The sequence below is a fragment of the Mandrillus leucophaeus genome, unplaced genomic scaffold, assembly GCF_000951045.1.
Source record: "Mandrillus leucophaeus isolate KB7577 unplaced genomic scaffold, Mleu.le_1.0 Scaffold289, whole genome shotgun sequence".
Lineage (NCBI taxonomy): Eukaryota > Metazoa > Chordata > Mammalia > Primates > Cercopithecidae > Mandrillus > Mandrillus leucophaeus.
This window is the reverse complement of record NW_012103020.1, coordinates 3,468,889-3,540,977: the sequence shown is the minus strand read 5'-3', so window position 1 is coordinate 3,540,977 and position 72,089 is coordinate 3,468,889.

Sequence of the window (72,089 nt, the reverse complement as noted above, 5' to 3'; positions counted from 1 at the left end):
CAGTATAAGCGTAAGTTTATTTTGGGGCTTTTTATTGTTTCCATTGGTCTATGTGTCTGGTGCTATTTCTTTTGCCAGTAATATACTGTTTTAACTACTATAGTTTTGTAATATGTTTTGAAATCATAGTGAGGCCTCCAGCTTTGTACTTCTTTCTCAATATTACTTTGTTTATCTAGGGTCTTTTGTGGTTCCATGTGAATTTCATGATTGCTTATTTCTATTTCTGTAAAAATGCCACTGAGATTTTGATGTGAATAGCATTGAATCTATAAATCATTTTGATTAGTAAGGACATTTTAACATGAAATCTTCCAATCCATGAACACTGGATGACTTTCCATTTATTTGTATCTTCTTTAATATCTTTCATCAATTTATTTTAAGTTTCAGTGTACAAAAGACTTATACAATCAATCAATTTAATATAGAGACATGTCTTTCTTCCAAATAATGTGTCAGCTATTGTTAATAAAAATAAAACCGTGAGAATCCTCTTTAAATATAAGTGAAAGATCAAAATATAGAATACTAATAGGAAATCTCTAATTGCTGTGTATATCGTTTTAAACAAACAAGGAATTCTAGTTTGAAGAGTAATTTTTAGTTTCCTTTGTAACATTCAAGGGTGATTATTAGTAAATAATAGAATTTACATAATTTCAATGTGGTATAGCCAGTTCCTGCCTTATACACAAAAACAAGGACAAAAAAATCACATAGCCTGTAAATATTTACGTTTAAAATATTAAGCCCAAACAAAAAAGCTTGCTTGAGTTTCCATGTGCTATTTATGTTAATATGGGCTTTACTGATAAAGACCAAAATATTACACTAATGATTCATTATTCCCTGGTTTCATGTGTAAAGGCATAATCTGTGAAAACTAATTGTATGTGCACACATGCATTTTCTAGAAAAAAAATGTAACCATCTGGAGTAATTTTAGCAGCAGAAGCCAATATTTGTGCTATTTTCATTATAGGCCTTTCAATGAAACTCTCTCCATATGAGCAGGCAGTCAAGAAAAGAAACTAGTGGCCATTCAAGGACATGGCTCAAAGACTATTCTATTGGGGTGTGTGTGTGTAGCTTTTCTTAAAGCTGTGATAATTTTTTCAAAATGTGGTTTGTCCAAGAGCAACATCTATTCAGACCATAAAATGGAGAGAAAAAAAACTCCGTGGTTCATTTAAACCACCTTCTTAATGTCAGAGAATTTTCAGCTGAAGAAAGGCATTTCCTTTATTGCCAGCTTATGTTGAATGAATAATTCAGAATGAAAGCAGTTGCAGCATAATGATAAAATTACATAAATCAAAGAGTAGCTGCTCAAGCAAATATCTGAAGAAAAAAAAAATAACAGTCCCTACTCTTCTGTTTACTTAGATGGTTATTTTGTTTGTGCAGATGTTCCAAAAACTATCATTACATGCATTTTTGTGATATGTATAACCTACTTGAAATGCTTGCTCTAAGAAATTTTATTTCTCTATTCAACATATCCTTAAGCCTGATTCCTTTCTTGTTGTCCAGAAGAATCTATACATTACATGACAGGCAAAGTTCAAGGCAGTTGCCCACTTGAGACAGAGTAGAGAGTGAGAAGAAAGAAGGATATTGCTAATTATCAGATACCTATTTTGTCCTAGACACTGTACCAGGTGTTTTACCATTTTATTTTCTTTTACCTCTCACAATGGCTTTCTGAATTATAATAATTATTCTTGTTTTCAGATGAAATTATCATAATACCATGATTTATTGTTTAGTGTTACACAACTATATATTATTGGAATTACATTTGAGTGGCCTATTTCACCCAAACCTCCTGTTCTTTTGAATATATAAGAAAGCAATCTAAACATTTGAAGTCATCATTAAAGCAAAAATGGCTTTAAAAGAAAATTTTTTATAAAACCAGAAATTTAAAAGTTCTCAGTCACAGATAAAAACAGGACGTCTAATATTTGGATGATATAAGTAAATGTTATTCCAAAAGTCTTACTTTTTTGGGGTACCTTTCAACAACATGATGTTTTTCCCTTGTTAAGGCAGAGTCATATTTTAATACAAAGATTTCTAGAGCTATTTGCAAGGAAATCTTAGCCTGGAGCTCACTGCTTGGAAACGGCCTCTCCTCTGATTAGATTCATGCTAAAATTCACCACATGTCAAATCGACTTAAGAATTAAAAGTCGTATCTGCACGATTGCCTGAATAGCTTATTGATTCAAATTTTTTTTAAAAATAGTGAGTTCAGCAAAATCAGAAGGGTGGCAAAATCCAATCATTTCAGCCAAAATGGTTTATTCCCTGGGCTGCATGCAGTCACAAATAGATGAGAGGGCTATCTCCATCAACATAAGGCTGCACATTGTCACCGGCTGTGTGCATTACCTATTTCCTTGCTGAGGAAGAAATCAATGCTGCCACTTTTGCCCAGCATTGCTTGAAATATTCATAGAAATGTATTCTAGAGGAAGCCTAATTTGCTGTATAAATTTTTATATTCTAATTGCTTATATAAAAATTATTACAGTATTTCTAGATAAAATAATCCTTACTAATAAAAATATAACTTTATTATATTAAAACTATTGATTTTAAAAGTATACCAACCCCTATCTTGTGGTTTTCTTTTTTATTAGTCTGTAATAAAGCAAATTACTACATAAAATTATCAAAACATTCAAGTATGGAGGAGCATTAGATTTTAATAGGGTCAATAGTCTACATGAATGTATTGAACAATAAATTCTCTTGGAAGTATTTATTTTATATATTCATTCCACTTTGGCTGTTCTAAGTAAGGTATATTTCTACCTTCATAGTAAACAGAGCTTGTGATTGACCATTAAAATCTTTCAGTTCTTCCCATAATAGTTTTTGGACCTATAGTTATTACTTAAAATTCTATAACCTCATTTACATGCAAATATTATGCACTTGGTTTGCTACAAGTTAAAATAAAAATATTTATTGGACCTGGGAAATGAGTTTTACATAATAAACAAAATACTGACATGAGACATTTTTATTTATCCTGTATGGAGACTGTTGTTGTACAGAGTAATATTTTAACATATAAAGGATAGTTATTCAGTACATTAGGCATCTGGGTGTCAAAGAGAAACCTAGAAAATAAGGGAATCTTAAATTGTTATTTCCTATGTGATCTGCGTGTAGCTAAAATAGAACCAGTCGTAATCATTACTACTCCTTCAAAAAACCTCAACCAGTTATTGACTAGATAACTAATATTAAGTAGAAGATAGAAATAATTTTCTGGAAAATAATACTTTTTTGAAGAAAATTAGGGTATTAGTTGTCAGAAAGTGAGTGAGAAATAAATAAAATGAACAATAAAATAACTTATTAGTGCAATTTAAACTTTAAAATGAGTGAACAATAAATAACCTACTAGTCTAAATTTTCAAATTTTCAACATTGATATTAGTTATCCCTTTATTTGAAGTGTATTTCATATCATATGAAATGTGCTGCATCAAAATAAAAGATAAAGAGGACCATTATATAATTTGTTACTTTATACCTTTTTTTCTTTTGGAAATTCATAGAAAATGAGGATTTGATACTCTAGAATTGAGATGCAGTTTCCATGACAACCATGAGGCACAATACTGCATACCACTGTTGAAATGGCATTTGAATATCAAAAAGAATCTACTTCATTTTGTATTATTATTTTTCTCGGTTTAAATGATAATAATATAATCTTGTATTTTGTTTTTAAGTAGGTGCATTTGTTATAATTTTAGCAAGGGAGGTTGATTGAAGAAAGAAATGTGTAACAAGTGAATCATTTATAAGAAATTCCATGATTTTTCTAATATTTATTATTTACATCAAGATGTCACAGTAAAACATATTTGCCTCGTATAAAAGACAGCTTAAATTAAATATTTTAATTCGTGTAATATTCAGTAATTCAAATTGTTTCATGACATTTACCCTAATGTAAATTACTTTCAATGCACATGTATCAGCCTGACCCTCCTGAAATCTATATGGTAACATTTCCAACTTAGCTATGTTATCTCTATTACTGTGTACTCATAAGCAACCTATTTCCAAACTGAACACATTACTTCCGCCTAAACCTTCCTCTTTGCATAGTCCCTGAATTCTGCTACTGGCAACACTATGTTACCAATTGCCCAGCCTCAAGCATTAGTCACCTTTTGACTTTTTCTTCTCCTCGTCATCATATAATAAGTGAGAAACTAATCCTACATAGTCTATCAGAATATTCTGGTGATCTTCTAATTTAAACATTAATGCAAAACTCATTTAGTATTATCAGAAGAAATATTAATTTTCTATTAGTAAATGTTTACCTGTTTGTACATGAATTACAAGCATTTCCTGGAGTCAAACATATTATCGTGATCTAGGAATGAAGAGACAGAGGAGTGGAAAAAGCCAGAAGGGCAAAACTGGAAGAGTATCCATGTTGCAGCGCTTGCTATTATTCTGTAACTGTGAGCAAAACAAGAGACGTTGTTTGGAAAGGAAATTATTTTTTAAAGTTACATGGAGAATAGTTCTTATAGAAGAATGCCTTAAAGGGGAAAGATTAGTGGCCAAAAAAACCACACACACACACACACATACACACAGACATAAATATCTTACCATAGTTCAAGAAATAGACAATGCAGACATGGACTAGAATATTGTGAGTGAGATTTTAATAGATTTGATGAGTTGAAAACTTGTTTTGGTGTTTTAAGCAAGGAGATATGTTGACTGGTTTAAAAAGCGGAAAAAGTATGGTGTTTTGTAAGTATTTGGAAGAAGAGTTAGGATTTCGATAGATAAGTGGGAAAAATGGAAAGAGTCCTTGAAACAAGAAGAAAAAAACATAAAAGAATTATATGAACAGTGTAGTGTTTGTTTATGGAAAATAATATTATTTTTTTTAAAATTGAGAAACCTAGAAAAATAAGGAATCAAAAAATAAAATTATGGTTAGTCTCTTTAGAAAAATGCCAGATCATAAGGATACTTTTCATAAAATTATTTGCTAACTATTAGACTTCTTCCAGATTCTGAATTATTTTCATACTAAGCAATTAGGTTAAATGAATAACCAATAATATAATTTCAGTGGGCAATTTTGACAAATGAGTTAATCTATAATTTTACTAGCTATATGTATACAAAATCAAGATTGTGCAAAAAAAATGTATATTTTCTTGGATAACTTCAGAATCAACCTGGGATGTTGAATATATATATTTATATCTGTGCACACCTGAAATTCCATGATACCAGTTAAAAATATACATATAAATATTCAAAGGGAAATAGAACCAGAAAGGCAACCATGATAGACAAGATTTCAACATTTTTTACAAGGTGAAGGTGAAAAAGGAAAGGGAACACAGAAAACTGAAAAACTGACTGCAGAGAGAGAAGACAGTGAGAAGCAAAACTGTTCATAAAGCACAACTATAGAAAGGTTCAGGAACTGAAGTTACTGGCTGAAGGGGCAGGTGGAGGTGAAGCTTGATGCTGAACGGAGGATTGGTCAAAGGTCTACAGTAAGGGTATTTAGACCATGAAGTCATATTCTCTATTGCATTTCTCTAGGTGATAACTCTTCCTCCACCTTACAAAGGAGAAACTGGACTAGAAAGCCTCCAGCATTGGGCCCACAAAGCACAGTAGAAGTCACAAAGAACCTACTTCCATAAAGCATAGGGCTCAGTGAGAAATCTTCCTACTGTAATAACAGCAACACCCAACCATCAAATGTGTCTGGTCTGTAAATATACCAAATACAAAGAAGATGGATGATTCCACTCAGGAGAAGAAATATCACCGTGGCAAAAGTATCTTTTTTTTTTTTTCTTTCACATTTTGTTGTCTTTCAACGAAATGACAATTTCTCTGCCATCACATGAAACAACTTTCCCTAAGACTAGAACTTCTATCATTTTATCATTTCTAGAGGGATAACAGATAGTACAGTAGTTAACACTTAAATTTCATATTTATTCAGAGCACCATAAATTCAAACTTGTAGCATGCACCTAGGACCAATTATCTGTGAACTAGACTATTGAACCCAAAGCTTTTTTCCCCCGGGGTAAATATTTTGAGAAAATTCTTTAAAAGTTAATCCAGGACATGCTGGAAAGATCCTGGATACTCGCAGACTGTCCTTTTGCTTTCAAATAAACCAATAAGGTGAATATTATACAGAATTAAACATCTATCACCTTTCAAGACCTCTTCTGAAATTTCATCTAGGACTAATAAAAGGTCATGTTAAAATGACTACATTGTTTGTTCTTTCTACACCAGAAAACTAAAGAACTAACCATCTTTAGTTGAGTAGGTTATTTCATATTATATTTAGCATCTCTATTCATGGATAGTCTCATAAGAATAAGCTAGCATTTCCATTAAAGCAAAATATATTTTCATGATATATTTTAGTTTTGCCTGACAAAGCTAAATATAATACTTAGTGTTGAGTTCTTCAATGATATAGGCCTAGACATATACCCATTTTCAAGTAAAATATTCTATACATATAAACACCATCATGTTTACAAGAAACCAAATATATAGGAGTTGCTATTCTTCGAGCCCTTATTATGAATCTAGTGCTACTGAATTAATGCTCCTGTGAGGACAGTACTATTTTTATATCCGTTTGATGGACAGGAAAAGGCATAGACGTGTTAAGGCAATTTCCCAGGTTATATCATTAGTAATTGTCAGAACCAGCATTTCCACCTAAGTGGTCTTGCTCCAAAAGCACTATGCTATACTGCCTCTAATAATCACAATGTAAAATATCATCATAAATTTATCCTATCTTCAGACACAAAATTTGTTCACACAATTTGAGTTTGAAAAGATCCTCTCCACTGATGAGTTTTCCTGGTCTCTGCTTACCCAAAGCTGTGGAGGCAGGCTGCTGTGTTCTTAATCCACTCTCCTTTGTTTCTCAGCACAATTGCTCATTGTTCACCTGTAAGTCAACCCTAGGCTCTATGCTTATTTCTACTTCACACAGCTTATGGCTTCCTACTGCTTTAGTCAGTGTTTCTCCAAGTCTGATTCCTGGACAGCCTGAGACACTATTACCTAGGGTGCTTGTTTAAAATGCAGATTCTTATCTCCAGCCGAAATGTATTCTATCAGACACTTTGAGGTGTGGTATCCAATAATCTCTGTTTTGTCACAAAATCTTTAATGTGGTGAGTTTTACACAAACAGCACATGTTATACTCATATTTCTGAATGCATACATAAGAAACTGTAATTGTTGTCATTCCTCTTCGTGGAGCTAAACAATGAGAATAAGGCTCTAGAGACACTAGAACTTGCTAGTCTAAAGACACTAGCTCTTTAAGCAAAATATTTTGTTTCAGAATGTTCTAAATTTTTAACAAGCACCTAGATAATTCTTAAGTACGTGATTTTTGAAAACCAGTGTGTTATCCCAACATCCCACTAACGGTTTAGGATAATAAATATTACCTATTAAATTCCATAAGCTTCATAGTTACATCCAAACTAAATTCCTTTGTGATGCTGTTATAATTCCCTTTCTTCCTCATTTGAACTGGTTCTCTCTGCCTGCAATGCTATATCATCAAATTTCCATGTGGCTTATTTCCTCCCTCAGTTCAGATCTGCTCATCAAAAGTCACCTCAGCAGAGAACTTCCTAGACCAATTTACAAAATAACTCCTCAAGCGTGGAGGGAAAAGGTGCTGATCTAATTAAATTTGGAATAGAGTGGAATCTGTATGACTAAAAGCAAAAGGAACTATACATAGACACTATACACTATTTGATAAAGTTCATTTTTCAAAGGAGTACATGTTAACAATTTTGAAACTACTATACATGTATACTTGAACTGAACAAACAAATAAATGAATAGCAGATGGTGGAAACCATGTTTCTCACCAATGAAGAGAGAGATTATAGATAAGCAGGGGACAAAGTCTACAATGACTCATACAACATTGGATTAGAGTTGGAGTCCTCAAATTAAATATAAACATATGTTTAGCATAATATGCATACAGGTGGACATATAGTGAAAGTTATAGATATATATGTGTAGTAGCCTGTGCATACACACATGTATTAGGTTAGTATACACACATAGATTTCCAAACTCTCGACTGGAAGAGTCTAGACACTGCGACACTGCAGTAGCAGCAAACTCACCCAGTGCTCAGATCTTGGTTTGCATTATCTTTACCTTCCCCAATAAAAGGTATCAGGGATCCTTAGAGAACCAACTGATTCAAGGGCTGGGACAGGGAGTATACAAGATGAGCCTGGGGCATCTTGTAATGTCAGAAAGTAAGGAAGTGATTTTTAAAAAGGATGACATATCAAAGAGACACAGGAAAAAAGCAAATGATTTCCCAGTGGTCAAATCTGGACTGGTTTGTACAAGAAAATGAGCATTGGATTATAATCCAAAGTATAAAATAAATATCCATGACTCCATCCTGATATAAATGAATGATTGAATATAGTTTTTAAGTGAAGGGGACTAGACAAATCTCCTGTGCAGGAGAATTCCAAATAGTTGATGTAGATACTGCTTCCTTAGGGAGGTAGAGTACAACTTACAAGTGCTTGAGTGTGAGCTGCATATAATGACTTTCTTCTAAAGAGCACAGTATGGAAAGAGAGAAGAACATTGTTTACAAAGGAAAAACCTAACAGAGTACTTCATCCAGGTAAAAGACTTTCATCAACATGTTGATAGAATACAGTCAACTTTCATAAGGCATGTTGATAGAATATAGCCTTGATGTGATGTGATGACAATGACATTTTGCATTTGTGATTGTCCCAAAAACCCATATCCTTAGTTTCTGAGTAAAACACAAGGCAAACCCAAATTGAGGGATATTCTACAAAACATCTGACCAGTACTAATCACCACTATCAAGGTCATTAAAAAAGAGGAAAACCTGAAAAACAGTCACAATTTAGAGGAAGTCAAGAGATACAATAACTAAATGTAACATGGTATCCTGGTTGGTGACCTAGAACAGAAAAAGGACATTAGGTAAAAACAAGGAAATCCTAACAAAGTTTGAGCTTTAATATATATCATCATTGCTTCATTATTTTTTACAAATATATCATATCAATAGAAGATATTATCAATAGAGTAAACTACCTGTGAGTTAAAGAAGTATATATTTGCAAATTTTATGTAAACTTAAAAAGCTATTCTAAATTTTTAAAATGGAACATAATCTCTCAAGCACAGTATTAAATGCCATATGAACTTTTTTATTTTAGTAAACTATATCTAACATAAAATATACCATTTTAACTATATTTAAGTGTATAATTCACATTTACATTGTTGTGCAATTGTCACCCCTATGAATCTTCAGAATTTCTTCTTCATTCCAAGTTGTAACTCTGAAACTCATTAGCAAACAACTTGCCATCCATCCTAGACCCTGGTAACTACCATTCTTCTTTCTGCGTGTATGAGAGTTTGAGCACTCTAGGTACCTCATGCAAGTGGAATCATACAATATTTGACCTTTTGTGTCTGTCTTATTTCATTCAGCAACATGTCTTTAAAGTTTATTCTTGTTGTAGCATGTATCCGAATTGTATTCCTTTATAAGGATAAATAATATTTCATTGTATACACCACATTCAGTCAGTGGACGTTTGGACTGTTTCCACCTTTTGGGTGCTGTGAGTAATGAACATTGGTGTAGAGATATCTGTTCAAGTCCCTGCTTTCAGGTCTTTTAACTATGTACCCAGAAGTGGAATTGTTGGATCACATGAAAATTCTATGTTTAATAATTTGAGAAACGTCCATACTATTTCTGTAGTGGCTGCACCACTTTATATTACTACCAGCAATACACAAGGGTTCAAATTTCTCCATATCTTCACCAACACTGTTTCTGTTTTATGAGGTTTTGTGTTTGTTTGTTTTTCTTTTTGTTTTTTATAATAGCTACCCTAATGTTTGTGAAGTGGTATCTCATTACCATTTTAATTTGCATTTCCCTAGTGATTAGCCATGGTAAGCATTTTTTAAATGTACTTTTTGATTATTTGTATATCTTCTTCGAAGAAATGTCAATTCTAGTCCTCTGCCCATTTTTTAATTGGGTTGTTTTTTCTTTAGTGTTGGGTTGTGAGAGTTCTTGATGTATTCTGGATATCCCACCCATACTCATTATTTTTTCTTTGCACTAATTACCTAATATAATATATGTTATACTATATCCACATAACAGGAGCATAGAATATGTAAATGTAAGTTAATGCTACTGCATAATGTAGATATTTGTAGTCTATTCTTATGACACATATCTATAAACATTAAAAATAGGCCTAGGTTGGATCTTTCCTTGTTTATTTTATTCTTATTTAATGTATTTTACTCCAGTAAAGGTTAGAATATGTTAAAAGCCAAGGTGTGGACTCAGAGTTCACTTCAATCTTCTAGTATGTGTTCTATAGAAACACTGAATCAATAATAAAAAAAGATCACCTATCAAAGTAAAGCCGAGGACCAGAAAGCTTTGTAAAAAAATTTTTTTAAACATTTAAAAAGAGCTAATATTAATCTTCTCAGACTCTTCCATGAAGTTGAAGAATGAATTCTTTCAAATGCGTTTTACAAGACAAGCATTATCCTGATAAAAAGTTACTCAAGGACACTAAAAAAAAAATTACAAGTCAATATCCTCAGTGAACTTGGATGTGAAAATCCTTAACAAAATACTAGCAAAACAAATTTAACAGCACAATAAAACAATGATTCACCATGATTAAGTGGGATTTATTCCTGGGATGCAAGACTGTTTCAACATACACAAATTAATAAATGTGTTATACTGTATTAACATAAAAGATGAAAGCCATATGATTATTAAAATAAGTGCAAAAAAAAATTTGACATAATTCAACATCCTTTCATAACAAAAAAATTCTCAACGAATTAAGTATAAAAGAAACATACTCTAACATAATAAAGTCCATAAAGCTCATTTATGAAAAGGCCACAGCTAATTTCATACTCAATGAGGAAAAGTCAAAAGCTTTTCCTCCAAAATCAGAGACAAGGACAACATAGTAATGAAATTTCTAGCTAGAGCAATTAGACAAGAAAAAATAATCCAAATTAAAAAAAAAAAAAATGAAATTTCTCTGTTTGCTGCTGACATGATCTTAAATATAGAAAATCCTAGACTTCACCGAAAAACTGTTAGAATGGATACAGGAATCCAGTTTAATTGCAGGGTACAAAATCAACAGGCAAAAATTGGTAGTATGTGTTCACACTGACTATAAACTCTTAGTAAAGGAAATTAAGTAATCAATCCCATTAACAGTGGTATAAGATGATAAAATACATAGCAGTAAATTTAACCCACTAGATGAAAGATCTGTATATTAAAAACTGTAAAACATTGAATAAAATTCTATATGACACAAATGGAAGGAAAGGTACTTCATGTTCATGGATTGAAAGAATATTGTTAAAAACTTCATAGTACCCAAAACGATTTACATATCCAATGAAATCCTATCAAAACTCTTAGATAATTTTTTCAAGCAAATAGAAAGAAAAATACTAAAATTTGTATGAAACCACAAAAATAGCCAAAGCAATTTTGTGTAAAAATGATAAAAGTGGAAGCATAACACTACCTGACTTCAAAATCTGTTCCAAAGTCAATCAAAACAGCATGGCTTTGTTTTGAAACTGGCATAAAAACAGACACATAGACCAAAGGGACAGAATAGAGAGTCTAGAAATTCATAAACACATTTATGGTCAGTTGATATTCAACAAAGAAGCCAAGAATACATAATAGGGAAAAGATAGTCTCTTTAATAAATGGTGCTAAAAAATTTGGATAATCACATGCAAAAGAATGAAATTAGAACCTTATCTAACACCATATACAAAAATCAATTCAAAATGTAATGAAGTCTTAAACACTAAGACCTGAAACTATAAAGCTATTTAAAAAACACATAGAAAAAATGTTCCACAACACTGATAAAGATTTATTGAATATGACCCCAAAAGCACAGGCAACAAAAGCAAATATAAGCAAATGGAATTACATCAAACTAAAAAGTTTCTCTACAGCAAATGAAACAATCAATAGAGGAATGGAACAGGCCACACATTGGAAGAAAATATTTGCAAGCCATGATTCTGAGAAAGGTTTTATAACCAAAACATATAAGAAACTTGAACAACTGAATAGCAAGAAAACAAATTAATCAATCAAAAAATGTGCAGAGGACTTAAACAGGCACTTCACAAAAGAAGATATATAAATGTCCACTCAATATATATTATATTACATTATACTATATTATATCATATTGTATACATACACACATATATTATACATATATATAAGCTCATCAACACTAAGTATTAGGGAAATGTAAATGAAAACCACAATGAGTTGTCACCTCACACATATTTGGCTACTAACAGAATGACAAAAGATAGCAAGTATTGCCTAGGGTGTGGAGAAAAAAGAACCCTAGTGCACTGTTGGTGGAAAAAATAAATTTAATACAGCCATTTTTGAATAGTATAAAGGTTTCTCATAAAAATAATAATAGAATTATGATATAATCCAGCAATCCAATATGTGGGTATATATACAAAACAATTGAATTCAGTATGCCAAAGAGACACCTGCACTCCCACGTTCATTGCAGCATTATTCACAATTGCTAAACTATGGAAAACTAGGTACCCACCATCAAAATAATGAATAAAGAGAATGTTGTATATACAAGCATTCCTCATTTATTGCACTTTGCTTTACTTTGCTTCACAGATTTCCACTTTTTAAAAGGAGTGTTTGTGTCGAGCCTACAGTGAGCAAGTCTAAGTGCCATTTTTTCAACAACATGTGCTCATTTTGTGTCTCTATGTAATATACTGATAATTCTCACAATATTTCAAACTTTATCATTATTATTATATCTGTTATGGTGATCAGTGATCTTTGATGTTACAATTGTAATTGTTTGGGGGGTGCCATGAACTGCACCCATTTAAGATGGCAAACTTATCAATAAATGCTGCTTGTACTCTGACTGTTCCTTTGACTGCCTGTTCTCCACCTCTCTCTCTTCTGGCCTCTCTATTCCCTGAAACACAACAATATTAAAATTGGGCCAATTAATAACCATAAAATGGCTTCTAAGTGTCCAAGGGAAAGGATGTGTTTAAGATTTCAATGGAGGAAGTAACAGAAGATATTGTGGAAATAGCAAGATAACTAGAATCGAAATGGAGCCTGAAAATGTGACGGAATTGCTGAAATCTCATGATAAAACTAATGAATGAGGAGTTGCTTCTTATGAATGAGCAAAAAAGGTGGTTTCCTGAGACAGAATCTACTCCTGGTGAAGATGCTCTGAACATTGTTAAAATGACAACAAATGATTTGGAATATTATGCAATGTTAGTTGATAAAGCAGCAGCAGGGTTCGAGAGCATTGATTTGTATTTTGAAAGAAGTTCTACTGTGAGTAAAATAGTATCAAATATCATTGTCTGCTACAGATAAATCTTTCATGAAAGGGAGAGTCAATCAATATGGAAAATTTCTTTGCATTCTTATTTTAAGAAATTGCCACAGCTACCCCAACGTTCAGTAACCACTAGTCTCATCAATCAGCAGCCATCAACCTTGAAGCAACATATTCTACAAGAAAAAACTTATGACTAAGGGCTCAGATTACTGTTAACATTTTAGCAATAAAGTACTTTCTAAGTAAAGTATGTACTTTTTAGACATAATGATATTGCACTTAACTACAGTATAGTGTAAGCATAATTTTTGTATGTGCTGGGAAATCAGAAAAAATTTATGTGGCTTGCCATATTGCAATATTCACTTTATTATGGCTGTTTGGAACCAAACCACAATATATCTGAGGTATGTTTGTGTAAGTAATGAAATATTATTCATCTGTAAAAAAGGAATAAATATCGTCATTTGCAACAACATGGATGAACCTGGAAGATGTTGTGCAAAATGAGACAAGCCAGGCACAGAATGACAAATACCACACGATCTCACTTATATGTGGAATCTTTAAAAGTTGTACTCATAGAAGCAGAGAGTAGAATGGGGATTGCCAGGGGATAGGGAAGAGTGGTCAGTGGGGAAAAGGGACATGTTGATCAAAGGGTATAAAGTTTCAATCAGATAGAAGAAATACGTTTTAGTGATACATTGTACAGAATTGTGACTATAATAAATAATAGTATATTATCTATTTTAAAATTGTTAGAAGAATAGATTTTTAAAAATTGGCATCATAAAAAAGTAAGTATGTGAGGTGAAGGACTTATTAATTAGTCTGATTTAATCATTCCACATTGTAAGGAAACATCAGAACATCATATTATGCCCCATGAACATATACAATTATTTGTCAATAAAAAATAAAGAAATTAAAGAACATATTCTAATCAGATAAGCATATAATTTCTATTTTGGTTTATGTAATACACATCAGCACAAATATGACTTTTTCTGTTTTACCCAGTGAAATATACATTATTTCCTGAAAGTTTCAGCAAATCTTCAAAACTATGTTGGTTTTGACCCATTAGAATTTAATGAAATAAATATTTCTCAGTTTTAAAATTTCTTTGTGATTATGATTTTTTTTAATATAATGTCTTCTGACATCACCTTGTAAATTGAACACAATACTTATTGTTGTGAAAATGGCATCCCAAAAAGATTTAATTTTTTCCTTACCCATTATACAGTAGACCCTTGTACAAAACAGGTTTGAACCGGGCCAGTAGGCTTATACACAGATTGTATTCAGCCTTTGCCACCTCGGAGACATCTAGATGCATTCCTTTTTCTCCTCCTCCTCAGCCTACTGAAAGTAAAGACAAGAATGAAGATTTTTATGATGATCCACCTCCACCTAATAGTTTCGAAATATATTTTCTTTTCTCTTCCTAATGATTCTCTCTGTAATATTTTCTTTTGCCTATTTTATTGCAGAGATACAGTATTTAATACATATAAGGTACAAAATATGTGTTAATCAAGTGTTTATGTTATCAGTAAGGCTTCCAGTCAACAGTAAGCTCTTAAGTTTTAGGTGAGTCATGAGGTATACAGATTTTCTTTTTATCTTTTTTCTTTTTTTTGTCCTCCAGGCTGGAGTGCAAACCTCCGCCTCCTGAGTTCAAGCAATTCTCCTACCTCAGCCTCTCAAGTAGCTGGGATTATAGGCATGTGCCATCACGCCTGGCTAATTATTTGTCTTTTTAGTAGAGACAGGATTTCACCATGCTAGCCAAGCTGGTCTCAAACTCCTGTCCTCAAGGGATCCGCCCACCTCAGCCTCCCTAAGTGCTGAATTTACAGGTGTGATCCACCGTGCCTGGCCATATACATGGATTTTCAACTCCACAAGGCATCGGTACCCCTAACTCTTCCACTGTTCAAGGGTCGACTGTATATGCACTCACTTACTTAAAATCTCACTCTGAATAAAAAATGTTATAAGTGAATTAAAACTTTTCTCCATTCTTAGGTACAGTATCTTAGCAGTAGCAGTAGTAGTAGTAGTGAGAGATGAAGCCAGCTAGACTTCCTGGGTCGAGTGGGGACTTAGAGAACTTTTCTGTCTAGCTAGAGGATTGTAAATGCACCAATCAACACTCTATAAAAACACACCAATCAGCACTCTGTGTCTAACTAAAGGATTGTAAATGCACCAATCAACACTCTGTAAAAACACACCAATCAGCACACTGTGTCTAGCTAAAAGATTGTAAATGCACCAATTAGCACTCTGTAAAAACACACCAATCAGCGCTCTGTGTCTAGCTAAAGGATTGTAAATGCACCAATCAGCACTCTGTAAAAATGCACCAATCAGTGCTCTGTGTCTAGCTAAAGGATTGTAAATGCACCAATCAGCACTCTGTAAAATGGACCAATCAGCACTGGGTAAAATAGACCAATTGGCTCTCTGTAAAATGGACCAATCAGCAGGATGTGGGAAGGGCCAAATAAGGGAATAAAAGCTGGCAACTTGAGCCAGCAGTGGCAACCCACTCTGGTCTCCTTCCACTCTGTGGAAGCTTTATTCTTTTGCTCTTCACAATAAATCTTGCTGCTGCTCACTTTTTGAGTCTGCACTACCTTTATAAGCTGTAACACTCACCACAAGAGTCTGCAACTTCATTCCTGAAGTCAGTGACACCACAAACCCACCAGGAGGAAAAGTCAACTCTGGACATGCCACCTTTTAAGGGCTGTAACACTGCAAGGGTCTACAACTTCACTCCTGAAGTCAGCGAGACCACAAACCCACCAGAAGGAAGAAACTCTGGACACATCGTAACATCTGAAGGAACAAACTCTGGATACACCATCTTTAAGAACCGTAACACTCACCCTGAGGGTCTACACCTTCATTCTTGAAGTCAGCGAGACCAAAAACCCACTGGAAGGAGTCTATTCCAGACACAGTAGTGATGATAATAATAATAGTAATGTCTAATACACAAAGAGTACCACTATGTTCCAGAAATATCCTACATACATTAGTTTTACTCAATGTTATGACAATTCATGAAAATCTATTATTATCTTCAGTTACAGAAAGAAAAACTGAGACTTAGAATAATTAAATGAATGGGCCCAGATCACACAGCATATTAAACTCTTATTGTCCAACTTCAGAAAAGATGTGCAATATGCTTTATTTTTTATCAATGTCTTCATTTTTTGTTTGCAACTTTTATTTAGGAAATCTGGAGCAGTTTGTGGGCCAGGAAATATCAATGTCATTTTTACATGTTAAAATATACCATTTTTTAATGTATGAGATTGGCTAAGATTCAAAATTTACATGCACTTTTTTGGAAAGGGGAAACAGGCATTGTCTTGCATTGTCAATGGTGTGGTAAACTATTGAGGTGCTGTAGGTGACAATATAGCAATTTGACACAGCTATATTACTTTTTAGCTCCATATTTCATTGATTCTAAGATACCCATAACTGTACTATATTATATTGATTATGATATATATTTTACCATCTTTAAAATTGCATATGTATGTGTGTGTGTGTGTGTATATATATGTGTGTGTGTGTATATATATATATATATATTTTGAGATGGAGTCTCGCTCTATTGCTCAGACTGGAGAGCACTGGCACAATCTCAGCTCACTGCAAGTTCCACCTCCCAGGTTCACATCATTCTCCTGCCTCAGCCTTCTGGATACCTGGGACTACAGGCTCCCGCCACCATACCCGGCTAATTTTTTGTATTTTTAGTAGAGACGGGGTTTCACCATGTTAGCCAGGATGGTCTCGATCTCCTGAGCTCATGATCCACATGCCTCAGTCTCCCAAAGTGCTGAGATTACAGGCGTGAGCCACCGCGGTCGGCCAAAATTGGATATATTAAATAATTGATGGAATGTACTATTTATCTCATGTTGTTTTCTCTTTCTTAGTGATACCAAAATAATGTCATGTCTCACAATCAAAGGAAAGATTTGGCAAATATGATAAAATTCTATGCGTATATTTATCCAGATACACACAAATACGAGTAGTGTCAACATTGGTGTAAGAGCTAACGTTAGAAACTATAAAACTAAAAATAAATTGTAATGTGCCCATCAATGGGGTGCTTTGCAATCTTAAAAAAGAAGAAATCAGGACTATATTAATTTTTTAAAATTACTTTACATTATAACCTGTGGGAAAATATGTCAAAGAACACTCCGTTTATGTAAAGATCTTGGTTTACATATGGTTTTTATCATGGTTGCATCTAGGAGGGAAAGGGGCAAAAGCTGATTTTTCATTGTATACCACTTGCAACACTGAATTTTTCTCTAATTGCAAATTTTACCTTTTCAATAATCAAATACATATTTTAAAATATAATTTCAAAATACTTTCTCTATAACAACTTATGTTAGAACTATTGCTTTTAATTTTGAGATTAATTACTACTATATGGCTTCTGAAGTAGTTATAATTTTTAAGTTTGAAAATATAACCATTTTTTTTCTTCTTTACACTCTTTCCTAAAGTAACAATAAATTAACTGTGATATTCTGTATCAGATATGTTCTATAATTATTTGAAATGTTATTATTTATGAAATTGAATTTTATTTCTTCAGTTAGTCAAAGTAAGATTACATTGGTTAATATGATTTTATTTAGAACAAAATATTTGCTGTTAAATTATTTCTTTTATGGCTCTACATATATAATATATATGGCTATATATATAACAAGAAATCTCTGCTATGGGATCTGGAAATAACTTCTGTTCTATCAGAAAGTGAAATATATAGAATTAAATGATCATCAATAGCTTTGGGGCCAAGAGCCGAAAGAGTTAAACGTGGAAATGATGTTAACCCTAAATAGGCAACAGCAAGGTTCTAAGCCCAGAAACCAAAGAGCCAATATTTTTTTATACAAACTACAAAAGAATGAACCTTGCCTCAGCTATACCTTGCCTTCGATATTTGTTGTTTGTGTAGCAGGAACTAAAAAGCCCTTTGGACACATCCTGGAGTTGTTTATTATCCCTTACGAAGGCTGAATCTTAGTTTAGAGACTTATCTAACCTTCTTCATTGACACTTTATAGTATGAGCTCCAGTGAGCCATAAAAATGCTCATTTCATTGTAAAAAGACCCATCTGTTTCTTCAGTAGGTTTGTTTTATCCAGAGTTTTATATGACTATTGTGACTTTCTTCATGTTCAATGCTTTCTATATTTATTTTTCCTTTCATCTCTCTTTAGAGAAATAGAATTTGGTGTCCTCATGTATTTTTAAATTTTTACTCTCTACTTCTGTCAAAGAGCAGCAATAATGAAATCATGTTGAGTTTACTTATTTGGAAAGCTAGAAGTATAACATTTAAAATCTTAAACTGAGAAATCTTGCACAAGTGACTAACCACAAACAGAAAGCTGTAATCACATGTTGAAATGAAAAATGCAAAGAAAATGTCATGCACTCTTCTGCTGTATTTAAGTGTAGGTGTTCCACAGAAAATGAAGCATAAACATTATCAGTGTGTTTATTCTTGTGAAGAATGAGCATCTTAATGTCATCCTGAATAAATAATGTGGTTCTTGCTGAATTGATCTCTGAAGAAAGTACAAAGTATATAGCTAGAGGGGCCTCATTTACTCTGGTGAATAAACTTGTATGCTTGTGTGGGTGTCATATTTATATGCAGATGAACTAAACACCTGGAATCTTTAGAATAAATCATAAACTACTTACAAACATCTCTGCATTTTGTATACCAGTAGATAAATATTCACTGATGAAAAGTCATTCATTGGTAACTAATATTTTGTAATTAATTTTTCTAATATGCAAGAAAGAACACAGAACCTCAAAGGATTCAGTAGAATTACACCACAGAGTTTCATGTATAAACTTTCTTTCATCCTCTTTCTTATTTATTAATTTATAAATAAATTCTGAATTTCCCAATAACATTACTGAAAACGTTGTGTGACACCGACCTTTCCTCTATCTATAATTCCTAATTTATATCTAAAGGAGTGTGGCTGAGAAGAAGGAACAGCATCAGTCCTCTAGGGTCTTTGGATGCAATTTGAAATAGTTCCCAGCAGGTGGTGATGGAGGTTGAATTGCCAGGTAGTTTACTTTAGATACTAGACCTAGAGAGCTCCAGATATACAGGCATGCAAATGATAAACAATCTAATACATGTTTATAACAAGACATATCAGGTAAACCTGAGGTCTATTCCTACTCATATGAGGTACTGGAGGGTTATATCCAACCTCCAGTATCTCCATGTGAATTTGTGCACTTTTTCTATGTATTAATTTTTATCTGCCAATTCACATGATTGTCTGAAGAATCCTTTAGAGATAAAAGAAACTTGGATTCATCCGACACTGATGATCTATCATATAAAACATTTTTGGGTGAACGTGGACTAAGAACGTTTAAGTAAATTTCATTGGGGCTCTGATAATTGAAATACTTCAAACTTCAGGCAGTAAAAGAGAACCAGCGATGTGTCTGCTACCAGAGTTAAACGTCATCTAGTCATGGAATCACCATTTTCCATGGCAGTGGTGTTGATTTCCTTTTGTTTGTGTCAGTGACTCTGTAAATTTAAAATAATTCATCATTTATAGCAGTAATTTTTGCTCCTTAGACAATTTTGCTGTGGAATACTTCCTGACGGTGTGTAACTTAGAACCATGGGCACTCAACCTCTCATATTAAAGCTAGCTCTGATACATGTTATTGAAACACCTACAATGTCTGTTGTCTTCTGTCTTGCATTTAGAAGATATTTATAGAATTGTTGGGCCAAAGTGTATGAATTTAGTACTGAGATTATTTTGAATATAGTGCCAAATTACTTTCCAGAAATAGCAATGCAAAGTCACACCAGTGGGTACTACTGCCAAAACACCTTTTTCAGTATTACATCATATAAATTTTAAAGCTTTTCCAATTGTAGAGGTAAACATGGTATTGTGACTGTATATATTTTCATTCTTAGTGAGATCAAAAATTTTCCCAAATGTAAATTGCTCTCTCTCTATATATATATAAATTCTGTTTACATTATCCTGTTCATTTTATGTAGCAGGTAAGTATCAAGTTGGTGCAAAAATAATTGTGGTTTTTGCCATTTAATGTAATGACAAAAACCACAATTATTTTTGCACCCAGAAAAATGTCTTGAAAGATTCCTCGCAGACAACATGTTTGGAAGAAAACAAATTAATCTGTATAAGAAATGAACAGTGAATCAGAATAAGGTAGAGAAAAGAAAAGAAGAGAGGAGAATGAAAAGAGAGAAAAAAATCACAAGATTAGGAAGCTCTAGCCTAAGGGAAAATGGAGCAAGCAATAATTTTCAAGTCAGGATAGTCAACAACTGAACAACAGAGGTTTCACCTATACACAGTTTATGATGCTATAATGAATATCACCACCATGAATCAAAAGAAAACGATAATATAAACCCCTAGGAATTTGCATAATATTTGGGATAGCGTGACCTTTACCTTTAGAAGCAGGATTCTTACTTCAGTCTCTGACTAATTGTATTTTTATCGTAAAGAGTAACCTCAATTGACCTCCAAGTCAGGACAGTAATTAAAAGCATAGATTCTGGAGTCTCACTTCTTTGGTTCATATCTTGGATTCCACAATAACTAGGTTTGTAAACTTAATCTCTCCAAAACTCATCTCATCTGTCAAATGTAGATAATATTGGTACTTACATGAAAGGGTTCTTATGAGGACTTACTGAAATAATCCTGATAAAACCCTCAGCTCAGTGTCTGACACAAAGTAAGAGCTCATTAAATGTCAACTATTATTTATATCTTTCTGCATGTGTGTGTATATTACATAATCGGGAACAAAGAATTTGTCACAGAAAATAATTTTGTATTCTTCAATTTCCACTGAATATTCTAATATGTGTATTTAGAAAGTATGTGTATTTTCTAAGTGCTTTAACATTTTTCAAAATAATGCTTTTGATGGTATGATCTGGATATAACTTGTTTTATTTAAAATGTGGTCATAAAAGCTAATTTCCCAATTTTCATTATATATATGCAGATATAGACACACATATTTGCTGGTATAAGTTAAATTATTATTAACTTGTATTTTTGAATGACTAATATAATCAAAATATTTTTATCATTTATTAGCATTGGCATTAATTTTTTCAGTTGGCTCTTCATAATTTTACTATTGGTAGCTGATCAAGATTTTTAACTGTACTGAAAAAAGAGCATATGTATTATGCTGTAAATGAATAATTAATAGATGCACTTTTCATATTCAATCTGTTTGCAATGTGAGGATTACCTGATATTTTGCTCCTTTCTTATTTATTTGTTTATATTCCAAAGATTTTTAAAGATAGAATTAAGTCAGCTTACAAGTATATTAGCATTGTGGCCCGGCGCGGTGGCTCAAGCCTGTAATCCTAGCACTTTGGGCGGCCGAGACGGGTGGATCACGAGGTCAGGAGATCGAGACCATCCTGGCTAACACAGAGAAACCCCGTCTCTACTAAAAAACACAAAAAAAACTAGCCGGGCGAGGTGGCGGGCGCCTGTAGTCCCAGCTACTCGGGAGGCTGAGGCAGGAGAATGGCGGGGAACCCGGAAGGTGGAGCATGCAGTGAGCTGAGATCCGGCCACTGCACTCTAGCCTGGGCGACAGAGCGAGACTCCGCCTCAAATAAAAAAAATAAAAAAAAATAAAAAAAAGGATATTACCATTGAAATTAAATATCTAGAAGGAAGTTACAACTACATAAAAAATGCATAACATATAACAAATGCCTACATATTTACTGTGGCAGTGAATTTGAGAAAAAGTTCTGATTAATTCAGAAACATTCAAAAGATTTATAATAAAAAGAAAACAATTATTCTGGATGAAAACAAGTACTGAAAAATATATATCCTTTTGAAAAAAAATATGCTCAATTTTTATTTTTCCTAAATGTTGCTTTAGTCTGTTTTTGTTTGTAGAGAGGATTACCTGACCGGGCGTGCTGGCTCATTACTGTAATCCCAGCACTTTGGCAGGCTAAGGTGGGCCCACTGCTTGAGCCCAGGAGTTCCAGACCAGCCTGGGTGACACAGGAAAACCGTAATTACTGAAAGTACAAAAATTAGCTGGGTGTGGTGGCGCATGCCTGTAATCCCAAGTACTTGAGCTACTTGGGAGGCTGAGACAGGAAAGAATAGCTTAAACCCAGGATGGTGGTGGGGAGCTGAGCTATAGAGCAAAACTGTCTCTAAATAAATAAGAGGAATATCTGAGGCTCCGTATTCCTTGTTTATTTGGCTCACAATTTTGATGGCTGGAAAGTTCAAGGTTGGACATCTGCTTATGGTCAACAGCCTTAGGCTGGCTAGTGAAAAGGGGGTCTGAGTACAGAGATCATATGATGCAAATGCAAGCAAAAGAGAGAAGGTAGAGGTGCCAGGCTCTTTTTCACAACAATGTCTCATGGAAACAAAGAGAATGAGAACTTACGCTCCCCAGGGAGGGCATAACCTATTCATGAGGCATCTACCCTACTGACCCAAATACCTCCCATTGGGTCCCACGTTCAATATTTTGGATTAAATTACAACATGAAGTTTGAATGGAACAAATGTCCAAACCATAGCAAGGACTGTATGCATTTGGCTGTTTTCTTTTGCTTACTATTTATTGTCTGTTTACTGGAATAGAATATAAGCTTCATGAGAGTAGGTATCTTAGCATGTTTACCAATGTATCCTAAGATTCTACAAGGCGACTTCACACAAAATTGTTGCACAATATATAGTTTAAATGTAAAAGTTAATACAAACAAACAAAAAAGTAGAATAAACAAGCATATATGTACTACTCAGCCTAAAAAACAAACAAACAAAAACCTCACCACAGTTGAGCTGAAGTATCCAATATGGTATACACATTCTTTATTGAATCTTCATCTTTCCCCTGCAGAAGGAAAGACTATTTTGAATGTTTTAATTATTCTTATGCAGTTACTTATATGTTTATTATAAATTACTTTCTTCCAAAGCAATTAATATGCATCATTTCCATATCTTAAAACTTTACATGATGCTTGCTTTTTGTACTTAACATTTTGTTTGTGAAATTCATCCTTACGGATAATATATTTGCATTTCTCTACAGTGGTCCATTATATGAATGTGTCACTCTTAATGGACTGAACTGCATTGCATCCTACCAAATTCGTATGTTGAATCCCTAATCCCCAATATGATATATTAGGAAATAGGGCCTCCAAAGAGGTAATCAAGGTTAAATGAGATTATAAAGATGGGTCTCTACTTTAATAGGACTAGTGTCATTAAAAGAAAAGGGAGAGACACTAGGTTGGTACAGAGAAAAGCTCATGTGAGATCTCAGGAGAACCAAACCCACTGACACCTTGATCTTGAACTTCCAACTTCCAGAACCCTGAGAAATACATTTTTGTTATGTAAGCTGTCCAGTCTGTGGTATGTTTTTATAGCAGCCTTAGCTGAGTAATACAGTCACTATTTTTTTTTTTTTTATTTTCATGTTACCAGACATTTGGATCCTTTCTGTTTCCCCAGTAAAAACAATTGTAGATGTATCTTTCTTTTACTTGTTACCTTTGTACATGTGCAAAAAATCCTCTGGGTTGAATACCAAGAGGTAGGATTATTGCAACTTAGAATTTTATTTTTTCCAATCTGATGGATAGAGAATACTATCTCACTGTGCTTTTAACTTTCCTAATTACTAGTAAGGTTAATAATTTTTCATTGGTTAGTGTTCAGTTATGATCCCTCTCATGTGGACATCCTTTTCCATATTTGGTCCATTCTCCTCTTGTGTTGTCTTCCCTTTCTCAATACCTTTATATATATATTTTTTTTTTCTTTTCTTTTCTTTTTTTTTTTTTTTTTTTTTTTTTTTTTTTTTTTTTTTTTTTTGAGACAGAGTCTCGCTCTGTCACCCAGGCTGGAGTGCAGTGGCGTGATCTCAGCTCACTGCAACCACCACCTTCCAGGTTCAAGTGATTCTCTCGCCTCAGTCTCCCAAGTAGCTGGGATTATAGGCGCTTGCCATCACGCCTGGCTGATTTTTGTGTTTTTAGTAGAGAAGGGGTTTCGTCATGTTGGCCAGGCTGGTCTCAAACTCCTGACCTCAGGTGATCTGCCTGTCTCGCCCTCCCAAAGGGCTGGGAATAGAGGCGTGAGCCGCCGCGCCCGGCCAATACCTTTATATTCTTAATATTGGTAGATAATTTGCCCAAACTATGGATCTTACATTTCAGTTTTTATCCTTGTGTCTTTAAATATATTTTAGCAGAAAATTGACAGAGATTGCTCAAAGATCTGCTACTCAGATGGCATTAATATGAGAAATTCTCCACTGTAATATGTTTAGAAACATAATATGAACATAAATAACATTGTCAAATAAATACACGATAGTTGGTTGACAAACTTTACATTCCCCATGATTATGAAGTTAATTTTTCATTTGAATTAGTTTAGGGTTTTCTAGGTATACCATCATTTCATCAGCAAACAGCAACAGCTGGACTTTCTCTTTATCAATACGGATTCCCTTTATTTCTGTCTCTTATCTGATTGCTCTGGCTAGAACTTACAGTACTATGTTAAATAGAAGTGGTAAAAGTAGGCATTCCTGTCTTATTCCACTTCCCAGGGAGAATGCTTTCAGCTTTTCACTGTTCAGTATAATGTTGGCTGTGGATTTGTCATAAATGGCAATTTTTTTTTTTTTTTTTTTTGATGGTTTTTGAATGGCGTTTCACTCTTGTCATCCAGGCTGGAGTTCAGAGGCATAATCTCGGCTCACTGCAACCTCTGCCTCCCGGGTTCAAGCTATTCTCCTGCCTCAGCCTCCCGATTAGCTGAGATTACAGGCCCACACCACCATGCCTGGCTAATTTTTTTTTTTTTTTTTTTTTGTATTTTTAGTAGAGACACGGGGTTTCCCCCATGTTAAGCAGGCTGGTCTCGAACTCCTGACCTCAGGTGATTCGGCCACTTCAGCTTTCCAAAGTGCTGGGATTACAGGTGTGAGCCACCGTGCCCGGCCCATAAATGGTTTGTATTGCTTTTAGGTATACCTTTCTATGCTGATTTTGATGTGGGTTTTAAACATAAAGGGATGCAGGATATTGTTAAGTGCTTTGTCTACATCTATTGATGTGATTATGTAATTTTTGTTTTTAATTGTTTATTTGGTGTTTCACATTTATTGATTTATGTATGTTAAACCAACCCTGCATCACTGGTATGAAACCCACTTGATCATCTCTTTTATATCCTGTTGGACTTGGTTTGCTGATATTTTGTTGAGGATTTTTGCATCTATGTTTATCAGGAGTATCGGTCTGTAGTTTTCTTTTTTGTTGTTGTTTTTCCCTGGTTTTGATATTAGGGTGATATTGCCTTCATAGAATGATTTAGGAGGACTACCTCTTTCTCTATCTTTTGAAATAGTGTAAGATTAGTACCAATTCCTTTCTGAATGTCTGATAGAATTCAGCTGTGAATCCGTCTGGTCCTGGACTTTTTTTGTTGGCAAATTTTTATTATCATTTCAGTCTCCCTGCTTGTTATTGGTCTGTTCATAGATTCTCTATCTTCCTGGTTTAATCTAGGAGAGTTATGTGTTTCCAGGAATTTATCTATCTCCTCTAAGTTTTCTAGTTTATGCAAGTAAAGATGTTCATAGTAACCTTGAATAATCTTTGTATTTCTGTGTTATCAGTTGTAATATCTCTTTCTTAGTTTCCAAGTGAGTTTACTAGGACCATCTCTTTTTTTTTTTTTTTTTCTTGGTTAATCTCGCTAATGGTCTATCAATTTTATTTATCTTTTCAAAGAACTAGCTTTTTGTTTCATTTATCTTTTGTATTTTTGTTGTTGTTGTTTCAATTTCATTTTATTTTGCTCTGACTTTTGTTATTTATTTTCTTCTGCTGGGTATGGGTTTGGATTGTTCTTTTTTCTCCAGTTCCATGAAGTATGACCTTAGATTGTCTATTTGTGCTCTTCTAGACGTTTTGGTGTAGGTATTTAATGAGATGAAGTTTCCTTTTAGCACCATTTTTGCTGTATCTCAGAGGTTTTGACAGATTGTGTCATTATTATCATTCAGTTCAAAGAATTTTTAAAATTTTACCAAGATTTCGTTGTTGACCCAATGGTCATACAGGAGCAGGTTATTTAATTTCCATGTGTTTGCATAATTTAGGGGGTTCCTTTCAGAGTTGATTTCCAATTTTATTCCCCTGTGGTCTGAGAGAGTACTAATTTAGATTTTCTTAAATTTGCTGAGACTTATTTAGTGGTCTATCATATGGTCTATCTTGGAGAATGTTCAATTTGCTGAGGAATCGAATGTGTATTCTGCAGTTGCTGGGTAGAATGTTCTGTAAATATGTTAAGTTCATTTGTAATGGGATATAGTTTAAATTCATTGTTTCTTTGCTGATCTTTTGTCTTCATGACCTGTATGGTGTTGTCAGTGAAGTATTATAGTCCCCCATTATTATTGTGTTGCTGTCTCTCTCATTTCTTAGGTCTAGTAATAATTGTTTTATAAATTTGGGAGCTCTAATGTTAGGTGCATATACATTTATAATTGTGATATTTTTCTGTTGAGATAGTCCTTTTATCATTATATAATGTCCCTCTTTGTCTTTTTTTTTAACTGCTGTTGCCTTAAAGTTTGTTTTATCTGATATGAAAATAGCTACTTCCTGCTTGCTTTTCGTGTCTATTCGCATGGAATATCTTTTTCCATCCCTTTACCTTAAGTTTATGTGAATCCTTATGTGTTAGGTGAGTCTCCCAGAAACTTGGTTGGTGAATTCTTATCCATTCTGCCATTCTATGTCTTTTAAGTGGGAGATTTAGGCCATTTGCATTCAGCGTTATTATTGAGATGCGAGGTACTTTTCTATTCTTTCTATGCTATTTGTTGCTGGAATGTCTTTTTTATTGTGTTATTGTTATATAGGTCTGTGAGAATTATGCTTTAAGGAGATTCTATTTTGGTGTATTTTGAGGATTTGTTTCAAGATTTAGAGCCCCTGTTAGCAATTATTTTAGTGCTGGATTGGTAGTGGTGAATTCTCTCAGTTTTTTTGGTCTGGAAAAGACTATCTTTCCTTCATTTATGAAGTTTACTTTCATTGGATACAAAATTCTTGGCTGATACTTGTTTTGTTTAAGGAGGTCAAATATAGGACCCCAATTCCTTCTAGCTTGCAGGGCTTCTGCTGAGAAATTGTCTGTTGATCTGATATGTTTTCATTTATAGGTTATCTAATGCTTTTGCCTCATAGCTTGTTTTTATTATTATTATTATTATACTTTAACTTCTGGGGTACATGTGCAGAACATGCAGGTTTATTACACAGGTATACACATACCATGGTCGTTTGCTACACCCATCAACCACATCACGGCTTTTAAGATTATTTCCTTTGTCTTGACTTTAGATAACCTGATGACTATGTGCCTAAGCCATTATCTTTTTGCAATGAATTTCCCAGGTATTCTGAGAGCTTCTTGTACTGGGGATGTCTAGATGTCTAGCAAGGCAGGGGAAGTTTCCCTTGATTATTCCCTCAAATATATTTTTCAAACTCTTAAAATTCTCTTCTTTCTTGGGGACACCAATTATTCTTAGGTTTGGATGTTTAACATAGTCCCAAACTTCTTGGAGGTTTTGTTTGTTTTTTAAATTCTTTTTTCTTCATGGTTTTTAAATTATTTGATGGATTGAATTAATTCAGAATCCTTGTCTTCGAGCTTTGAAGTTCTTTCTTCTGCTTGTTTTAATCTATTGCGGAGATTTTCCAGTGCATTTTGCATTTCTCTATGTGGTCCTTCATTTCCAGAATATGTGATTGTTTTTAATTTATGCTGTCTATTTCACTGAAGACTTTTCCTTTTATATCCTGTATCACGTTTTTAATTTCTCTAAGTTGGACTTCATGTTTCTCTGCTTCCTCCTTGATTAGCTAAATAATCAACCTTCTGTATTCTTTTTCTGGCAATTCAGAGATTTCATCTTGGTGTGGATCCATTGCTGGAGATCTGGTATGATCTTTAGGGGGTGGTAAAGAATATTGTTTTGACATATTACCAGAATTGTTTTTCTGGTTCCTTCTTATTTGGGTGGACTATGTCAGAGGGAAGATCTGGGATTCAAGGGCTGCTGTTCAATTTTTTTAATCCCATGGGGTGCTCTTGATGTGGTGTTCTCTCCCTTCCCCTAGGAATGGGGCCTCCTGATAGCAGAACTGTAGTGATTGTTTTTGCTCTTCTGGGTCTAGCCACATAGGGGAGCTACCAGGATCTTGGTTCGTGCTGGGGATTGTTTGCAAAGAGTCCTGTGGTGTGATCCATCTTCAGGTCTGACAGCCGTGGATACCAGCACCTGCTCTTGTGGAGGTAGCAGGGGAGTAAAGTGGATTCTGTGAGGTTCCTTGGTTGTGTTTTTGGTTGGTGCACCTGTTTTGTGTGCGTTGGCCTCAAGCCAAGGTGGTGCTTTCAAGAGCACATTAGCTGTGGTCATATAGGGAGGATGCAAACTTATCCTAGGGACACCTGGTTAAGTATTCAGGTTTTTTTGGGCATTAGGCAGGCCATCAAGCTCTCAAGAGAATATGAGCTTTGTCTTCAGCAGCCAGGGCAGGTAGTGAAAGACCACCAGGTATCAGCAGGGATAGGCTTCTCTGAGCTCAGCTTCTCCATGGGTGGGGCTTGCTGTGGCTATTGTGAGAGAGAAGGGTGTGGTTCCCAGTCCAGTGGAGTTATATTATTCCCCAGGGAGATTGTGGCTGTGTCTGCTCAGTCATACAGGTCACCAGGAAAGTGGGGGAAAGCTGGCAGTCACAGGCTTCACCCTGCTCCCACACAGCCCATTGTCTTAAAGGCTAATCTTGCTCCTATCATCCCCCCCACAACAGCACCGAGTCTATTTCCAGGCAGCCAGTGACAAGGGCTGAGAACTTGCCCCAGACCGTGAGCCTCCCCGTTGAGAAAGTAAGCAGATTCACAGTTTTTCAGCATCTCAGGGAGCCTGCAATGGTGTCCCAGTTCCTTCAAAGGGTCTGTGGATTCTCTGAGATTTTCTGGTATGTTCTTGCGGTAGTTAATGGAGCAAAAGTTTGTGATGTGAGTCTCCACACGCTGCTCTATCCATCCAAGTGGGAGCTGCAGGCCAATCCTATCTCCTATTTACCATCGTTCTAGTATGTCAAGGATTACCTATTTTCATTGACATGATGATCTCTCAAGAAAATATCTAGAAGTTCATTTTTATTCACCAATTTGCTGACGTTTATTGAATTATTTACTAGGCACAAGGTATAAATATTTTTAAGTCATGATTTGTGTCCTCATGTTAATCTGTAGAAACAGAGAGGTAAACAAATGACAACAGAAGATCCCCATTGATACAGGACAAGTGCTTAAGGCTGCAAATGCTGCAAAAGTGTATCAGAAAATGTTTCAAATATTGGATGACATAAAAACAAAAATTCATACATATTTTAGATATAAGGAAAATTGAGAGGAAAAAAATGACACTTGCTTTTACAAATGCTCTAGTAATCTAATTGGATGACTTGTCAAGATCAACAATAGAAGAAAAATAAATTTTAACCTTGTTGACCTCCTAGGAAAGACAAATATATTGTATATAGCATACTAAAATAATCTGGCAATGCAATAAAAAAGTATCAAGTTATATGGTTCAAAAAATGTGATTTGTCATTCAAATTACTTTTCCCAAACTTTTTCTACTTGGTAACTATTCTAGGAAGTTCAAAGGGCAAAATATTGGTTCTTGTTGCCTTTTTACAGGATAGTTGAGTTCCCTTTGTGAGCTGAAACTGCACGAGCGAGTGCTCATTTCCAAGACCTGTGAAAAAACTTATTTTTTTTTTTTCCTGAAAACAATGGAATCAATGAAAAGGTATACTGGATAAGAGGAGAAATCTAGATCCCTAAACAACGTTCTGAAATGGCTTCCAGCTGTTGTAAATATTACCTACAAGTTGTTTACTAAGGTAGATGTAATATTTTGCTCCCTTGGAATGACAGTGATTTTTTTTTTTTTGCCCAGTCTTTCTCAGAATGAACATGGTGTTAATATGCTATTACTCTGTTACTACTTAATTTGTGATGTATATGATACAAAAAAGCAATCAATGTAGCAATAAACCAGCTTTATCAAATATTAATAAATTTGTCTTATTTGTTTGACTTTTTGAAAAATTAGTTCACATTTTTTGAATTCCTACTAACTTTTTAAAAGACTTATTTAGACTGATGTAGTATGAAATATTTCATATGTCTATAAGTACACAAAACAAAAAAATATACTGCCCAAGATTTATCACAAAATTATTACCTTCGTAGCCGCTACCAAAGTTAAAAAAAGTTTGCCACAACCCACAGATTGCGTTCCTGTCCTCTTTCATTACTATTCCGTCTCCTCTCCTAAAGTAACCACAATCTTGACAATTTCTATCAGGGGCTTAGGCATCATAACAATCCCAGATCAACTAAATCAAGTATCCGTGATTAAATTTAATTGATGCTGGGTTGCAGTTCCTCAGAATGTCAATTTCACTGTAAGTAAAACTTGCTCCTGTATTCCAACACTTTAGGATCCCAATACAAAGATGAGGAATTTCTTTAGGGCATCTTTTACATCATGGAAATGTATGGACTCTAATTTTTGTTTCCCTGGTCTCTTGAGACTCTCAAAAATAGTTCCCAGGGTCTCAAACTCTGTTACCTCTTCCTGGATTGGCACATACCCAGAGGGCTAAAATGGCCCTAAATGCCAGGCTCAGATGCCTTGAATTGTACATCCTCCAATAGTTGGAGAATTGGTGACTTGCCAATTACTTCAAGTAGATGCTTCTTTAGACTTTGCCCAGCTTTTCTTGTAGTTTTCAGTAGGATTGTTGATTCAGATTTACTAGTGCACCAATTCTGGAAGCTAAAGTCTCATTACTATTTCTTAAATACAAACATTACAGATATAATTAAAATTCTGAATTCTCCTTTCTTGATTGATATGGTTTAGATCTGTGTTTCCACCCAAATTTCATGTTCAATTGTAAACCCCAATGTTGGAGGTAGAGTCTGGTGGAAGGTGATTGGATCAGGGGGGTGATTCTCCTGAATGGTTTAGCATCATCCCCCTTGCTTGTGACAATGAGTGATTCTCCCAAGATCTGGTCATTTAAAAGTGTGTTGCACCTCCTTGCTCTCTCTCTCTGGCTCCTGCTCCAGACATGTAAGACGTCCCTGCTTCCCCTTCCCCTTCCACCATAATCGTAAGTTTCCTGAGCTTCTTGTACAGCCTGCAGAACTGTGAGCCAATTTAAACCCTCTTTTCTTTATAAACTACCTACTTGTGGGTATTTATTTACAGCAATACAAGAACAGACTAATACATTGATCTTAGTCACCTCTTTTTTCCCTTTGTCTAGCACAGAATTACTATCCTAAATTATAGTGATTTTTATTCCAAACATTTCATAGTTTTTTCCATACATATGAGTTCATACTTAGTACATACTAACCAGTTTGCATACTTTTATATTTTAAAATATATTATTGAGATTCCCATTCTACAGTTGTCTTACTTCATAACATTTTTATGTGAAATTTCTTTGTTTATACATGAATTCTACTTCAAATATTTTATGAACTAAATAGCATCATTTGTAAAAATATACAAGTAAATTAACACTCTCCTTTAGATAAAAAAATACTTCACTCTTATAACTAATGTCCTAATGAATGATTTTACACAAATAAAAGATGTCTGAGGAAATAAACTTAGAATGTAAGCAGTTACTTTTAGAATATGTACATCTTCAACTTTACTAAATTTATGTAATTACGTTCCAAAATTACCTAGTTTATATTCCCACCAGCACAGAATCTGGGTTTTCTTTGCTCTACATCCTTAATAACACTTAATATTTTTAGAATGTTAATATTTATTTTCAATATAAAAGTTAAAAATATGATATTTCCTTTGAATTTGAATTTTTTTATGCCATTTATTTTTTTTCAAAAACATCTTGGCTAGTATGATTTCTTCACTGACTTGCCTGTTGATACATTTTAACAGTTCTCCTATTAGTTTTTTTTTTGTTGTTGTTCTTATTGCTTTGTAATATCTATATACATTTGAGGTCTGAATCATTTAGTTTTATGTTTTTATAATTCCTATTGTCTCTAAGAAGCATTTATGTCATTTATGTTTGTATTTGATAGTGGCTTATTTTAATATTACCATATTTATCAATATTTTCATTTATACTGTGTTTTGTAAAATTTGTTTAAAAATTTCTTGTATAATATATAGGAAAACATAATTTAAGTTATGTGACTGTAAAACGTAATCTTCAGTGGTTTAAAATTACAGTGTAATATTTCACACTTACATCAAGTCCACTGTGAGATGAGTCAGTTGTGCATGCAATGATTGAGTGTTGCAGGTTGTTTATCCAGTTAAAATGAAAATATCCTTCCATTACTGTTTAATGACACCTTATAATCTTTAACCAAAACACTTCCTTGTAAAAGAGAAATGTAATAAATTATCCTCTAAGTTTCTCAAATAATTACCACAATACATCTTTTCTATGTATAAAATATTTTCAAGTAAATTATCTAATTTATGCAACATAGCACATTATTTAGTTGTTTAATAGCAGAGAGATCATTCAATCATGTGACTTTTGACTCCACAGAACTACTACGAATTTCATCTATGAGTTACTAGAAAGAGTAGTTATAAAAGAGTGATTTACTTTTGGATGATGTGGTGGCTCAAAGTATAAATTCCTCATTTTTATAATTGACCAGTGTAAAAGATTGTGTCAAATCTATTTCCTGTGTTTGATGGCAGGTACATATTCTGCCCAAGCTGTTATTTAAAACAACAAAGCATATTTCAATTGTGTTGATTTAACTGAGAGAGGCAGAAACTACACATTACAAGTGAAACTATGATCTTACCATACAGGAAAAAAAAAAAAAATGTATATGTATCTATCCAAACTAGCTTGTCCTTGTTGTGCTGAATCAAAGTCATGCCAATCACTGAAAAGAGTTCTCCCTATTCAAAGTATATTAGCAGAGAGATACAAGCAGACCATGAACTGAGAAACAGTTCAAAAAGTGAAACAAAGCAGTTAGTCCCACACAGTCATTTTTTTTTTTAAGTCTATGTTTTCTTGATTTTAAACTTTCCTTTCTATGTGTAACAGGAACATGAAAAGCATGTTAATATAATCATCTATCCTGTTTTTTTATTAAAATAGATATTGATTTTTTTCTCTGATAAGAAGTTATGACATTCCACTTTCAAAACATACAAAAAGAACTTGTATCATTACAGTTCATTATGTTTCAATTTACTAAATATATCACATTTCTCAACAAATTTTCCAGTGTACTTGGAGTGGTTTCACCTGCTTATATCTGATTTGATTTTTAGCTCCTTTTGTTCATATTTAAAATAAATAAATATGTGTGTGATTTTTAAGCAATAGTATAGCAATGTAGGACTTCATGCACCTATTAAAATTTGACCCTATTAATCATTTGTCCAAAGTACCTGGCACAGAGACTTTGCTTATTTGCACAGAAACTGACTTTTTATCCTCGAATGCAATGTAGTAGGCTGACAGAACAAATATAAGAAAGGATAATCCTTATTTTAAAATGTTTTCTGAAATTTAGAAAGCAAGTGATTACGGAGTGGTTGAAAAGCAATGAATTGGAATCACAGTGACTAGCTCTCTTTTAACCCTTGCATGGCCTTGGGAATTGTCTCCCCTCTGACACCTAGTTTTATCATAAAAACTGGCTATATTGTATGCTCCATATTTCTCCTTTATGTTTCATAGTTGAATAATTTTTACTCAGACACCGTCTTATAAAAATGGCTTCCAAGGAATGCTCTAAGGTGGGCTAACGCAAACAATATCCTAGCTTCAGACTGACCTCAGATATTTTTTGAAAGACAAGAGAGAGAAATTCAGGCATTACCTAAGATTCATCAGAATCTGTAAAGGGGTTCCTAATGATTTCTTATGATAAGGTTCCTTATTTTATCTTCTGTATAAGGAAAAAGCTCATGGGAGACTAGACCCAGTGACTGAAGCCTGTAATCCCAGCCCTTTCGGAGGCTGAGGTGGGAGGGTCACTTTAGGCCAGGAGTTATAGAGCAGCCTGAACATGTAACAAGACCCAATATCTACAAAAATAAAACAATAATTAGCTGGGCATGGTGACACATGCCTGTAGTCCCAGTTACTTGGGAGGCTGAGGTGGGAGGATTCCTTAAGCCTAGGAATTCCAGGCTACGTGAGCTATGATTACACCACTTTACTCCAATCTGGGTGACAGAGCATGACCCCACTTCTAAAACAACAGCAGCAACAGAAAACAACCTCATAGAAACCTATTAGTAATTATAGATTTTGATATATTTATATCTAAATATATGTTTAGATATAAAAATGTTTAGATATAAAAATATGTTTTAGATATGTATACATGCACAACCGTCTGGCAATATCCACAACCCATTCACGTTTCTCCAGAAAACTATACTCTAATGCCCAGATCAAAGGAGTCAGATAACACAAGGGCTTAAAGAACAGTTTAAGAATGTTGAACTTCATCTTAATGAGAGTAAAAAACCACTAAAAGGTTAAAAAGTAGTTGTGTAAGATGACTGAATATGAGTTTGGGGAATATCATTTTGGCTATATGAAGATTGTATGGAAGGAGCACAAATATAGTTATAAAAGCTATAGGAAGCCCAGTAAAGAGGCCATCACAAGATGCCAGGAAAGAAAAGATGGGTCTCTAGTGGAAGGCAGCTCCTGCAGAGTTGAACAGACTTGAAGAGAATTCAGAGCAATTCAGCTGTGCCCCGGCCTCTCCTGTGCTCTCTGATTGCATAGAGATCATTGATTGTGCAATTGGTTAAATCTGAGACCATCTTCTCAAGCTGCATTTTTCCATATTACAGAAGGACTGGCCGAGAAATTATTCTCCCTCTTTCTCTGAGATCGTTTTCAGTGAACTGTAGGGCAGCATCTAAAGAGTAAGTCAGAAACGCACTTCTCCCATTACAACTTTATATACCAGATAGGATCCAGTGACATAAGTCATAAATGGTAAAGAAAAAACCCTTGAAGTCTCAAAAAAAGAAAACACTTTATATTCAATATATGTTAAATTTCAATATATGTTAAATAACATTCAATATATGTTAAACTTCCTTAACTTCTGAGACTTTTTGCCTAAATAATGAAGAACACATACTTCATAAGATACTGTATTAAATGAAAAAAAAAAAATACATAGAATATAGTACCTGGCACAAAATAGGTGCTAAATAAGTACTAATTCCCTTCTTTCAAGTTCAACCCTTTCTTAGTTAACAGACAGGAAGTAACAGATGTCTTAAAAATATATATTGTTAATCCCTAAATATATGATAAATGGCCCAGAATAGAGATTCTAAAAACTGCAATCCATGCATCGATTAACAGTGGGGATACATTCTGAGAAATAAATCATTAGGGAATTTTATCATGGTGCAAGCATCATACAGCATACTTAGACAAACCCAGATGGTGAAGCTTGCCACACAACTAGGCTACATGGTATAGTCTATTGCTCCTAGGTTACAAACCTGGGCAATATATTACTACTGAACATTGTAGACAATGGTCACACAATGGTAAGTGTATGTGTCTAAATACAAAAAATGTACAGTAAAAATATGGTATTATAATTTTATGAGACCATCATCATATTATAATCTTATAGGACTACCTTCATATATGCGATCTGTCTTTGACCAAAATGTCATATGGTTTATGACTGTAGACCTTTTCAGCTTGCATTGGAAGTACCTAATTTATCATGCTAAATATATTTAGATTCTTTGTTGTGACCATATATAGAGATAATATTCGTTCTTCTTTAAGCCCCTATCTTTACCTAAGGAGTAGCTATGAAATAGTGACCTTTTCATATATTGAAATTCTGCAGTAAAATAATTTAACTTCCCTTCCCTGGCAGATTGGAAACAAAATCCCGAGGAAAGGGAATAAAATAGAATGTTAAAATCTAATCAATATCTATATGTTGCCAAAAATCTGTGATGCTCAGACATATCATCCACAGTTTCATAAATGTAGCTGTCTTATTATGTATTATCCTCCACACTCAGAGGGTTTCTAACAACTAAAAGAAAAGATTTGACCACAGATCAGAAAGTAACTTTGGCAATTAAAAAAAAAAAAATCAAAGAATGTAACTAGACAATATGTAGAAAAGTGGACAGTGAGGCAAGATGGTAAAGAAATATTGATATTCAGTGAATTAGAGTGATCATAATAGTTTGCTTTCTCTGCTCTAGCCTATGCACCCCTCTGTTCAAACTCATATGTGTTTAAGTCACTACTTTGTGGGATGTGGGAAGTGGGACAGAATTTCCATACCACTCACGCCTGATAAAATGACCTCTGTTCCACTGCCACTCTGACTAAACTTGTCATAACTCTGAAGCAAGAAGCCAGATTTAAATATGAGAAAGTGGTAAGAAATGCTTCCTTGCATACCACTGTACCATGAGGCGTTTTGTTTTTTTTTAATCACATCTTTCTGTGAATTTCTCATGCTTGTTTTTAAATCTTTGACTTTTCCCATCAAAGTAATTAAGCTGATTCCTAAAAAGGTCATCGAGACTTAACCAAAAAACTAAATGTCCTCTATTTATCTTCTTACTATGAAATGGACAGGCAGTGAACCTGTGCACTGTTGAATGAGGCAGGCAGGAGGAAGTTGATTCTGCAGTGCCAATTGCATTGCATAGAAAGTCATGCCTAGTCAGCTTGTAATTGTACTGCTGTCCCTTTATCTGCCCCTTCATTTACAAGCTATTTCCCTCCCTATCTCTCTCTCTTTCTCTCTCTTCCTTTCCCTCTCTCTTTCTACTCTCTCTTTTACAGTACCCTAAATTAACAAGGCGCAAATTAACATGTTGCAAATTAACATGTCACAGTTAAAACCCTAGTTTAGAACAAAATTCTCACAGAAAGTTCCTTTATTCTGAACTGTGAGGATGGATGGAGGGATTTCTGAACTAGATTCATCTTTCAGTTACATCTCCTAATTACCACTCTGTTATTTCTTTGTGGGGGTAGGATGACCTCCCCGTTATATATTCCCCACTCAATACAGGCATCATCTTATATTGTAATGGAAATTTTTTGAGAAGCACCATTAGACATACAAGAATTTTGAACCTAAATAAAACACGCAATTTATGTCCAATAAAAGCTAAAAATTACCTTGAACAAGCCGTTAAAATGTATTGTTCAACTGCCTCTGCATCTGCAAATGAAGACGTTTAACTCTGACCTCTAATGTCCTTTCAAAAAATTATAACACTTAAATTATATCATTAAATTTTAGTATCTTGTATAGCAGTTTATTGAAATGGCTTTCTTTTCTTTGGTTGAAAATTCATAGCAGGCAGAATTTAGAACCTAATGTTTAATAGAGGTTACTCCCTAGTATGGAAAAATGTATGGCAGACAGAACTGTACTTTAATGGTCAAGTCAAATAATAAAATACAACTACGTATGTATCTCTACCTATTCTCTAATATTACATAAGGAATCACATTATTTTTGACAGCTGCCTAACTCAGAGTGCAATCCTTGCTTACGTCTCAGTCTGATTCAGTCTTCATTTTTTTGCAGCTGATACCACTGGGGAAGTATATGAAGACATGAAGGAGAGAGCAAAGAGTCAAATTTGTATTCATTAGCTTACCAGACTAGGCTGCTGAATGAAAACTCCCCACAGCCCTTCTGCCTCCACAGGCACGACCACATCCAGGTCCGTAGTGGAGTCTGAGTGGAATAAAATAAGCACTGTTATACTTTCCTTTCTAACTTAATCTTATTAAAATATCAATAGTTCTTTTCTATCAATGATAGAAGATTGGTTAAGAGAAACAGGAATGCTGATTATGATGAAAATATTGCCAACACAGGACATTTTGTAGCCATATACTTGTTCTGTTTTACATGAATATGCATGAGACTTTATTCTTATATTTTCACATGAAAATATTTATATTGTGATAATATAGTTTGCCTTTGCACTTGAAACATGAGACTAGTTATAGATTGATAAAATATTGTCTTTTTAACACTCATGGATACATATATTATTTCTTGAAGTGATGAAAAATTTATTGTTGCTAAGCTTAAACATAAACATTCTTATATAATTGCATGTGAATAGTTCAATGGTGCATAACTGGACATGGAGCATGATGGGGAGAAGTATGAACCAGAAACTTTATTTTTGGAAGGAAGAAGTCTGAATTCTGTGTGCTTTATACACATTTTTCATGAAGTAGTTCCACACTTGTAAAGAATTTATTCCATAGCATACATTTATTCATCATTAACAATACTTCAAAATAACCCTTTGTGCATAAACACATGTATGAGAACAAGATAAACTTGTTTAAATTTCTACTGAAGATTGTTTAGAAAATATCCGAATGATCTGAATTTAAACCATGCTGAATATGCATACATCTCTAATTTGTTAAAATATTGCTAAAAATTAAAAATAAGGTTTGCATCTAGGAAGGTGACATATCTAGAGTTTACAAGATCATGTTTAACACTGTAACCCATCTATATAATTTGAATTTCCTTTTTTCATATGCTGTGTGACAAACAATTCCACCATTATAAATAACCTTCTTTATAGAGTCATACTAATGGTGCCATAAAAGTATTGCTTGATGTATTTCCTACATTTTTCTCTCCTTTGCTTTTGAAAAGATTTATAGTTATTTCTCTATTTAGCCAGCAGATGTGAAGTGATTTCAGGATGATCTGTATCCATCAGAAAGTGCCACATGTTTCTCATTTAATTCCATTTCCGTGGAAACCTGAAGACACTTCTTGCATCGTCTTTCAATTTCCTGAAAAAAGATAACTTTCATTATTTTGGCATGAGACACTCTTAGAATGCCCTATGTCAAGAATAATTAGAATTTCACTCTTTAGCTTCTCTCCTGCAGTATATTGACTGTCTAAAAGAGCCTCACTGTCTGGTGCCTGATAAATGTGTTCTTGAGTGTATGAACTGAAGTGAATCTGAGCCAAACCAGTGAGAGCTGTCCATGTGAAAGCCTAGATAAAGGTGTAAAAATGTACATGTTGAGACATTCATTAATTTACTTCATGACTATTCCATTTATTAAATAGAGGCTACTGTGACAGGCTAGCTCAGATGTTGTGTCTATAGAGAATAAGAAAATAAAGTCAACTACACAGTTACCATGGCACTTGCAAATTGAGTTTTAACAGTTATTTTCATTTCATTAAAACAAAGCACTAGATTAGTACTGGTCCTAAACTCTTTCAAAAGAGTTTTGCAAACGGTGGGGGCGACAAAAGAAAGTTCTTATGAACTACTGGTAGAAACAAAGACAGAAAGCAGGGGAAAGCAATTATTTCATTTAAAACCACAAGCAAACTCTGCCTCATGCCTTACCTCACACTGCTTTCCTAGAGCCACCTGCCATTTCACAAGAGAATACTTTGTGCCTCTGGCTAGAAGACTTTGTGCTGTCTCTCTTTCCACAAAATTGAATCCTCTCTTCTCCCTTGTAATATTCAAATACTTCAGAGATTGTTCTTTCATAGCATTTTTGCCATACCATAATTGTGATATTTACCACATTGCATTTTAATATTGTATTTGTTTTCTTGCCCAATTGGATGTAAGCATTTAAAATACAGTGACATCTTGTTTATATATGTATATAGGGGTGTGTGTATGTGTGTATATACATATATGGGTATATATATGCATATATAAGCATATATGTGCATTTACAAGGGTTTGATACAAAGTTGATGCTCATAAAATGGCTAATGAATGAGTGGATGAACAAATGAGAGAATGAATGACGAGAGAAAAATATGATCAATCACATGTTTTCAATACTGGATAGAATGAAAACGCCGCATTTAGTTCCAGGGTTGGTCAGAAAAGATAAAGAGATTTTTAATGGTTCTGAATTCAAATGTGGATGTCAAATTCCAAAGTAATTTACCCAAACATTGTTTTAATACTAGACCATATATTCGAAGAAAAACTGTTCCCCATTTAATTGCATTATTTGATTTTAAATATTAGAACTCTTATCTACGTGGCTAACAGAAAACATGCTAGACTTGTCTGAGCAATATAATGATCACAGAGTATATAAAATACAATTAATGTCCATTCAAATGTATTTAAAAATACAGTTAACAACCTAAGGAGCCATTTGTGAGAAATGTTGAAAGATTTTAAATAGCTGAATCTGGAAATGGATATTGAAAAGTGGAGGGGTTTTAATTAATGAGTTAAGAATCTTGACGTAATGCAATAGAAATGGGGCGGGGAATAAAGTTTGTTTAAGAAATTCCAAGGCATAGCTTTATTATATTACAGTAAGAATATGAAATGTAAAGATCAGTGTTTACCTATTTGCCTGATGCATATTATGAAGGTTTCAATGTAAGTAGTAGCTGTTTAAACAGAAAGGGAAGAAGAAACCAAGATGCTTATTTAAGAGGGTATAAGCAGACTTTAATGGTAGTATGAACACATTGAGAAGCCAATGAGATGGTGAGTCAAAGTAGCCATACAGTTGCTTTCTACCTATGCCACTTTTGAATAAAGATTGATAATAAGGTAGAATGATGTTGAATTAAGAATTGTTCAAATGTTATGTTTCTTAGAGAAGTTAATAAAATTAGCCTTGACTTGCTAATTTTGAGTAACAATTTATATATAACGTTAGAGTAATACTGACGCAACGGAAAGCCCAGGATAAAAAGAGGCTGAGATCGCTTGAAATGATCAGTTTAAAATCCAGTACTTGGATGTATGAGTGGTATAAAGGAGACAGTAGAGAATGAAATAAACATAGACAAAAGAATTAAACATGGGGTTAATGAGTAAGGCAATCAACCAAAAAACATCCATACAAGAAAACCACATTAGAGGCAGAGAAAGAAGCTAAATATCTAAGAATCGTGAAAGCATTAACATATTTTTTCCAAAGAAATATTCAAGTAGAGGAGTCAGACAAGTCTGTTGAAGGTGCAGAGTAGTTAATCCTGGTGATATCAGGAGTGGAGATATCCACTCACTCCAACTGCATGAGTGTAGTAGGTGTGTCTGGGATATCATTGATAATAAGTGTTAGACTTATGAAGAAAAATTTAAACATAAAAAAGAGAAAAAGAAGAGAGAAAAATGAAATTTGCTGTGTGCTCAGAAGGGGCTCACTCAGTATACATAACTTTATAAAGTATTCACTGGTTAGGTAAAAGATTAAAGGCCATGCAATTACTCACCCAAGGGGATACTCTAATATTGTTGGACATATAGAAATGGACAGGGGAAGACAGGTTCTCTGTGGCTTACCAAAACTTAATCATGAAGGATAAGATAATCAATTAAGACATAGACTATCTAGTACTGTCACAAGCACAAGTGAAGTTTTTGTTTTGGACTTTTCAATTTAGAGGGAAGTCAAAATTGGTGAACGTTTGAAAGCAAGCAGACATTTCCAAATAGAATTCTGGGACAAGGGAGAGAAACATTTTATTGTTCTTACAAAAATAATTATAGAAAACCTATGTTTATAGACTAGAGAAAGTTTGTAAAAGGAAGCAAAATGCAAAGGCATTGCAATTTACATGGAGAGAAATATTTTACAGCAAGACATTCAAAATGTTACCTCATATCTAAGTACAGGCAAGTCATATTGCTGAGGTATGCAAGAAAAAGCAGTTCCATCAAGCATTCTATTTTTAAAAAAAACTGAAAACAACATAAAAATAGAACAAGCAATTCCTTGCTTTTGGTGATAAAGTAGATGATTCTGAAAGTTGTTCAAAACAATACTAGCTAAGGTTAATAGGCTTGCTGGAAGGTTGGAAGTTAGGAAGCTAGCCAATTTTATAGAACTATACCATGAATGATATACTGGCAAATTTTCCAGAGTATTTATGTTTTTTATTGTCAACAGAATGTGCACTTTAGATGCCAATTTCCTTCATCTCTCTGAGAATTTTCCTGAAATAATGTTTTCTTATAGCTTAGTTCCTGATTTGATTATCCAAACAATTATGTCACATTCTATTATATTGCAGTAAATGATAGTATCCACCAGTTGCATTTTGGCTTTTCATGAAATATTTTGAAAAGTTAACCTTTTGCTAAAGTTACAGGCATTGGAAAAAATCAAGTTTAAATTATAATTTCACCACTTAATATCTTGCAAGTTTATTTCCTTAGATGGAAAATGAGCTTAATAGTACCTCCATTGCAGAGCTGTTCTTAGAATCAAAAAGACTTGTAAATCTACTTGAATAGCACCTGTTACACAGTAAAGGTACAAAAAAATAATAAAGGGCTTGAAATGCAAATTGATATTACACACATACACACACACATAGTATTATATTTCTAAAAAGGTAAAATCACAACTCTCATCTAAATATAATATGAACACATTTAAAACATGTAATTTAACTCATTAATCAATGAGAGAACATGTAAGATGTTATATCTGTTCAACAGATTATTCTAAAAGCAAGCATACATACATAAACAGGAATGATGAAATTATTGTGCTCAATATAATAGATAATAAACTGGCTTCTTCTACAGGGTAAATGAAAATCAATTTCACCTCCACCTGTCAAAATGCATTATCTGTATATGGATAAGAATTACTTTCACCATTGTCAGTACCTACTACTTAAATGGTGTAAAGGCCGGGCACGGTGACTCATGCCTGTAATCCCAACACTTTGGGAGGCTGAGGCAGGCAGATCAGGAGGTCAGGAGTTCGAGACCAGTCTGGCCAGCATGGGGAAACCCAGTCTCTACTAAAAATACAAAAAATTAGCTGGGCATGGTGGCACGCACCTGTTATCCCAGCTACTCTGGAGGCTAAGGCAGGAGAATTGCTTGAACCCGGGAGACGGAGGTTGCAGTGAGCCGAGATCATGCCATTGCACTCCACCCTGGGTGACAGAGTGAGACTCTGTCAAAAAAAAAAAAAAAAATGTGTAAAATAGCTCAAGGTAAATGAAAAACAGAGATAATTCTGATGTATTTGCAGAAAAGGCTACCCAGGAATAATTTTGGTTGCTGTAGCCTTGCATTTCAATTTGTCCATTCACATTTATTTTTCTGACAGTCCTCCCAACTTATTTTCATATCATAATAACAAAGAAAGACTTTGTAATTAACAATTACAAAGAATTGACTAGTTTGGTTAGGTTTGGCCTGGTTGTTTATATAGGTTCAGCAAGAGTTTTAATTAACCCTGTAGTTCTCCTTATGTGTTCTTTTGGAAATCAAATATCACAGAATATTTAAAAACCTACAAAGCCATAAAATTATTTTTTTAACTTTCATTTTTATTTTAGATTCAGGGGGTACACATGCAGATTTGTTATAAGGGTATATTTCTTGGTGCTGAAGTTTGGGCTTCTGTTGATCCTATCACCCAGATAGTGGACGTAGTTACCAGTAGAAAGTTTTGCAACCCTTGGCCCCTCCCTTATTCCAGCCATTTGGAGTTCTCAGTGCCTAGTATTCCCATCTTTATGTCTATGTGAACTCAAGATTTAGCTCCCACTTATAAGTGAGAACATGTGTTATCTTGGTTTTCTGCTTCTGTGTTAGTTTATTAAGGATAATGCCCTTCAACTCCATCCATGTTCCTGCAAAACACATGATCCCACTCTTTTTTATGGTTGCATAGTATTCTATGATATTTATGTACCACATTTTCTTTACCCGGCTCACTGTTGATGACCTAGGTTGATTCCATGCCTTTGCTATTATGAATAGCACTGCAATTAACATAAAAGGTCATGTGTAGTTTTGGTAGAAGTATTTATTTTCCTTTGGGTATATACTGGGTCATGAGATTGCTGGGTTGAATGGTAGTTCTATTTTTAGTCCCATGAGAAATCTCCAAACTGCTTTCCACAGAAGCGAAACTCATTTACATTCCCACCAACAGTGTATAAGCATTCCCTTTTCTCTGCAACTTTGCCAACATGTGTTACTTTTTGACTTTTTAATAGTAGTCATTCTGACTGGCCTGAGATGCTATCTCATTGTGGTTTTGATTTACATCTCCCTGATGATGAGTGATATTGAGAATTTGTTCATGTTTGTTGGCTGCCTGTATATCTTCCTTTGAAAAGAGTCTGATTATGTCCTTTGTCCACTTTTTAATGGGGTTGTTTGACTTTTTTCTTGTTGATTTGTTTAAGTTCCTTATTAATTCTGGATATTAGTCCTTTGCCAGATGCAGAGTTTGCAAATATTGTCTCCTTCTCTGTAGGTTGTCTGTTCACTCTATTGAGAGTTTCTTTTGCTGTGCAAAAACTCTTTAATTAAGTTCCATTTGTCTATTTTTTATTTTGTTGCATTTGTTTCTGGGGTCTTCATGGTAATTCCTTTGCCTAGGCCAGCGTTTAAAAGAGTATTTCCTAGATTTTCTTCTGGACTTTTTTACAGTTTGATGTTTTACATTTAAGCCTTTAATCCATCTTGAATTAATTTTTATAAATGGTGAGAGATAGGGGCCCAGTTTTATTCTTTTGCACATGGTTATCCAGTTTTCCCAGCACCATTTATTGAATAGGATGTCCTTTCCCTATTGTTTATTTTTGTCAACTTTGTCAAAGATGAGTTAGTTGCAGCTGTGTGGCTTTATTTCAGAGGTCTCTGTTCCATTGGTCTGTGTGTCTATCTTTTGTACCAGTACCATGTTGTTTTGGTTGCTGTAGCCTTGCAGTATAGTTTGAAGTCAGGTAATGTGATGCTTTCAACTTTGTTCATTCTGCTTAGGATTGCCTTGGTTATTTGGGCTCTTTTTGTTTCCATATGAAATTTAGGGTTTTTTTCCTAATTCTATGAAAAATGACATTGGTAATTTGATAGAAATAGTGTTGAATCTGTAGATTGCTTTGGGCACTACTGACATTTTAATGATATTGAATCTTCCTACCCGTGAGGATGGAATGATTTTTCCATTTGTTTGTGTCTTCTATGATTTCTTTGGGCAATGTTTTGTAGTTCTCATAGAGATTTTTCACCTCCTTGGTTAGGTATATTCCTAGATATTTTATCTTTTGTGTAAGCCACAAAATTCACTTCTTTATGAATGTCTTCATAAGGAATTTTGGTTTATGCTTTTAAAGGTCTCTATTTGCTATTGGGAGGATAACAAAACAAAACCAAGAAATGTTCTCTGCCAGATTTCAACTGCAGTGCCTGTAAATCTGAGTAAATTCTTTTCTTCCTGAGGTCCCCAACATTTCTCAAAGCTCTTGCACTAGAAGGAATTTCTCTTTCTTACAATCTAAAATGTGGAGACCAGCTCGGTCAGGGAGACCCTAACCCAGTGGTGCTAGAGGAATTCAAGACACACACAGAGAAATACAGCGTGTGAAGTGGGAAATCAGGGACTCACAGTCTTCAGAGCTGAGGTCTCTGAACAGAGATTTACCCACGTATTTATTGACAGCAAGCCAGTGATAAACATTGTTTCTATAGATTATATATTAACTAAAAGTATTCCTTATGGGAAACAAAGGGATGGGCCAAAACAAAAGGATGGGCTCTGGCTAGTTATCTGCAGCAGGAACATGTCCTTAAGGCACAGATCACTTATGCTATTGTTTGTGGTTCAGGAATGCCTTTAAGCGGTTTTCCACCCTGGGTGAGCCAGGTATTCCTTGCCAGCATTCCAATCAACACAACACCCACTTCAGCGTGGGTGTCATGGCCATCACAAAATTTCACAGTGCTGCAGAGATTTTGTTTATGGACAGTTCTGGGACCAGTTTATGGTCAGATTTGGGGTCCATCCCCAGCACTAAAAGACTAAGCCAAATGAACAAGGTAAAAGGCCAGCTTTTCTAACAGAACTTTTATGCTTTGGCTCTGTCAAGAAAGCTAAACATTATTATTTAAAACTAACTTGTTATACTTTATTCAGTAAGCATCATTCTCAAATAAGATATTTGAAGTATGGCTATGACTGCACAATTTGTCAATTATGTGCTTGTAAGAAGGAGAAGATATTGCAGTAGAAACTATGTAGTCTACTTTTTTTTTTGTTTTTGCAATGAAAATTAAGGAGACTCAAGATTTTATAAATTCTGGAAAGTCAGAGAGAATCATATCATTTTAAGAGGTCATATTTCAATGTATAGAAGTAGAGTTTATTAAATTGTTATTGACTGTGAATAGCTTAAGAAAGAAGAAAAGAGTCTTCCTTACATATCTGGAAAATGAAACCTTAAAAATACATCAACAATATTCCAAGCAACCACCGGGTAATTTCCTTCAGCATTTATTCAGTCCTATGCGATTAGTTTTTGTTCTTCTGGATCCTGGCTTATCCATCCATTTGCCTGCAGCTGACTTACACTAGACTAAAATTAGTGCTGGAATTCCTACCTCAGTCAGCAGGTATGGTCTGGAAGTTATCTAAGTGATGTTTGGTCAGAAATCTATATACATGAGTCCATTTTTAAGGGTCAGTAGTTTGACATGTCTGGTACAATACTTTTCTACAAAACTCTGAGACCATGTTTATTTGTTGAATATACAAAGACTGGCTTGTAGCAGAACCTTCAAGCAAGTGTAAGAGTAAAATCAAAACTACCCACAGATGATAAAAGGATTAATTTCTGGCTGTGTTTAGTTTATTACTATAATTAGTATATCAGGAAGGAAGATAGTAAAATTCTCTATTGCAGTATAGTACATTCTGTCCCTAAAGAGTTTTGATCAGTGCTCTTCCCAAGGGTATATACATATTATATAAATTAAGCACATTGACAAAACTCCAGAGTTTTCCCATAAAACATATAGTTTCAGAAATATTTATTTTAATAACATTTTACCTGTACAAATTTAACTTAGAAAAAGTTGAGCATATCTTCTGATCTGACAATTTTCTATGCAACTCTTACAATAGTAACACAGAAAACAAGCCTATTTTTTTCTAGTGTTTCTTTTTATATAAAGAGAAAAATAAAATATGTGTGATTTTCCAAAATCCATCCGAAAAGTCTCAAATAAAATTTTAAGTGGATTTTTTCTTTACAACTTTAATGCTGGTTTTGGAAAGGCAAAATCAAAAGCATTGTCGGAGATTTGAGCGCTTGATTAGGGTGCCTGACTCAGGTGCCTGAGAAGCCACAGTTGGCATGTGTATTTAATTAAAGTGACAATAAAGCATTTTAAAGAAACATAGAATATGTTTATATATAGAATGTTTATAGAATATATAGAATATAACACAATTATAAAGAACTACATTTCTTACGTGAGTTAGGAAACTCTGATGTCTCTCTCTCTCTCTCTCTCTCTCTCTCTCTCTGTAATAAAGAGCATTTCAAATTGAGCATAAGACACAGAAAATTAATCTGATATAACACAGAATCACTACTATCCAGGAAGATTGCATTGAATTAAAGAATAACCTTTTTTTATTGTTGCTAAAGACACTAATTAGAAATGAAGGCCGAAAGTTTGTACAAATTGAGTGAATGTTGCTAAAATTTTAACATATTTCATAGCTTTTTTTTTGTGGAAGTAGGTATTATAAACCAGGGCAATTAAAATTCACCTTCCAAATGTTATCTTTCATTATGCTTGATCATTTTCTGGAACCAACTGACACTTCACCTTAGGACAGTAGGTTCTCTCAGGGGTCTATGAGGTCAAAACAATTTCTATAAATTACTAAGATAATAATCATGTTGAAATGCAATACATTATTAATGCTGTCTTCAAATGAGTTTATAAACAAGTGTTAATAGATGTCAATTTAAATTCACAATACAGTAAATATAGATAGCCACATAGACAAAGTTATTTGGGCAGTGCTCAAGAGTATAAAAATCCAGAAATTAAGAAACCTGAGAATTGCTGCGAATTTAGGAAAAAACCTTCACTTTTTCACTTGATAAAAGCACACACAGAATTGTATTTCTCTGACACCACTGTTACTAGTATAGTTTCAAATCCTTATATTAACAATATCTTTTAACCCAAGTAACTAAATTCTACTTTACAGCAAAAGCAGCTGGCTGGATAAAGGAGAACTGTCTGTCTTACACAGCATTACCGTTATGAGAACATGTAATGAAACTTTCTAAGGCCACATAGGTCTCCTTCACACATTCATGATGCAAAGCTATAGTCTCTCTTTATAATAGAAAATTTATGTTAAAAGGCATACAAACTTAAAATGATGCTTCATGCATGCTTGGGTTTTCTATCTTACTTGGAAATTTGCTAGGTATACAAAAATATCCTTTAATTAATCTAATAACAAAACAATGAGTTATTTAAACATCTTAGAAAGTATCTTCAAACTGACATACTACAGAGCATAATTACTGTAGAAATAAATAGGTTGAGAAAATAATGATCCAACTTATTTGAATAGATTAAATTTGTCTTAATTTTAAACATTATGCCTGGGTAATTTCACCTTATTTGATCAGGAGACCGGTATAAATTTGCGCAAACAAACCTAAGTAGAATAAAGTGTTGTGTATGCTTTTACTCTACTTACTGCAAATTAATCATGGAAGAGACACAGCTAGCTTTTTTAAAACAAAAATTATTCAACTAATTTGTCAATTTTTATTCTAATTACGTGAATTTGGTATCTTCAAAAAGTCTTAAGATTTTTATTTTCTATAAGAAATTTCTTTAAGTTGAGAACATTTAAACTAATCATTTTTTTAATTTCTTTTATTTCTGGAACTTTGGAACATTTAGTTTACGTATTTATTTATCTCTATAAGCCAATTGGAACAGAGCTTATAATTTAAGATACTTTATAATGTAGGTTATTAATACCCTCTAGAAGGAGTAAAACATTTCACACTAACACAATCAGAGGTAAAGGCCTTTCTGAATTACAGAAACATAGACACAAATATACATAGAGTACTTATAGTTTCAAATTTTTAACTTCATCCATAGGTAAAGAGTAAATGCAGATAGCTGATTAGATTGAGTTTGTTTCCTTCACATGGGCACCATATGTCTGAGCCGAGAATTTTATAAAAACATGAAAAAAAAGAATAAAAACCTCATTCCCTGTCATCTTTTACCTGACAGAAAACAGATTCTATAATCCAACAGCAATGATCACCAAATAACCAGATCAGTAAGCCGAATTTTCAAACATTGCTGTCACCAATGGAGAATAACTTGAACACAGTAAGAACAATAGAAACTTAAACAAAGCACAAAATTATTGGTAAAAATACAAGAAATACAAAATCAACATAATTAAAGTTCTGTTGTCACTTGTGTTTCCCTCTGGCAGCAAGAAAATAGCAGCAGACCAGCATTATGAGTTGCATTTCCCTGGCACCTGCTCTGCCCCAGGGTAACTCACTTGAACATCTCAATAGAATCTCCAAGATTTCAAATAATTTTTACAAACATATAATATATAATATACACATATGAAATGAACATACAGATATAAAATGAACAAGTATCAAAACTTTTATTTAATTTGTTGATTTAAAAAGGCACCAATGAGATATTATAAAACAGTTCAAAGGAGAATTGAAAGAGAGACATATATTAAATTATCAGGAATGTTGAAATGAATTTGATTAATAGATGGAAAACTAACTTATTTGAGTGAGAGAAGGAAATCAATAGTACCTCCAATGGAGAAAATTCATTTTGCATTGCCTATGAGAAAAATGATTTTCATCACTATCAGTTGTCTACAATTTAGAGTGGAAACATAGATCAAGACAGTGAAGGATTAGCTAGACAAAACACCCAATGATCTTTTTCTGTGCATTTCAAAGTCATTCACAATTATTCTTGACAGTATTATTGAGAATAATTTTCCTAATTGTTCCTAGTAAATGAACTGATCTCTAATTCTAAATAAATAACAAATGAATCTAATCAACAAAGTTCCCAATAGAATAAATTATAACCTACTGAAGAAGTTAATGAAATTTGTAAAATTGCATATAACCAGCTTATTGAAAAATTGGATGTTGTAGGATGTAATCAGGGAGAAACTTTATTCTTCTTCACAATTTCCCTTTTCAGTGCATTTAATAGATTGTTTTTCTTCCCTAACTTTGAAGGAAATCACAAGAAGATCTCAATGATTTCTGGTTCCTTTCAGATAACATAAATTCTTGTCACTTACCATCAAATCTTTAACCACTTTTCAAGTCTAAGATTTCTCTTTCCCCTGTTGATAAGTAAAGCAAAGGGAGGCACAGTGTTCCTTTCTTGATCTCCTGCCCCATTCCATGGATTTTCATGGAAGCTTTAAAGTTTGAGGCAAGAGAAAAGGAAGAAATAAGGGTCAGAAAGAGCTTCTGCGTTGGAAGATCGTAACGCAGCATTGGGCTCTTAGCATATGACAAACTCTATCTCTTTCTTTAGTGGCATTTTCTTGGGAGTCGTGTAGTTTCCTGGAATTCCTAAAGTGGTTTACGGTGTTCCTTCTGTCATTTGGTTGTTTATGTCCTCACCACTAAAGCCCGTCTCCTACAGGCCAGACTAAACTGCTAGCCTTTCCTATGGAGCTACCCTGACCCCAGACTGGCAGTCCTCTTGGAAAGGGTCTTTTAGAGATGGCTCACTGTTGGTTGCCTTGTTCAGTATTTCCCATTAACACATGAAAATCAATGTCATTGCCTGGCAGCAAGTAGAAGTGTGCTCTCAGAGCAGTCCAAGGAAACTAGCTCTGGCCTCTTGCACTTAAACTTCTCAGACTTGAATACAGTCTTGGTTCACTTCAAAGTCCCACTTGGCCGGGCATGGTGGCTCTTGTCTATAATCCAGCACTTTGGCAGGCCGTGGCCGGTGGATCACGAGGTCAGGAGATCGAGACCATCCTGGCCAACATGGTGAAATGCCCTCTCTACTAAAATACAAAAATTAGCCAGGCATGGTGGCACGCATCTGTAGTCCCAGCTACTCGGGAGGCTGAGGCAGGGGAATTGCTTGAACCTGGGAGGTGGAGATTACAGTGAGCTGAAGTGGCACCACTGCACTCCAGCCTGACCACAGAGCAAGACTCCATCTTAAAAAAAAAAAAAAAAAAAAAAAAAAAAAATCCACTCTCATTTGTCTTGAGATAGGGAGGAGGCACCACCTCACCGCAGGGATTAGAAGATGCTCACAATATACGAGCAATTCTTCTCTCTAAGTCCCTAGGAAGAAAAAGTGTCATAGTGAAAAATATTGCATGTTTTCACAACTCGAGAGAGTATGAGCAAGGAAGTTTTTTAAAAAATTATTTTCTAACTTCTCTAGTTCTTTAGGAAGACCTCTGTTACAGTGTCTTCAACTTCATATTGCATATTTTTTCCTACTCCTGTATAGCCTACAGGTACTTTATGAGCTAATACTAGCAGATTTTTTTAAAGCTTTAGGATTTGCAAAAATACCCTAGAAACTTCTTGGAGAATTTCTTCCTATATAATTTGGCTTACACTTACATAGTAAGTGTAAGTTTTCTGAGCAGATATAGAATCTATGTGCTTTATAGGAAGAGCTACTGTCTGGAAGGAGGAAAAAAAATGTATATCTTTATTATAAATTATATGATATGCATGTAGTAATGATAACAGTTATAGTAACAGAAATCATTTTGAATGCTAATTCTGTGTAAAAAAATTATTTCCTCTCTTTTCTCACTCATATGATTAAGTCTATGAAACAATTACTATTATTGTTGCTATTTTTAGTTGGTGAAACAGATGCTTAGAGAGTTTAGAAGATTTGTCCAAGATCACCTAGCTAGTAAGTGCTTGGATCTGTTTTTTATTATTATTATTATTATTATTATCATCATCATCATCATTATTTTAAACCGCAAAGCACAGACTCAGGTTCTTGAAGTATAGTGGTGCGAAAGGCTATGGGGTAAAGATGGAAGGTTGTTTTCTCTTCATAACCCAGTCTAGCTGATAATGACATTTGACATGTGGGAAGAATAATTAGGGATTATGAAGTTTTCTTTCCTCTCATAATTATATCAGAAAGCTAAGAATCACTTGGTGGATCATAATTACTATAATTCAGATAATATCTGCAACTTTATGAAAATGTGTGCCTTCATTTCGTGACAATTACTTTTCCCCAATGACCTTCTAGCTTCAACAAAGTTATTGCATTTCCGTAAATAGAAACAGTATTTGCATTTGTAAACATATTATGCATGTGTATATATGAAAATGCATCTTAACCTACTTTTTTATCATGTATAGAAATACAAAAGGATGACAGTCATCCAGCAAATTTCTACAAACGTGTTACTAGTTTAATAAAAACAAGCCCATGAAATGCATACATTCCAACATTTCACCTATTAAATAGTGTAGTACTGAAGTAGTGTCTAAAGGCCATTCCACAAGCAACAAAAATTACCATATATAAATATTAATATGCATGGGATTGATAAAGAGAGCCAGATTTGCATTCCATACATAAAACTGTCAACTCACATTTCCATGATAAATCATGAAAAGAATGAAGGTGTACTCAGGCATATGAGCATTGCATATATTTTCTGGGCTGGCAAAGGCATTATCTTTGTGTGTCTGATTCATTTGTTGTGCTAATTTTCAAGATACTCAATATTTTACCACAAAGTTAATATGATAGGTATACCTTAAAAGTGTCACAGTGAAAAATATTGCATGTTTTCACAACTCTATAGAATATGAGCCGGGATGTTTCAGTTTTTAAAAATTATTTTCTAATACATTGAGAGTTTTGGTAAAACCCTTAACCAAATAATCAGCAATTAAAAATATATATATACTCTCAGCCTCCAAATATTAAAGTGACTACCTTAGGATAGAACATAAGCCTTTTTAGTATCTAATAATATCTGTTATGTGAAACAGAAAGAAAATATAGTAATGCTTTCATGTGTTATGCAGCTAGCTCCTGCATAATAAATGACTATGTTTAAATAACACTTAGTATAAACATGCATGCCTCCTCAACATATGCATAGGATCTTAACACTTCGTAAACTGAACTTCTCACATTCTCCTTCAGACCTATCCACTGCAAAGTTCCCTGAGATATATACAGTTCCCACTACTTCCACAGCTACTCTTTCATCTCAGATGATATTGTTCCTTTTCTATAATGGAGAGCTAGACTCCCTGCTTCTATCACTGGTACTGCTAATGCCTATTCTCAACTGTTCTCAATACAATTACATTGAGATCCCTTTAAGACAAGTCAAATCACGTCACTCTTCTGCTAAAAATCCTGCAATGTCGTCTTCTTTTACCCAGAGGAAAATGTAAAATTATTTAAAGGGTTTATAAAGCCTCTTATGATCTAGCCCCTCATTATCATTCTGAAGTCATCTCTTACCACACTCCAATCTTCCAAACAAGACCGCCTCCAGTTACACTGGCCTCCATCCCATTGCTCTGATTTGCTTGCCTTAATCCTGCTTTGAGATTAGGGCATTCACTGCACTGGCTTTCTCCTCTGCCTGGAACACACTTTCTAATTTCCCTGACCCCAGAAATTCATAAAGCTAACTCTAATCATCAAGTCTTTACTTTCTCAACGTATCCTATCCAGGTCATTGTATTTTACTCTGCAACCCCAACCCCCATCACTGCCATTTTTCTCACACTGTTTTACTTTTGCTTGTCTATATCAATTAGAATATAAACTCCACAAAGTAAAATATTGTGTTCATTTTGTTCAAGAATGTATTTACATAACCTAAAACAGGTCCCTAGTAAGCATTCAGCAAATATTCTAAGGGAATAAATTATCTGGATTTATTGCTAGTGATAAAGCATACACACACAATTTTAATTCTAGAAACAACAAGATAAGCAGTACAAGAAACATAAAATGCTATTGGTTGCAGAGGGAAAATAATGTTTTGATTGAGGTGCAAAGTAAAAATGAATACTTTACAGAAGACTGTATTTGAGATAAGAATTTAAGGATTGGTAAAATTTTGACAAGTGGATAATAAAGGTATGGGTGCTACGAGAATCAATCAAAAGAGAGATTAAGAACAAAACTGACCATTGTTTGCTTTTTATGTTTCATCATTCTGCTCCACACCGGGATAACATAGATGAATAACCTGATCACTAATTTCAAATTGCTTACTGCTAGTGAAATGTGCGTGTGTGTGTGTGTGTGTGTATGTGTGTATCGTGATTCTAACAATCAATCAATAGCAAAATAATGTACTAAAATAAAGAACATATAGAAGACTCCTCTGAGAAGGTTTCTCAAAGTTGAAAAAGGACAAAAACTTTAAAAATCAATTTCATTCAATAGTCCATAAATAGACTTAAATTATATAAAACATTTGATGATGCTGTCAACATGAAAGCTCAGTTGCAGCTGATTTTATAAAACATATTTACTTCACAGTTTAGTTTGGATATACTGTTGGCAAGGTTCTGGATTCCATACCTACCTTGTCTAGCCACAGGAGTGGCATCCAGAAAGATGAATAAAAGGGAAGCTTCAGACAAATCCATGACATTCCTGGACAGAGAAGTTCTGCCACTTTATTCCTATTTGTCCTACTCCAATAAAAGTGGATGGACAATTTAGAAAAAGATAAAAAGCCCTTTTTCATTACTTTTATTATTTCATTACTCTTATTATTTCATTACTCTTATTGTTACTCACAACTAAACTTCAGACTAACTCTAAACTTTTCTTCTTCTACCATCAGCCCCACTTACTTTCTTCTACCATTTCAAAACACAAAATCGCCTACAAACATTTTCAACAGGTGAGAGAGGAAAAAATGAAGAACTGAGAATAACAAATAATGCCTCAAGAACCCACTAACAACACAACTGTATCACACACCTCACACTCTACAACAAGAAAATAATAATCTCCCCAAACCTACATAGGAAAAGGAATGTTCATACACTCTACTCTTTCGTCTGCAGTAGTTTTGAGTTTCATTTTTATTCACTTGTCCTTTCTACCAAAGCTAGATCTTTCTCTTTGTGTTTGTATTTCCCAGAAGGATTAAGGGAAAAGAAAATAGGGCAACTACTTCCCCTTCATTTTTGGTGTTGTTGTTAACTCATTTTCACCCAATCTTGTATTCAATACATTCTAAAAGAATAAATATAATCTCTGCAATGGAAAGCAGATGCTTTTCTTCACAATATCTTCTCATAATGGCCCAAATTCTCTTAAACAATAGTGGCTACAATTTATCTGAACAACTTTTAACATGAATATTATACAATTATAGCTGTTTTTAATGTTCATGTCTTTGTAAATACCATATATTAATTATTATTGTGGCTGCAATAATGCTACAATATAAATTAATGAGTCAGTGCATAATCAGCAAGGTGAACATCAGTAAAATGTTTTACTGGAGTCATTTGCTCTTAACCTCTGTGCCTTTTTGTATTAGGTGATAGACACCATTATCTTTTTTTTTCTTTTTTTTTTTTTTTTTTTTTTTTTTTTTTTTTTTTTGAGATGGAGTCTCACTCTGTCACCTAGGCTGGAGTGCAGTGGCACGATCTCCACTCACTGCAACCTCCATCTCCTGGGTTCAAGCGATTTTCCTGCCTCAGCCTCCGGAGTAGCTGGGACTACAGGCTCATGCCACCACGCCTGGCTAATTTTTGTATTTTTAGTAGAGATGGGGTTTCACCATGTTGTCCAAGCTGGTCTCGAACTCCTGACCTCAGGTGATCCACCTGCCTTGGCCTCCCAAAGTGCTGAGATTACAGGCAGACACAATTATCTTTTGATAGCAGTCTGTTTCATCATCCTTGGACCATATTTTTATCAAATAAAAATAAAATATACACAGATACTGTCCAAATATTTTTAAAATATGTAAACTTAGATTAAAATAATCTTGGAGAAAGGAAGAAAATAAAATTCATCTTGTTTCAGCATTACTATTTTTTACTGGAGAAACGGATGACTGGAACTATTAAATTACTTCCAAAAGAACCAGGATTAGAACTCGGGTTTCCTACACTAGTTTCTGTGTTATCTTTTCATCTTAACACATGGCCTATTACCTCTTTATATTTTATGGATAATAAAATCATCACAATAGACTGCTCTATAAAATTATAAATATGCCTTAACATTTTTACATAGCAATATAATCTTTTTGTTGTTGTTCAATACGCAGTCCATCCTTTTAGCTATTTCAGTTGCTAGGGGTGCTATATAAAATTTTAATTGTGCAATATTGAACATTTCACATAAAAGAATGATGTATCTCATGAGCTTTCAGGGAGACAAGAAAATTTAGTCTAAGGAAGAACCAAAGCAAACAAAAAGTAAATAGGAAACTTCACTCATGAGAAGTAAACAATAGTCCCTCATTATAGGGGGTGTGATGGTTAATATTGAGTATCAACTTGATCCAATTGAAGGCTGCAAAGTATTGTTTCTGGGTGTGTTTGTGAGGGTGCTGCCAAAGGAGATTAACATTTGAGTTTGTGGACTGGGAGAGGCAGACCCACCCTCAATCTGGGTGGGCACCATCTAATCAGCTGCCAGCATAGTTAGGAGAAAAGCAGGCAGAAGAACTTGGCAGGACTAGGCTGGCTGAGTCTTCCGGCCTCCATCTCCTGTGCTGGATGCTTCCTGCTCTCGAACATCAGACTCCAAGTTCTTCAGCTTTTGGACTCTTGGACTTAAAGCAGTGATTTGCCAGGGGCTCTCAGGCTTCAGTCACGGACTGAAGGCTACACTATCAGCTTCCCTTCTTTTGTGGTTTTGGGACTTGGACTGGCTTCCTGGCTCCCCAGCTTGCACAAGGCCTGTTGTGGGACTTCACTTTGTGATTGTGAGTCAATTCTCCTAATAAACCCCCATTCATACATACATCTATCCTATTAGTTCTGTCCCTTTAGAGAACCCTGACTAATTACATGGGAAATGGAAAGATCTTCGTTCCAAGACTCTCAGTAGATGCCTAATACTGTGCTAGTGCCAAACCTTATATATACTATGTGTTTTCCTATATATTGATACTTATGATAAAGTTTAATTTCTACATTAGACACAGTAAAAGATTAACAATGACTAAAAATAAAGTAGAACATTTATAACAATATACCAGCATCACTAGTCTTGCACTTTGGGACCATAATTTAAAAAAGAGTTAATTGCACAAAAACACTGTGATGCTTCAACAGTTAATATCATACCCCAGAGGGATACTAAGTGGGTAGTGCGTGCAGCTTGGATACACTGGACAAAGCAATGATTCATGTTATGGGTGGAACCGAGTGAGCTAGTGTGAGATTTTATCATATTACTCATAATGGCACACTATTTAAAGCTTATGAATTATTTCTGGAATTTTCCATGTAATATTTTTGGACCCTGGTTGACTGTGGGTAACTGAAATAACAGAAAGTGAAGCAATGGATAAGGGACGATTACTGTAATACTTTAGACTACAATCTTAAGTATTATAAGCCTACAGTTTCACGTGCTGCTGCTTTCACATTTTGAGCCTTGTGGGGCACAAAAGGCCTAAAGGTGAGTCTCCTTGCTCTTAACAGACATACTCTGACCCAGCTAGTTGGATCAGGTGAGGAAGCTGCTCCCCATCTAGTTCTCAACCTAACAGGTTTTTTTATGCCTGCCACCTCAAACAAGTTATTAGAACAAGCTCATGTCTTTCCCAGGTACCTTACCCTCTCATTTCTACGAACCCTGCCTCTCCTAGCCCTTGCTTGTTCAGCTTTGTCCCTCGTGCACCCTCTGCATGGCCTTGTGTCATGCCTGGTACTACTCTGAGCTATGTGTATCTTTTAACAATAAACTTGTTTGATTACATTTTGTACGATATTGGTCGTCATATATTTGGTGTTTTTGTTTGTTTGTTTGTTTGTTTTTTCATATGAGGTAAAGGAGACGATATCTTCCTCACCGGCAGGATAAATAAGAGGTGATCAAAACACCCCAGAGCATGGTGTAAAAAAAATATGAAGCAAACTAATTTTCCTAGATCTACATTTTGGAAAACTGCTGTTGTATTTTTCAGCTCCCAGTGGGGGTTTTTAATGCCCTTTTCAGCAACAAAACAAAACCAAACAAGACAAAAAAAAACATTGCATTACATACCATAGGAGAGTAATAGAAAAGAGAAACAAAAATTCAGGATTAATTCTAAACTCTTATACTCCTACACACTATGGATATAGATAATAGGTCCTGATTTAAAGCTTTCCATATTAATTTAATCCCTTGTAAACTCTGCTGTTTCATGGAAATTATATTTTAAGATGAAGATTAAAAACAGAAAAACAATATTTTGTCTGTTCACTTGTGTTGTTCCTTGATTCATTGAAGCATAATGAACAGAATTTTAGTTTAAGATTAAAAACTTGCAATTATGATGACAGTGAAATACATGTTATAGAAACGTGAAAATATCACAACTCTTTATGACATTCAGAGACCATGAAAACACAGTATTAAGAGATTTTCAATATAATAACTTGGAAAAATATAAGCTAATAATTTAAAAACTTTGTGAAAGTCAATAGATAATATTTTATAATATAAACTTAACATTAATATTTTTAAAAATTCAACTCCTAGAAGATTTGATGAAAGGGAAACTTTTTTATTCACTTTATTGATAATGTTCAATTATAACATTTCTGCTGCATTTAAGACAGCACAATCTCACTTTACAAGCAAATTACTCATATCTGTTTCCTATCTCAATAAGCACAACTAAGAGTATACAATTTTGTTTCTATTCACAGATGTACCATAGATATTTATGAGGAACATTTCCACATGTTGCACGCCTCCTTTACTTTTGTTAGTTTGTCCTTGTAGATCAACTTTGTGGGTTTATCTTGACCTATCGCATTTATTTATAACATGATAATTTGAGCAAGAAGGCAAATGCACTTCCATTTTGACTCTGAACCTGGATGTACATATTTCCCTGACAATATGCAGCCTCCATTGTGAAGATTGAACTTGAGGATGTGTCTTAGAAAGACTCACCAGAATATTAATCAGATGTTAACAATGTACATTACTGCAGGTCTAATTTGTTTTTTCTGAAAATCTATCTTTGTGAACTTGACCAAGTCATTATGCCTCAGTATGTTCTTTCATCAGTTAAAAAAAGGGGTTTGAGACTATTTCAGCAACAAAAATGCTATGAATATAATATTTTGACTACCTTTTGAATTTTTATATCTTTATTTTACGTTTGCATTCATTTAGGATATACAATACATTCAAAATCCAAGAGACATACAATTGTAAACAAGATGTTGAAGGCTTACCCATCACTGTCAGCCTAATTTAGCCCAAACCAATGCATTGGGTAACCACTGTCATTACTTTTGGATGCATCACTCCAAGGTGGCTTTATGCAAATGTAATTGTATACAATTATTTTCCTCTTTCTTCCAAAAAATAAAACTTGCTCTATACAATATTCTGAAGATTGGCTTTTTCATCATATGTATCTTGAGCTCTTTAGTATTAGAATATAGAAAGTTAACTTATTATCTTTTTCTGCTTTGTGATAATGGTATTATAGTCTATTTTACTAGTCCCTTATTAATAAATACTTGGGTTGTTTCCACTCTCTTGGTGTTACAGACAATATTTCAGTGAATTACTTTATGCAATAATGTATCCAATCTATGCAGAAACATATGTAAGATAAAATCCCAGTGAGATTTGTTGTTCCTAGGCTAGAAGTATTTATTTTGATATATTGCTAAAACTAGTTTTATTAGAAGTAAACCATTTTTTCTCCCACCACCTATGTATGAAATAACCTGTTTCTCCTTAGTTTGGGAAAGAGAATATTTTCTCATCATTTTGCATGCTTGTTAATCATAGAAATAAAAATAAATCTTGCTTTATTTCTAATTTGCATGTCTCATGAGTGAGTTTGAAGACTCTCAAAAATTATTTTTAGAAAACATTTAAATTTATTTTCCTGTGATTTATCTCTTCAATATCTCATGTTTTATGTATCTTTGAAGTATTTGCATGTCTTAGTCCATTTATGCTTCTATAACAAAACACCTGAGACTGGATAATTTACATAAAACAGAAATTTATTTTCTCACATTTCTGGAGGTATGGAAGTCTAAGATTAAGGTGCCAACATATTCAGTGTCTGGAAAGGACTGCTCTCTCCTTCCAAAATGATGCTTTGCATGCTGTGTTTGTGAGAGGGCAGGAATGTTGTGTCCTTCCATGACAGAAGATAGAGAACAAAAAGGGGTGAACTTCTCTGTCAAGCCCTTTTATAATGGCATTAATTCATTCACAATGGAAGGTCCCTCATGACATAAACACTTCCCAAAAGGCCTCACCTTTCAACATTAGTACATCAGGGATTTAGTTTCCAATATATAAAATTTGGGGGACATATTTAGGCCATAGCATTCTGCTTCTGGCCCCAAACTTCACATCCTTCTCACAAACAAAATACATACATTCCATCCCAATAGTACCAAAAAGTCTTAACTCATTCCAGCACCAACTGTAAAGTCTAAGACCTGAGTCTTACCTAAACAACCTATGGGTGAAACTTTAGGTACAATTCATCCTGAAACAAATTCTCCCACTGTAATCTTGTGAAATCAAACAAGTTATGTGCTTCCACAATATAACTATAGGGCAGATAGAGATCAGACATTGTCATTCCAAAAAGGGGAAATAAAAAAGAATAAAGGGACAACAGGTCCCAAGTAAGTGGAGAACCCAACAGGGACAACATTAAATCTTAAGGCTTGAAAGTAATCTTTTACTCCATGTCCTACTGTCCACAGGCACTGAAGTGAGGGGTGAGCCCTCAATGCTCCTGGTGGCCTTACTCCTACAGCTTTGATGGGTATTGATCATGCTACTCTCACAAGTTACAATTAGGAGATTGTGGCCCTCCCAAGCTGGTGTTACATGCTGTGGCTCTACAGTTATGGGCTCTTGAAGCAGCCCATCCCCCATGGTTACTAGACAACCTTGCCTTGCCAGGGACTGTCTGTGGTGGTTCTGGTCCTGCAGAAGTTCTCTCTCCCTGGGAGGCTTTTGGAGACATCCTTTGAAATCTAGGGGAAGAAGGCCAGGCCTCCAGAACTTCTTTATCCTGTGCCTGCAGAATTTGTACCATGTGGATGCTGTCAAGGCTCACTGCTTGTGCCTTCTGGCATATTCAAGCATTCACTTTAAAACTGTTACAGCATCTGCAAACAGTCTCATTTATAATAGCATCAAAAAAAATACTCAGGAATAAATTTAACCAAGGAAGTGAAAGGTATCTATACTACAATGATAAAACATTGATGAAAGACATTAAAGATAATATAAATTAATGAAAAAAATTCCATGTTAATGGATTGGAAGAACTAACATTATTAAAATGTCCATATCACGCAGAGTGGTCTATAGATTTAATGCAATCCCTATCAAAATTCCAGTGTCATTTTTCACAAAAATAGGAAAAAAGAACAATAATTTTTATGAAACCACAAAACATCCTGAATAGCCATAACAATCCTGACCAAAGATTGAAAAAGAACAAAGCTGGAGACAACACACAAACAGATTTCAAAGTGTATTACAAAGGTATGGTAATTAAAACAGCATGCTACTGGCATAAAAAGATACACCTCAACTCATGGAATAGGGTAAAGAATCCAGAAATAAACCACACATCTATGGTCAATTGAATTTTGAGAATGGTTCATGAACACTCAATTCAGAAAGAATAGTCTCTTCAATAAACGGTGATGGGAAAACTGGATATCCACATGCAGAAGAATAAAAGTTGACCTTTATCTTACACTATGTACAAAAATCAACTAGAAATTAATCAAATACTTAAATGTAAAACCTGAAACTGTAAAACTAATAGAAGAAAACATAGAGGAAAATCTCCATGAGATTGTGCCTTACTGGATAAGACACCAAAAGCACAAGCAACAAAATCAAAAATAGATAAATCGGATTGCATCAAACTAAAAAACTTCTGCATAGTAAAAAAAGATTAATGAAGTGAGGAGACAAGTCATAGATTGAAAAAATATTTGGGAATCATACATCAGGTAAGAGACAAATATCTAAAATATTCAAGGAACTCATACTACAAAATAACCTTATTTACAAAATGAGCAAAGGACTGAATAGATATTTCTCAAAAAAGACATACAAATTGCCAACACATATATTTTTAAATCATCAACATCTCTAATCACCAGAGAGATGTAAATTGAAACCACACTGAGATATTACCTCACACCTATTAGCAGAGCAATTATTAAAAAGACAAAAGATAATAAGTGTTGATGAGATGTGGAGAACAGGAAACCCTTGTGCACTCCTGGGAATATTATAAATTAGTACAGCCAATTTGGAAAACAGTACAGAGGTTCCTTAAAAAGCTAAAAATAGAATTAACATATGATCCAGCAATCCTACTTCTAGGTATATACTCAAAGAAATTGAAATCAGTATCTTGAAAGGATATCTACACCTTCATGTTCATTGCAACACTATTCACAGGAGCCAAGATACGAAAATAAACAAAGTGTCCATCAAGGAATGAATGGATTTTTAAAAATGTGTTATATATCCACAATGAAATATTATCCTTAAAAACAGAAAATTCTGTTGTTTGCAACAACATAAATGAACCCAGAGAACATTATACTAAGTAGAATAAGCCAGGTACAGAAAAACAAATACCATATGATAACACTTATATATGAAGTCTAAAACTGTCATATTTGTGGAATTAGAGAGTAAACGGTGATTTAGAGGTGGGGTATGTGGACAGGGAAAGGGGAGATGTTGGTCAAATGGTATAAAGATTTAGTTAGACAGGAGGAATAAGTTTTGGGGATCTACTGCACAGTATGTTGACTATAGTTAATAATAACGTATTATATTTGTAAAAACAGCTAAAAAGGAAGATTTTATTCTCACTCCAAAAAAAGATATATATTTGAAGTGATGGATATGCTAATTAGCCTGATTTGATCATTATATATATGTAAGTACTGAAACACTGTAATATACCCCATAAACACACAATTATTATTTATTAGTTAAAAAAATACTCTAACTTTTACCCAGTACTAAGGTTCAAAGCTGGTTCCACAGTTTTAGGGATTTTTATAGCCACATACCACTCTTCTAGTATCAATTTCTGTCTCAGTCAATTTGTGCTGCCATAACAAAATACCTAAGACTGGGTAACTTATGAAGAACAGAAATTTATTTTCTCCAAGTTCTGGAGGCTGGAACTCCCAATATCTAGGTTCCATCAAATCTGGTGTCTTACAAGAGCTGCTCTTGGCTTTCAAGATGGTGCCCTTTAAACTGTGTACTTCAGAGGAGAAAATACTGTGTTCTCACATAGCAGAAGGTGAAAGGCAGAAAGAGGAAAACTCTCTCTACCAAGCCCTTGTATAAAGGCGTTAATTCATTCATGATGACAGAGCTCTCATGACCTAAACACCCCCAAAAAGCCCCCACCTTCTAAAACTGTTGCATTGGGGATTAAGCTTCCAACACATGAATTTTAGCAAACACAAAGCAATATATAATTAGGAAGATTAGCACTTCTAATTTAGGTAGATGAGTTGAAAATACATTTTTCCTAATTTGTCAATTGTTTCCTGATTTTGCTTATAATGGGCTTTTTTTTCTATATTTTTAACCCAGAAGTTGACATCTGTATAAGAAAACTTTAACATCTGTTGACCTTTTGACTTTTGTATAAGAAAATTTATCAATATTTTTCTTTATGGATTCCAAATATCAAATCATAATTGGAAAAACCTTCTCCAAACCAAGTTTATAAATGAATTTATACATATTCTCTATATGTAAGGAAATTAAACATATTTCTCTCTACTACATTTATTATTTCATTTGTTTACATTGAACTCTATCTCTTCTAGAAATTTATGTTTTTAATATTGAAATATTGATATATATCCTGATATGAGTATATGTAAGGAGACATTCAAACTTCATGTTTATCTGAATGATTCAGTTTTTCCATCAGTAATTTTTTAACAGTACACCTTTATTATAATTTGAGGGACCATATTTATTATATATTACATTCTTGTGTCTATTTGGGTTTATATGTGAACTTTTTGCTCAACTTCTCTATGTCCTGTCTATGAATCAATACAATGCTATATTCATTTTGAGGCTTTAAGATATATTTTAAATTGATAAATCTGTTTCAATTTGCTCTCTGGAGTCTGCCACTGTGTTTTTTTAAGTGTGTTTGTTTTATTTTGTTGTTGTTGTTTTTTTTTAACTCTAGGTTCCTCTTGCTGCTTATGGACAACACTCCTGATGTCAGAGTTCCTAACAGTTTGTTATTTTGATAACTATACAGAATAAGTTTCTCTCTAATATAATAATTTTTTCTTATATTCATTTTTTCCAATATAATCTTACCTCATATACACTTTTTACTAAGGAAATTTTTTAAAAGTAGTGGGAGCAGGGACAATTGTTGCAAACAAACATTCTACTCCTTGTCAGATGCTTTCCCTTCCTAAGAAAGCTTAGTAAGATCCATGATTAGTAAAACACCTCAAGGGAATAAGAAAATAAAATAGTTATTTTCCCAAAGATCTTAGGATTAGAGAAGCTGGGCATATTTCCAGCTTTCTCCACTTATCTCTTTTGGCTCCACTGCAGCAAAATATCTTTCCTTAAACACAACCATGCCTGAAGGAGAAAAGTTATTTAACTCTTTGATCCTCATATCTTTGAACCAATTTAGCATACTCTGGAATCAGGGGTAACTCTGGTAATAGTCAAACTGCTTTGACATGTTAGCCAAACATTCACCCACAGAATATCTCTCACTGGCCAGGGATCATTCATAATATTCAGAGACATATTGGCAAAAAGTCTTATTATATAACATGTTAGCAAGGAAAATTCTATGTGTCACCTAAGTTCTTCTGTCTCTATACTCACAAGGAATATTGTCCAAGTGTGAAATCCATTCTAAAATTCTGTACTCTGAAAACAAATTTTAAAAAGAAATATGTATATACACACACATGTGTGTGTGCATGTGTGTGTGTGTTTCACTAGTCTTCAGTCTGCATGTTTGGGTCAAAGAAATCCTCAGCCCTTGTAAATTTTAGGTATCACAAACTTCCATTTCAGAGAGAATGGGGTTGAATGAGTCTTCTGACCCATTAACATTTCTAACACTAACACCTCATGTACTTATGTCAGAAAACAAGGATCTACACTTTTAGCTCCTGTTTTGCTTATCCACTAGATTCCTTACTGAGTGCTTATTGCTTTCAGCCTATGTTGGAAACTCAGGCATCTCTACTTCTTTTGTTAAAACTGATGGAATTCCAGAATCTAATGGAGAAATCTCCACTTCACCATTTTGAACTGTATATTTTTAAAATGCAGTCTGCTAAGCTATCCCAAAAGAAATAATAGTCATATTCTATTGAAAATCCATCCTCACTAGTAAATATTTACAAAGTCTTTGCTTAAATGGCCTGAGTAAAGTCCTAGTATTCTAGTATCATTTCCTTTTCCAAGTTTTGTTGTCCTGTTGTTATTAATTCCCCCAAATCAATCTAATATTTAGGTTTTAAGTCTTTGTGCTAGTCCATATTCTGACCCCAACCTATGAGGAAGATGGAAAGATTGATGAAAAGATGTCAACAGAGAAATATAAGTGATATAATTTTCTTACATGGAAGCTACCAAAACAACCATATAAATTGGGAACAATACAACATCTTCCCACATGAAGTTTCAGGCTTTACAAGTCCCCGGTTCCCTGTGAGGACTGATTATTTCTGCAGAAAATTCTTCTGGCCATAAGAAATGTGCCTTGCTATTCTGAAAATAAATTTATTCCTGTGACTCTTCAAAAAACCTTTACTACTAACATGATATAAATAGCTAATAAAAATAATCTCAGTGCATTTTAAAATTTTTCTTTGACACTGAATGAATTTGTATTATTAGTCTCCTAGGCTGTCCAAGGGTCTACATTTGTTTAAGATAAGTAATTTGCCTAAAAATTTACAGGTAAGATCAAATCCAGATTTATAAGTCAGTTTCTATCTTTACACATGCTGCCATTCTGCCTGTATATTGTCCTTGACTTCTACAGAACTGCATTTACCTCATTAAGCTTTGAAATTTCACCTCAAATTATATTGATAGAGGTACAGAAGTAGGTACAGAGCTTACTGTTCATCTATTAAAAGGTCATGAAAGAAATTACTTTAATATATCAGTATTTAGAATTCTTGTTTCTCCCTCAGACACAATACTTCCTCATGGACACAGTAGATTGTGTAAGTAGCTACATTTTCTTATTTTGTTTTGGCTTCAGGAGATTCAGAGTGAAATCCAAGAATGCACTTAATATTGGATATAGAATTCTGTCCTCATTCTAATAACATTTTCCTTGGAGTTGCCAATGTATAATTTTTATTTTACAGTATTTTATAAGAACAAAAACCAATAACTAATATATAATTGATAATAATGTAATTAGTAATATCCAATATTATTATGTTTTACATGAATTATCTTATTTAACTCTCATTTTTTAAAATGAGGTATTAACCATTCTTTTCCTAGTCAGTGGAACTAAAGATACTCAACCTTCTTTAAGGCTGTAACTTGGAAGCTCTGTATAACTTCTGCTAGCATCCCGCTGGAATCAATGTAGCTCTGCAAAGATAAGCTAGGGATATAGATTATAGACAAGTAGCTTTCTATGCATATGACTAAAACTAAGGAGGAGAAATCAAACTTCAAGGGATAGCAGACTCTATCAGTACGTCTTAGGACAAAATTGAGAGGAAGGAACAAAGCATCTAAGTTGCTGTTTGTTTAAACATGAGGCAATTTGGCCTGAATTATCTAACTAGATAATTTAGATTGCTTATATGCACTGATAAGTTATCTATTTTTCTCAAATTTTTCCATATATAAAGATTAAATTATGCTTTATCAATCTTTATATAAGGCTATGCTATGGCAAAAAAGGACTGAAAATTGCTTAGACATAATACGATTTATTTGGAGAATATTCTACACTTAACTAAAAATGACCTCATCACCAACCATGCCCTTTGACAGTGATTTTAGCTTCCTTTCCCATCAAAACATACATAGGTGCTATTTATTGATTGATACTGAATATTATTTATTACTTCCTGTTTTAGTGGGGAGATAAACACTTTGGATTTTACTGGATTGGCTATCCTAGCCCATAGCACATAATTTAGTTTTTATTCATCTAGTCATAAATTTGGTGAATAATTTGTGTCATGAAAATGTTTTCAATAAATACTTTGAAATTAATCTGTACCAATCTCAGTATTTGAGTAATTCTGAAATCTCTTACAACTATAGTTCACTAACTATATTAAAATTTTAAAATTTAAAATCTAATTTAAAAACTATTTTAAAATTTAAAATCACTCTGTATTGATAAGTTTTTTTGTAATATTTTCCCAATCAACCAAATATTTATTAGGTACTAGGGTATTTTTTTTTATGTGTATAAGATTGTTTTAATTTCTAAATAAATATAAAAACAGCAGGAACAATACAACATCTTCCCACATGAAGTTTCAGGCTTTACAAGTATCTCCTCCCACAAGATACCTAGAAACTGAAGCTTCCTGGAAGATACAAACATGATTTGATGCATTTATTTTTTTGTCCATGTTGGGGATGGGGATAAGGCAATTTATAAACTGAAAAAATATTTATCACTTAGCAAGTCCCTATAACTGTAAGTCTGAAGTCTTATAATTGATCTAAATCAATTTTCTATTTATAAATAAGTAAATAGAACTTTAAAAAGATTAAATTACATCATTTCAAACATGTATTAATTAACTAAGAATACATCTATATATTTAACAATATGTATTGAGCTCCTGTATGTCAGAACTTGCAGTAGGCATTGGAGATAGTGTAGTAATTAAAGTAGATAAAGTCTTTGTTTTCATGGAGTGTAGTCTAGCGAGAAGAGTGAAACTAATCAATTAAATACACATGGATATAATTAATAGTATTATTAGTACTATGGAGAAAATGAACAGAGAGTTACTACAATATGTAAGTAGATGATCTCATCAAGGCTGTAGGATCAAGCAAAGCTACTATGAGAAAGTAGCCTATTATCTGATATATGAAGGAGGAACAGATATTAGCTACTTATTATTGATTCTATGGTGCACTTTTTTGGTCATTTTTTAACATTTTAAATTCAATAAACAACAATCAATGAAGCATCCTTAATTGGTAACAAGCCTGTCTGCCTGCTTTCTTTCCTTCTTTCCTGCCTTCCTTCCTTCCTTCCTCCTTTCCATGCAGTACATTAAACATTATTGTAAAACTACAGTAAAATATTATTACACATCTAATAAAATAGATTAAAATAATAATAATAATAACAGTAAATGCTGGAAAGGATACAGAGAAACATGATCAATAATAGGTTGCTGGTGGGACGGGAAGGTAAATGATACATCCACTCTGGAAAACATCTTTCCAGTTTCTTATAAAGCTAAACATGTCTCAACTATATGATCTAGTCATTATACTCTCAGAAATCATAAACGTTCATAGTTCAAATGTTATTTGTAATATTCTAAAAATAGAGACATTTCAGATGTCCTTCAGTAGGTGAATGGTTAAACTCTGATACAACTATACAATGAAATACTACTCAGCAATAAAATGGAACAAACTATTGAAACACACAGGAATTTGAAAGAATCTCAAGGGATTCACAGTGAGTTAAAAAAATATAGCCAGCCTCATAAGGTAACGTACTGAGCACATGTAGTAACCAGATTTTAGTTTCTAACACCACTCTCCAAGAAGAGGAATCTCCTTAGATAAATGACTAATTCTAGAACTGAGGAAGTAAATACATAAGGTGAGCCTGGAACATCTTGTTTGGACAGAAAATGAGGATGCCTCAACAACAAAAACAAACAATTCCACATTCACTTGAAAGTGACACAAGAGCTAACTAAAGAGCCACCAGGGGACAAAGCTGGAAGAATTGGAGCAACAAAATAAAATAGGATTGAATTATAACAAAACTATAAAATAAGTATTCATAAATTTATACTGATATAAAGTGACAAAATTAATGAATAAATGGAGGAGAAGAGGGAAACTATTTGGTCAGAAGAATTCCAAATAATTTATGTAGGCACTCCACCTTCAAGGAGGTAAAGCATAGCTCCACACTTCTTAGGTATGGACTACTCATGGTGGCTTCCTTCCGAAGAGTACAGTTTCGAAAAGGAAACAAAAAACTTCATAGTGGAAAAATCTGACAAACATTATCTCAGCCAGAAGATCAAAGAAATAGCAACAGTGTCATATTCATAGCATATCTCTTGACAAGATGTGATGAAACTAAAAATGACGCTTTACCTTTGTGGTCTTTCTCCCCAAAACTGGTAATCTCAGTCTAATCATAGGGAAAACATCAGACAATCCAGTTGAGAGATATTCTTCACAATATCCAACACTACCTTCAAGACCATCAAAACAAATACATCTTGAGACTGTCATAGCCAAGACAAACCTAAGGAGACTTGACAACTAAATATAATATATTATGGTATTCTAGATGGGATCCTGGAAAAGAAAAAAAATTATGCAAATACTAAGATAATATGAATAAAACATCTAATTTAATGCTAATGTATCAATATTTCTTTCATTCATTACAGCAATTGTACCATACTAATATAAGATGCTAACTATCAGGAAACTGAATATATTGGAACTCTCTGATTCATTTTCATGGTTTTCCTGTAAATGTAAAACTGTCCTAAAAAGTAAAAAGACTGTCACCAAAGAAAGAAAAAAAAGAGAAAAAAATTAAAGAGTTTACACAAATTCCATTTATATAAAATTACTTAAAAAATGACAATATCATAGAGATAGACAACAATTAGTTGTTGCCTGGAATTATGAAGGAAGGAGGAAGAAAGATGGCTTTAGCTATAAAAGGGTTCACAAAGGATCCTTATGATGGAATTTGTCTGTATGTTTGCTGTGGTGATAATCACACAACCCTACAAATACGATCAAATTGTATAGGAGTAAATACACACACATAAATTAATTCAAATAAAACATAAAAGCTGAATAATAGTAGATTATATCAATGCTAATTTTTGGTTATTATAAAGTGCTATAATCATTCACAATTTTAACACTGGGAGGGAGCTGAGTGAAGGGTTGACTAGATATATCTATATTATTTGTTACAAATTCATAGGTATCTACAATTCTGTCACAATAAAAAAATTAACTCTAACATTGTTGTATTTGCAATCACAGTGATTTAATGGTGTACAGTAGTTGAAGTGGGGTAGGTATGTGTGGTTGTGAAGATCTTCACAGACAGGAAGAATATCACATGCAAAAGATGTGACACACAAGAGATCATGTAGTATTCACTGAACAAACATAGCAAACAGCCCATAAGGCTTGAGCTTCAGAGTCTAAAAAAATAGTGGTTCAATATGAAGGTGGTAGGGGTAGACATTGACCACATCCTGTGGAGCCTCTGAGGACACATCACAGGTTTAATTCTTAATTTTAAGTATCTTTGTAAACCAGAAATTGGGAGCAGTTGATAAACATCAACTCTTTAGTAGATGCAACCAAGGATTCATTGATATTTTCGAAATACCTGTGCTACTTAGAAATTCCTGTTCTAAGATTAATTGCATGTGCTCCTTGTATAGATTTGCCTAGATTTACATCACAGGTCTATCTCTTTACTGGATATTTGACCTTGATCCAATTGGTTAACATTTGTAAATCTCACCTTCGCATATTGTATTTAGACAGACTTGCCTACCAAACTCTCAGTATGTGGCAAGGATTAAAAAAAAATATTCCATGTTTATCGTTTAGCATAATGTTTGGTACTTACTAAGCTTCATACAGGTTTGTCATTGATTTCTGTTTTATACAGACTCTAAAAAAATTATACAACTGGTATAGATTAATTAGGTAAAATATCAGAAAGTAGAGATGAAATAAAATTTAAAATACCAGGTACAGCACCCTGCATCCATAATCACTGTTAAATTCTATGTTCCAGTTAAACCCAATTATGAGAAAATAGGCTAGTGAGAGAACA